At 45.8% G+C, this 59,810-nt stretch overlaps 1 protein-coding gene across 6 annotated transcripts; it reads right to left on the bottom strand.

The window, feature by feature from the left end:
* Positions 1-3,413: 3,413 nt before the first annotated feature.
* hspa12a (heat shock protein 12A) lies at positions 3,414-49,656 on the bottom strand. 6 transcript variants are annotated; one of them, XM_061690516.1, is made up of 13 exons: positions 49,455-49,656; positions 32,932-33,008; positions 32,204-32,328; positions 26,067-26,253; positions 25,739-25,843; positions 25,329-25,445; positions 20,070-20,241; positions 19,942-19,956; positions 10,076-10,165; positions 8,922-9,026; positions 8,583-8,841; positions 6,563-6,666; positions 3,414-6,443 (listed from the first exon to the last, which is right to left on the bottom strand). In XM_061690516.1, the coding sequence occupies exons 1-13, from the start codon at positions 49,483-49,485 to the stop codon at positions 5,812-5,814; spliced, it is 2,019 nt and encodes a 672-aa protein (XP_061546500.1). In that variant the 5' UTR covers positions 49,486-49,656; the 3' UTR covers positions 3,414-5,811. The 6 variants fall into 6 exon arrangements, with proteins under 6 accessions (XP_061546500.1, XP_061546499.1, XP_061546502.1 ...); XM_061690515.1 differs by having other exon boundaries at positions 32,204-32,331; XM_061690518.1 differs by lacking the exon at positions 19,942-19,956.
* Between the last annotated feature and the right edge of the window lie 10,154 nt (positions 49,657-59,810).

Consider the following 59,810-nt stretch of genomic DNA (forward strand, 5'->3'; position numbering starts at 1 on the left):
GGCAAGGAGGTAATTAGTGCTGGAGAGAGATGGAAAAAAGAGGCAAAAAGGTAACTGTAACTGGTTGGGCCACTCTCAGCATCAACAACTGAAATCAAGTGTTTTCTATAACTGGCAATGAGTCTTTCACATCTCTGTGGAGATTACTGGCCCACTCTTCCTTGTAGAATTGGTTTAATTCAGTAATACTGGAGGCTTTTCGAGCATGAACGACCTTTGTAAGGTCATGCATTTCAGTCAAGTCTGGACTTTGACAAGCCCACTCCAAAACCTTTTTTTAAGCCATTCATAAGTTGACTTGCTGGTATGTTTTGGATTGTTGTCCTGCTGCAGAACCCAAGTGCGCATCAGCTTGAGGCCATGAATCCATTGCGGAAAATGCTCCTTCAGGATTTTCTGTAATTCATAGTTCTGTCAAACCCAGAAAGTCATCAAGGTCCTGAAGTAACAAAGCAGCCCCAGACCATCATACTACCTCCATCACGGTTGACTGTTGGTTTGATGTTCTTTTGTGAAATGCTTTTACAGTTACACCAGCTGTAATGACGCCGCAAACATTTGTTGGACGTGGTGATGACGGACCTTTGCGATATGATCGCCAACCGCCAAAAGTCTGTCACTGGGGACAGGGGGTGCGGTGGGTGCGTAAGCCATGCTCGTTGGATTCCCCGCTCCAGGTGGATGCCCGGGGCCGCCACACTTTTTCACGACACTGTACATAGTGTACTCGATAACTGTTTTCATATGTTGGCTGTAGAGGGTTAAAAGTCGTCTGGAAAAAAAAAAAAGAACTCAGGTAAAGTACATCCATCCATCCATCTTCTGTACCGCTTTATCCTCATAAGGGTTGCGGGCTTCTGGAGCCTATCCCAGCTATCTTCGGACGAGAGGCGGGGTACAACCTGAACCGGTCGCCAGCCAATAGGCAGGGCACATATAAACAAACAACCATTGGCACTCACGTTCACACCTACGGGCAATTTAGAGTTGTCAATTAACCTACCACGCATGTTTTTGGGATGTGGGAGGAAACCGGAGTGCCCGGAGGAAACCCACGCAGGCAGGGCCCGGGATTTCAACACCGGTCCTCAGAACTGTGAGGCCGATGTGCTAAACAAACAATCGTCCACCGTGCCGCCAAGTAAAGTACAGATACCTAAAAAATTGAAGTACAGTGGAGGAAGAACAAACACTTTTTTATTGTTTTATTTCAACGCCCATTTGTTTGCCAAATATTCAAATTTTCCCATACAGTTTAAAAATCTGAACTGAAAGTCATAGATGTCTATAGAGTACAATTACATAACATGAATAGCTCCAGCATGACGATATGAATCATAGATTCCCAAACATGATTGAGAGATGGCAGTTCGCTTGATTGACCCTTGATTAGTCCTGGTCCCACCATCGGTGCTGGCTGATTGAGAAGTTACACAAATATTCAATTCCTGACCTTAACAATGTGGTTTTTCAGATAATCAAGCCTAAAAAAAAAGACAAAATGAGTCAGCCTCCGTGTTATTGTCCCACGATTTCCATTGGTTAAGCCACTGAGCACTGAACCGTGCAGCGATCGAAAGGAGAGAATGGATGTGGGAGGCCAGCGGCGTGAAGGACCATTTGGAGAGTTCGGGTGCCGCCCGATTACCGTAGCAACTGCTCTCTCTTGATGGCTATTGGAGGAAAATCGGCCATGCCTGTGCAACCTCTTCACCCTGTCCACAGTCTGCTTCCACAAACACACACTCATGCGCATCCCAGCTAAAACGAACCTTGCCCTGTGACGGGTTGAGTGGCTCTTTTGCGCCACTTCTGTAAAAATAATACACTCAATGCATAAATGTAATATGGGAATGTACTGAGTGTACATTCCCGCTTCATTTCTTGTTCAACTGGTGAATCCACTACTGGAAGTTAATTTGGTGAGAATATATATATATATATATATATATATATATATATATATATATATATTTAGGAGAAGTATTCCGATTCATATGACGTCAGGAATAAATTGTAACAAGTGAGAATGTTTTTCTTTGTGTAAAAAAAAAAAAAAAAAAAAAAAGGCCAAACAATTCTTATTCACAAGGGTCTGGAAAAAATGACCTACATGATGGTTGGCAGTTTGTCTATCATCAGCATCTTCAGAAACCATGCTTGCAACTCAAGAACCTTTTTTTTGGGACACTCAACAGTTAAGACATTTGGAAATGTATGGTTTGAAAACTATTACTTTTGAATTTTATTTTCCTTAGGAAAAAAAAAAAAAAAGTGAATATTCTGATGGATAACAACTGCCAATAACTGCCCAAAGTTATTTCATGTTAAGATGCTCGTACTTTTACTCAAGTCTCACTTACAGGCACAACTCCTCAGGGGCAGCATTATTAGGCTTTATATGACACTGACATGGCAACAGGAGTTCAGAACCCTCGATGCGACCTTACTCATTGCCGGAAAGTAAAAAGAGTACGGTTACCCAGCCTGGCAAGTTAGCGCGGGATTACTTCAGTATTACCGTCCTTAAAATTGTGTGGCAAAAATTGGACATTGTGACTTCCAAAAACGAATGAATGTTTTCGATTATCTGAGGTGACCGATGCTCGTTCTCCAGGGGCAAATAAAAAGGCATTCTGCAGAAATCCCACATGGTGGCAGCGTGGCTTTACAAATACATAAAGTTGACTTACTTCTTCAGTTTTCTTTTGAAATGCAACTAATGTATTCAATGAACTGCATGACTTTCTCCGTTCGTGCCTTTCAAGATCCCCGTCAAGAGTGAATCGGCGCTCCTTTGTACTTACTGTACTTGCAGATCCGCTTCACCCGGCGTACGCATGATTGCGAGATCTTTATATGACTGGCGGTCATTGTTGCTGATGAATGATGAATGTGCAAGGTGGACCTGCCCTTCCATAAGCATTTGCTGGAAACTCCATGAACCTTTTTGTGTCTTCAGTGTCTTCGTTGTCCTCAAACATTTACTGTGGAAACCAAAAATGCTTTTCATCCCTCCATCCCTTTTCCACACCACCCATTCTCCCCAGGGTCACGGATGTGCCGGCGCCTATCCCGGCCGACTTGGGGGCGAGAGCCGGGTTACGCCCTGAACTGGTCGCCAGCCAATCGGAGGTCACAAACAATCATTCGCAATGCACACTTATGGGCAAATTTGGAATCTTCAGTCCACCTACTTTAAGTGCCAGGAAGTGTGCAGCCCTACGTGGACCCCTGTTACCGTTGCCGAAAAACTTGGGTGCCTCCATCATTGAAATTGCCCATCCCTAGCCTATGCCATGACTACCTGTATTTTGGAATCTGGATTCTTGTCTTTAGCCTTTTGAAAAAAAAAAAAAAGGTGTATCCCAACAAAAGAACAGCTCAAAAAGACAGCAAGCAGTACAAAAAAAAAGTTTGAAATATACATGTTTTTATTGATGTGAAGCTGAATAGCAGCATCAGAATGCTTAGAATACATTTTTATTGATGTGAAATTAGCGGACAAAGACATGACGCAACTGGAGATTCCCCAAAACAAAATCCATTGAAAAATGAACAACAAATAGTAGATTGAAGACTGATTGAGATGACTATTAAGTTCAACCATGTCAAGTGTTTTTACGATTTTTTTATTTTTTTTTTCCCCCCCGAGTGTCAGAAAAATGGAACAAGGTTTGCTGAACCGCCGAGCGACTTAAGTTTGATTAAAACGAACTAAAGGGCTCACGTGCAAAAGAACCCAGTTGTAGCCGATAGAAATTGTCTTAATACATGATCCCACTTCATATTTACTTGTGCGCGCATACGTGTTCTGAAGAAATGTAATAGCTTATCAGCGTAGAGTGATGCGACGGGCCGCCTCACAGCTTCCCACACATGATGAAGTCCAGCACGCCGATGGGCCCACCGACGGCGAAGTGTGGTTGTGTGACCGCAGTCAACTTGGGTTTTGTTTGGTCATTCCCGTGTGACACAAAAAGGTCAGCCGATGGCGGCCACACGCGTGCGCGCCACGGGCTGTGATTTGCATTTCAAATCGGAAAACTTTGACAAACTGTTGAGAACAACAGAGAAGCACAACGCGACGAACACCGCTACAGCGCAAGGTTGCCGGCAAGAGTTATTACGTGCAGTTGCGATATTGTTTTCCACGTTTCGTGTGCCAGTGCCGAGAACAATGTAACATTGCGGTAGTAACATTTCACATCCCATTTGGAAATGAATACTAGCCGATGACGTGCAACTTTCAGCATAAGTAAGCATTACAGCATTTGTGAAACTAAGTCAATTCAAATGACAATCATTTTTGTGTTCATGTTAAGCAACAATTAGTTCCAACAGAAATTGTCGAATCCCTTTCATCAAGTACACTATGATGGGAAAAAAAAAAAAAACATCGCTAAAGCTTATGTACTGACGGAGACAACTTTTCAAGGCACAGATTGAAAAGTGGAGGCAATGAAAAGTGCTACAACATCCGCCATTTTTTGGGGGGCAAGTAACACAAACTGCAACCACAAGTTCCCTTCGAATTCACCCGCTGACATTCCCGACCAACGTGCGAAATGTTGACATGCGAACAACTGCAGCGTCGGTGTCTGAGTGTCGTGGACGCTCAATAATGAATTGACCGATTGTTAGCCTAACAATCGGTCAATCGGGGGCCGGGCAACGATTGTTAGGCTAACAATTTGTTAGCCTAACAATCGATTGTTAGGCTAACAATCGGTCAACAATCGGGGCCGGGCAACGATTGATGGATGAATCTCAATTATATGGAATTGATTGTTGACTGATCGCGTTCAACAAATAATGCACCACTGCAGAGGGGTGTGTCGAGGGGGCGGGCATTCGGAGCATTGGCGACCCTTCGCTGAAACTTTACGCGCAGGTTATGGAGAGAGAGCCAAGTGAGCTGATCCACGCTTCCATTCTCCGCATAGGTTTACGTTTCTAGTACGTATTAATTCCGGCTCCGATCAATTTTGAAGAGGTCGGACGCTGAGAACGCGCCAGCTGGCGGAGCGCTTTTGCGACACGCTCAACACAATGGAGGCGCAATTAATGAATGACCTGTTGGTCCTGCAAAAAAAAAAAAAAAAAAAAAAGGGTGTCACGGCGGCTTTCGTGCTGTCGCGGGCAATGCGCTCGATGCGAGAAGTGAAAGCACGCGCGGAAAACTACTCGAGCTAAAGCTATTGACACAATGCTAAAAATCTGTACAATACTTAAATACTGTATATACAGGAATAAACAAATGTGACTGCACGCTAATATTGAGCCTTTCCAAGTGGGCAAGTCGCAAGTCCAGTTTGGGGGGGGGGGGGTGCATTCAAAAGACCCAAACACAAATCCAGTGTAAATGTATAATTCAAAGACAAGCAACATGATGACTACTTGGCAACAAGGCTTACTGTGCGTTTGTCTTTTCTGCTTCTTTTCAACTCAAGCTGTTTTGCAGAGCACGTTATACCAAAGGCGCATTCAAAGCATCGAAGCATTATTTTCCAATGAAACCAGACCGTGTTTGTGTGTGTTTTTTTTTTTTTTTTTTCTCTTTGAGACTTTGCGCTTGTGGTGTCACGATATCATTTAGCGGATAAGAGATCGAGCATAAACAGTACATTTAAATGGGCAGTTACGATGCCAGCATTGGGTAAATGGTTTAACCGATGGGCCTGATTTAATAGTCGAATAGCCCAAAAGTGTCTAAGCCTCATTTTAGAATATTTGAAATATTCTACTAGTCGTATGTGCATGAGAGCTGCGCCATTTCCATAATTGAACATTCGCTCTCCGTCTCCGTACTCAATGGCCGAGGAAGTCAATGCTCGCCTTGACCGTGCGCCCGGTGGACACATCGACTGCCACGGCCCGAATCTCGGTGTCGCCAAACCGCATGAGCGTCTGGATCTCGCGACGCGGGGCCGCGCTTTCCGTGCCGCTGACATCCAAGCGAAGCGACCCGCACTTCTTGACGCCGGACTCGCTGATGAAGCCCACGGCCTCCTTCTCGGCGCAGTAGACGTGGATGACGATGACCTGCTGCGAGGGCTTGGCTGGCGTGTAGCTACGTTTGACCGTCTCACCGAGCGCTACCGACTGGTCGGCGGCGATGAACGTGTCAAAGACGTCGGTGCACCAGCGCGTTCCGTCCTTCACCAGCAGCTTCTCCGGCGGATGCTTGCCTTCGACGAAGCGATTGAGGACACCGACGCCGTACGTAAGTGGGGAGCGGCGGACTTTGATGATGCTGGGGTCCAAACCGAACAGCACAGCCCCCTTCAGGATGGTGAGGCCTACGTCGTGCGGGATAATAATGCGACTGCGGCCCTGAAGCATGTTCTGGACAGCCTGCTGTAGCAGAGCTGATTCGGCGAAACCTCCCACTAGGAAAAGGAACTTGATGTCGCTCACCTCGGGTTTCTCAAAGAGCTCGTCTGCAGTGGAACACAACATCAAACGATTGTACTATCGTTACAAACGATCCAGCCGCAAACAGAAGCAGCAGAATTCCATTTGTTTCAGACGAAGATACGGTGCAATGCGTGTGTCTTACCGAGGTGCTGAATGATATGGTCGACGGTGGGCTTGAAAAGGGAATTCATAGCATCGGCGCTCATCCTCAGCATCCCCTGCGAGGACCATTTAACAAAATCCACACTAGAGAGAAAGGAGTTCCACACTGTTAAATGATGAAGCGTTTTAATAGTATCAGATGAGATGATCCCATCAGAAGAGAATGCTCGAAATAATCCTCCATTTGCGCATCTTTGAGTTAACTTTTATGACCAGTTGCTCGAAAGAGACTACGGAACTGGACGAGGGTTCCAGCTGGAATTGCGTTGGATTCGTTCCAAGCGACACGATTCGCCCCGTCAGCCTTTGCGTCAGTCATCCAAAGTTGCAAAAAGATATTTGCTGTCACATTGAAAGGAAAACAACCCTTTCGTAGTTCCGACGGGAGCAAATGAAAATAGACTTCATAGAAAATATTAGTACGGACCTTGGGGCGGGCAAACCGTTTTGCGCTCAAGGGCGACCTTGAATTTTTCAAACAAGCGGGCGGCCGAGTCATTCATGAATGAGATACGAAATAAAAACCTTTTTTTCCCCCTCCAATAATCCCACGTGTGCCATTGCATTAATGCCAATTTTCGCCTTCAATCTGTTTTGATTTTCCCGTCCGCTTGTTGTCCGCGTCCACCTCGTCTCATCGGTTCACGGAACCCAATCAGGTCTACCCGTCCACTCGCGTCTTGTCAAGTGGCGCCTTGCCGTCTAGGCCGTCTGTGTGTATTCAGTTCCCTGTTTCTGTGCCTTGTGTCTCGTGTATTTTTCTTTTGTTACATCATGCCGCTCGTCGTCTGTGGTGTCCAGTGGTTTTTTTTGGGGGGGGGGGTCATTTCTCAGTTTTGGGGACTTTTGAATTATTATTATTATTATTATTATTATTTTTAATACAGTTAAGTACCTCTGTTTGCGTTAAAAAAAAAACATTTATGAGATTACCCCTGCAGTCTTTGCCTTGCCTTGCCTGTGTTTGAGTCCATCTCCCGTTTGTCTGCACTCCACTAACAACAAATCGGGTAGGTGCTGCACTTTTTACGCCAATTCCGAATCAGAATCAGAATCAGAATCATCTTTATTTGCCAAGTATGTCCAAAACACACAAGGAATTTGTCTCCGGTAGTTGGAGCCGCTCTAGTACAACAGACAGTCAATTTACAGAACACTTTGGGGACATCAAGACATTGACAAAAAACAATTGTGCAAAAAGATGCAGAGTCCTCTAGCACTTAGAGCAGTTCGAACGACTAATATTGCAATAGTCCGGTGCAATGACCATTGTGCAAAGGGCGCCGAGACTTCATGGAGTGTATGCGGTTTAAAGTGACGAGTAGTGCGATCATCTGGGACAATGTTGGTTGTGCAAATGTTACAGATACTCCTCAATCGGTGTGCAAATGGAGCAGATGCTACTCTGGCATGAGTGGCCAGTATATGCAATTGTCGTGGTAAAATTCCACGGCGTGGGAAAAAATGAGGGAATAAACAATTTAGAGTCTTCAATGAACCTAGCACGCATGTTTTTGGGATGTGGGAGGAAACCGGAGTGCCGGCAGAAAAGCCACGCAGGCACGGGGGGAACATGCAAACTCCGCACAGGCGAGGAACCTGAAATTGCAGTAATTATGTCATGAATGTATGTTTGAATAAAGGATAATAAAATACAATAATATAATAATAATCCTCTTGGTCTCAGGTGGGCTTGTTGGGTTAATGCCTTGCTTGGGGCTTCTCTATTGTTTTTTTTTATGATGAAAACTTTTGTATCTTAAGGTGTTTTTTGTTCATGTTTCCTGTTCTATTCGGTCTGCTTTGTTGTTTATTTTTCAGGGGGCTGGGAAGGATGGATTAATGGCATTTCCATTCAGTGAGCGTATTGAGTTATGGGCCCGGCCGAGGGACAAATAAAATTCGTATCTCGAGGCAACCGCTGTATATTTTTTGCGGCGGCGCTGTGGCATTTTTGCCTCGGCTCGAAGGTTGGGAACCACTGCTCTTGGCATACTCACTTGCTTTTGCGCAGGGCGTGTTCAACGCTGTGGCCCCTGAACTTCTTGTAGTAGTCGATGAACGAGAAGGGCAAGTTAATATTTAGGGGGTTGGCCCTGCCCGGGGCCGCTGCCCGCTTCCGCGATTCAAAGGCGATCATGAGGTCCACCCAAGCGGCCGGCCGCTTGATTTTGAACTGGTCGATGAAATCCTGACCAAAGATCTGACACAGCAGCTTCTCAAATTCATAGTCGATCCCAAGAGAGCCGTAGGGTCCGCCTAGATGAATGAAAAAATAAAAATGAATGAGCTGATTGATTGATTGAAAACAAAAAAACTAAACAGATGCTACATGTTACCAGAAGCCTTGTAAAGCTCCTTCAGATGTCCTTCTGGGAGACGGATCTGATGCACAGTTAGGTCCACTGTCCCTCCGCCACAGTCCACTACCACATAACGGTCACCTGTATAAAAGGTTTCATGTAAATATTGCGTTTCTGGCTACCACCAAGAGGCACAGTTCGGTCGAATGCCGCGACACAGTTCGGAATGCTACATAAACCCCGATCGGGCTTGCCCTTTTCCAGTATGAGGAATCCAACACAGTATATAGTTCTCAGGGCTACAATAGAAAGCATCGGCACATTTACGTTTCTTGATGTGGCGGTTTTGGTTTCAGAAAAGAAAGTTTGTTCTTGTGCTCTCCAACATCTCTTTTTTGCAATCACAACAAATGACTTAATGGTCACAGAAACCATAACAAAGTGAAATTTAGTGCTTGGTAAAAACGCCACTGAACTGTGCCTTCCATCCCTACTCTGCTGCTTTCCAGAATGTTCTCGAAGAAGGTTGGAGGTGAGTCCTTGTAACGCTGCCGCTCCAATCATGCCCACTCAGACCAAACCCAGATTGTTTATGGCTTAACTTTTAACTCAGTTTGCATGGACATCAGGTTCAGCAATGAAACATCAGACATAATGTTGAAGGTTAGTGTCAAATTGTGAATTGACAATATCACACGCCATTGTCAGTTTGGATGTGACAGAGAAAACCTAACCAAAGTCACATTTTAAAAAGGGTAGCGCTACGAAAAATCGCTCATTTGTTTTGGAGATTTCATCTTACAAAAGCTGTTAATCACCAATTGACAGAATCGATTATTGTAAAACAGTCGTTTTCTTTTCCCAATTCATTTTGCTGTAAATTATTTCATCAACCTGCATGAATCTTGCAGCCTTTGTAGGGTCTCTGATTTTATTCTCAGATATCACTGTTGCAAAATACAGTGACGCCGTTGCTCTCGAAGTAGTCGTCGCATTTTGCCTTTGCAGTAGTTCACTTTTCAGAGCATCGGAGAAATACACATTGCTGAATACGTTCGCAATTGCATTCCAAACTTTACTGGATGAATGTGTAATTAAAGGTCAGACCGCTGCAGGCGAAACAGCAAGACCAGTTACTCTCGAGCAGAAGCAGAAGGAAAGAATGACAGGCAGGTAAAAAGAAACGCTACCTTCTTCCAGCTCCGACCAAAGCTCCCCTATGACATTTTCCACCAGAAAGGTGCGACTTTGACGGTTGCGACGAACATGCTCCTTGTTGGCTGGTTGTTAACGAGAAAAAGAGTTTTAGTGAGTGTGTTAAGGAATGCAAAGCTCTGCTTTATGAAGCTCATAGTGTGAAAGGCAAGGTGGTCGGATGCACATAAAACACATCATCTTCATTCAAAAAAAAAAAAAAGAAGAACACAATAAAACACTGAATATAACTGAAGAAAAACAGAAACCCAAACTATTCTGTTTTGGCTACCATTTTTCAGAAGCTGAACTCAAAGATCTAAGACTTTGGATGCAGACAAAAGGTCACTTCTCCTTTGCAGAGATAATCCATCCACTTTACAGGTGTGGCATAGTAAGATGCTGATTAGACTGTGATTATTGTCCAAGTGTTCTGTTATTGGACTTCTGTGCTCACCACGGCTCGTCCGGAACGAACACCATGTTCGAGGGTGTCCACACGTGCACTTGGCACCAGGACACCCAAGGTCGCAGTTCGATGATTGACTTTGTGGTCGTGTCATCGGACTTGCGGCCGCGTGTCTTGGACACTCGGGTGAAGGGGGGGGCGGAGCTCTCAACTGATCACCACCTGGTGGTGAGTTGGCTCCGATGGTGGGGGAAGATGCCGGTCCGATGCGGCAGGCCCAAACGTATGCTGAAGGTCTGCTGGGAACCCCCGTCAGAAGGAGTTTCAAATTCCACCTCCGGCAGAACTTCACCCACGTCCGGGCGGGGGACATTAAGTCCGAATGGACCATGTTCTGCGCCTCCATTGCCGAGGCGGCCGACCGGGGATGTGGCCGTAAGGTAGTCAGTGTTTGTTGTGGCGGCAATCCCCGAACCCGTTGGTGGACACCAACGGTAAGGGATGCCATCAAGCTGAAGAAGGAGTCCTAGCCGGCCTTTTTGGCCTGTGGGACTCCTGAGGCAGCTAGCCAAGCGGAATGCAGCTTTGGTGGTCGCTGAAGCAAAAACTCGGACATGAGAGGAGTTCGGTGAGGCCATGGAGAACGACTTCCGGACGTCTTCGAGGAAATTCTGGTCCACCATCCGGCGTCTCATGAGGGGGAAGCAGTGCACCATCAACACTGTGTATAGTGGGGATGGCGCACTGCTGACGTCAACTCGGGACGTTGTGAGTCGGTGCGGAGAATACTTCGGAGACCTCCTCAATTCCACCGACACACCTTCCCATGAGGAAGCAGAGTGTGGGGTCTCTGAGGCAGGCTCTCCTAACTCTGGGGTTGAGGTCACCGAGGTGGTTAAAAAGCGCCTCGGTGGCAAGGCCCCGGGGGTGGATGAGATTCGCCCGGAGTTCCGAAAGTTGTAGGACTGTCCTGGTTGACATGCCTTTGCAACATCACGTGGACATCGCGGACAGTGCCTCTGGATTGGCAGACTAGGGTGGTGGTCCCCCTTTTTAAGAAGGAGGATCGGAGGGTGTATTCCAACTACAGGGGGATCACACTCCTCAACCTCCCTGGTTAGGTCTAGTCAAGGGTGCTGGAGAGGACGGTCCATCGGGAAGTCAAATCTCAGATTCAGGAGGAGCAGTGTGGTTTTGGTCGTGGCCGGGGAACAGTGGACCAGCTCTTCACCCTAGGCAGGGTCTTCAAGGGTGCATGGGAGTTCGCCCAACCAGTCTACAAGTGTTTTGTGGACTTGGTGAAGGCGTTCCAGCGTGTTCCTCGTGTAGTCCTGTGGGGGGTGCTTCAGGACTATGGGGTACCGAACCCCCTGATACGGGCTGTTCGGTCCCTGTACGACCGGTGTCAGAGTTTGGTACGCATTGCCGGCAGTAAGTCAGACTCGTTTCCGGTGAGGGTTAGACTCCCCCAAGACTGCCCTTTGTCACCGATTCTGTTCCTAACTTTTATGGCCAGAATTTCTAGGCGCAGCTGCAGTGATGCAGACTTTGTATTGGACCGTTGTGGTAAAGGAGGTAAGCCGAAAGTCGAAGCGCTTTATTTACCGGTCGATCTACGTTCCTACCCTCACCTATGGTCACGAGCTGTGGGTCGTGACCGAAAGAACAAGAACCCGAATACAAGCGGCCGAAAAGAGTTTCCTCCACAGGGTGTCCGGGCTCTCTCTTAGAGATAGGGTGAGAAGCTCGGTCATTCGACAGGGGCTCAAAGTCGAGCCGCTGCTCCTCCGCATTGAGATGAGACAGATGAGGTGGCTCGGGCATCTGTTTAGGATGCCTCCTGGACGCCTCCCTGGTTAGAGGTGTTTCGGGCACGTCCCGCCGGGAGGAGCCCCCGGAGACGACCCAGGATACGCTGGAGAGACTACGTCTCTCAGCTTGCCTGGGAATGCCTCGGGATCCCCTCGGAAGAGCTGGAGGACGTGGCTGTGGTGAGGGAAGTCTACGCTTCCCTGCTGAAGCTACTTCCCCCGCGACCCGACCTCGGATAAACGGAAGACAATGGATAGATGGATGCCTTTGGGGACAGGTTATGGTGGAGAAATGAATTTGAATTCGATTCAGGGGCAACAGTTCTGGTACACATTCCTGCAGTCATCATGCCAACTGCATGATCCTTCGAGACTTGTGACATCTGTGCTGTGATAAAACTGCGCATTCTATGTGACGGACTCTTACTGTGGGCAGCCCAAGGAACACCTGTGCAATAATCATGCAGCTTTTTGAAATGGCAAAGGAGAAACGCTCACTAATACAGAGTTACACATATTAGTGAACAATATTTGAGAGAAATAAGCCTTTTGTGTACAAAAAATCTGAGATCTTTGACTCCAGCTCATGTAATATGGGAGCAAAAACAAGAGTGTGATACTGACATAAACAGACATTCATTGCGTAGACACATCTTCTCTCCAAATAGAGTGTGTATTTCGGACTTTATTTTGGGCAATACTACTTAAAAGTAAAACGCTGTCTTCTTATAAGGGACACATAATGGAAAATGTACTTTGAACTGCTTGTACCCGTTCTGAATTTTGCAGGATTGTGACAGTGTGGCTAATTTACATAATAACCCCTACTCCCACCACCAAAAAAAAAAAAACCACACACACACATTTCTGCCACCGATGAGTTGACAGAAAGGCTGGATGAAGATCCGCCATTTTCAAGCAACTATACAGAAGCACTATCAAGCCAAAGTCAAAAGGGAAGCAGAAATGTGGTGCAACCACAAACTAGCATTAGCTACTGGTAGCATACAAATAATTATTGTCAGCATAAGGACTCTGCAGTGTTTGAGAACAAGTAGGCGCTCGCCGAGTCGCTACGACCTCGGTCGAAATGAAAGCCATACTCGGGATTCTCTAGGTGGGTGAGGTGACCAGTGGCTCATTTACATGAGACATATCCGCCCCAAAGTTATTTCAACCAGAGTATTATGAGCGAAAGTTAAGTGTACTGTTCTTTATCCTTTGTGTATTTTGATCAAACAAAACTCGTTTGAGTGCCATCTGATATGAGAGATTTGTGTTTGCTATTTTGCATTATACAGTGCAGCCTTTGTATCGTACAAGCCCAATTCCAATGAAGTTGGGGCGTTGTGTTAAACATAAATAAAAACAAAATACAATGATTTGCAAATCATGTTCAACCTATATTTAATTGAATACACTACAAAGACAAGATAGTTAATGTTCAAACTGACAAACTTGATTGTTTTTAGCAAATAATCATTAACTGCGAATTTTATGGCTGAAACACGTTCTAAAAAAGCTGGGACAGGTGGCAAAAAAGACTGAGAAAGTTGTGGAATGCTCATCAAACACCTGTTGGGAACATCCCACAGGTGAACAGGCTCATTGGGAACAGGTGGGTGCCACGATTGGGTAGAAAAGGAGCTTCCCTGAATTGCTCAGTCATTCACAAGCAAAGATGGGGCGAGGTTCACCTCTTTGTGAACAAGTGCGCGAGAAAATAGTTGAACAGTTTAAGGACAATGTTCCTTAACGTACAATTGCAAGGAAGTGAGGGATTTCATCATCTACGGCCCATAATATCATCAAAAGGTTCAGAGAATCTGGAGAAATCACTGCATGTAAGGCCGAAAACCAACATTGAATGCCCGTGACCTTCGATCCCTCAGGCGGCACTGCATCAAAAGCCGACATCAATGTGTAAAGGATACCACCACATGGATCCTATGTGCAACTTAAAACTGTACTGTGCAAAGCAAAAGCCATTTATCAACAACACCCAGAAACGCCGCCGGCTTCTCTGGGCCTGAGCTCATCTAAGATGGACTGATGCAAAGTGGAAAAGTGTTCTGTGGTCCGACGAGTCCGCATTTCAAATTGTTTTGGGAAATTGTGGACATCGTGTCCTCCGGGCGCAAAGTTCAAAAGCCAGCATCTGTGATGGCATGGGGCTGTGTTAATGCCAATGGTATGGGTAACTTACACATCTGTAAGATGTGTAAGAATGTAAGAATGTAAGATGGCGCCTACCAGTGTGGCCGCCTCGGTAACGCGCTCTCTAGTATTGTCTTTGTTTTTGTGTTTTTCGTCCGTCTTTGGAGACCTTACACGACTCACTTACACAAGGGGAGACCTGCTAACCATCAAGGAGGCTACTCCGGACTTTCTATCACCAACTTTCGAAAATCCGCTCAGTTTTTTCCCCGAGTTACTCACCGGAGCGGCGTCCGTGGTTTTCGGCGCATGGATGCGGAAGCGGCGCCACAGAGGAAAACGAGCCGGAATTCAGGTGAAACTCCGCAAGAGAGGACACAGATTGGCGTTCCCGTCGATCCACCTCGCGAATGTACGCTCCCTACCCAACAAAATGGACGAGCTTCATCTTCTGTTAAAGACCAGTAAAGACTTCGGACGTTCCGCGGCCATGTGCCTCACGGAGACCTGGCTTTGCGACGCTGTACCCGATGGCGCCGTCACGCTTCCCGGCTTCAACATTCATCGAGCGGACCGCGACATGGAATCATCGGGAAAAACAAAGGGCGGCGGGATATGCCTCCATATAAACGAAAAATGGTGTACGGACGTCACGGTGCTCAGCACACACTGCAGCCCGCATTTGGAGTCGCTGTTTCTGAACTGTAAACCATTTTACGCGCCACGTGAGTTTGCATCGTTTATACTGGCTGGAGTCTATATCACACCGCAAGCTAACACGAACGCCGCATTGCTAACGCTCGCCGAACAAGTCAACGAAATTGAAAAAAAACACCCTGACTCACCCCTCATTATTCTCGGGGACTTTAACAAAGCTAAACTCAACCACGAACTCCCTAAATACAAGCAGCACATCGACTGTCCTACCAGGGAAAATAATACTTTAGACCACTGCTACACTACGGTAAAAAACGCATACCGTGCTATACCTCGTGCAGCCCTGGGCTCGTCTGATCACTGCTTAATTCACTTAATACCGACGTACAAGCAAGAACTTAAATGTGCGAAGCCTACAGTGAAAACAGTCAAAAAGTGGACCAATGAAGCCAAGATGGAACTTCAAAGCTGTTTAGACTGCACAGACTGGAGTGTCTTTGAAAATTCAGCTGGCAGCCTGGATGAATATACGGACACTGTCACATCCTATATCAGTTTCTGTGAAGAGGTTTGTGTACCAACAAAATCATTTCGGACATTCAACAACAACAAGCCGTGGTTCACTGCTAAACTTAAGCAGCTTCGCCAAGCTAAGGAAGATGCATATCAGAGCGGGGACAGGGCCCTGTATAATCGAGCTAGAAACCAGCTTACTAAAGAAATTAACATTGCAAAGAGGATCTATGCAGCAAAGTTGGAAAAACAGTTTAGCGCGAACGACTCGAAATCAGTCTGGCATGCATTCCAATCGCTGACTAATTACAAGCGACGATCCCCCCAAGCTGAGAACAATAGCACACTAGCCAACGACTTGAATACCTTCTATTGCAGATTTGAAAAGGACAGTTTCACTCCACACACCCACCCGGCCGCACCCGCGACCACAACCACACCTCTGACTTCTGCGTTAACCATCCATGAACAGGATGTGAGACGCATCTTCAAACAACAGAAGATTAACAAAGCAACAGGACCGGACCATGTGTCCCCATCCTGCCTCAAAGTCTGCGCGGACCAGCTCGCTCCAGTCTTCACTCAGATCTTTAACAGATCTTTGGAAATGTGCGAAGTTCCATCCTGCTTCAAACGCTCCACCATCATTCCAGTCCCCAAGAAACCTGCAATCTCTAGTCTGAATGACTACAGGCCTGTCGCTTTGACATCTGTGGTCATGAAGTCCTTTGAACGTCTCGTGCTGGACCACCTCAAGAGTGTCACAGGTCCCCTGCTGGACCCCCTGCAGTTTGCCTACCAAGCGAACAGGTCTGCGGATGATGCAGTCAACATGGGACTGCACTTCATCCTAGAACACCTCAACAGTGCAGGGACCTACGCGAGGATCCTGTTCGTGGACTTCAGCTCAGCGTTCAACACCATCATCCCTGAACTCCTTTCAACCAAGCTTCTCCAGCTCAGCGTCTCACCTGCCATCTGCCAGTGGATTTACAGCTTTCTGACGGGCAGGACACAGCAGGTCAGGCTGGGGGAGGCCACCTCATCCACACGCAGCATCAGCACTGGGGCGCCCCAAGGTTGTGTCCTCTCTCCGCTGCTCTTCTCTCTCTACACGAACGACTGCACCTCAGCGAACCCGACTGTCAAGCTCCTGAAGTTTGCAGATGACACCACTGTCATCGGCCTCATCAAGGACGGTGACGAGTCTGCATATCGACAGGAAGCGGAGCGGCTGGAGCTGTGGTGCGGGCGACACAACCTGGAGCTGAACACGCTCAAGACGGTAGAGATGATCGTGGACTTCAGGAGGCATCCTTCGCCACAGCTGCCCCTCACGTTGTCCAGCTGCCTTGTGTCAACCGTCGAGACCTTCAAGTTCCTGGGAATTACAATCTCTCAGGACCTGAAGTGGGCGAACAACATCAACTCCGTCCTCAAAAAGGCCCAGCAGAGGATGTACTTCCTGCGGCTTCTGAGAAAGCACGGCCTGCCACCGGAGCTGCTGAGACAGTTCTACACAGCGGTCATCGAATCGGTCCTGTGTTCTTCCATCACAGTCTGGTTTGGTGCTGCTACAAAAAAGGACAAACTCCGACTGCAACGGACAATCAAAACTGCTGAAAGGATTGTCGGTACCCCCCTACCCACCATTGAGGACTTGCACGCTGCCAGAACTAAGACAAGGGCGTGCAAAATCCTCTCGGACCGTCTGCACCCCGGTCACCAGCTCTTCCAGCTCCTTCCCTCAGGTAGGCGCTACCGATCAACGCAAACTAGAACTAGTAGACATTCCAACAGCTTCTTCCCTCTTGCGATCAACTTCTTAAACACCTAACCTATAATTCCATTACAACAAGCTGGCAATTTTTTGACTTGAGTTCGTTGTCACATTTCTGTGGGGCCAATTATTTATTACTTGTGCACTCACTGTAGTTGTCTCGCCATGCTGCACTATTTGCATATACTGGCCACTCATGCCAGAGTAGCATCTGCTCCATTTGCACACTGATTGAGGAGTATCTGCAACATTTGCACAACCGACATTGTCCCAGATGATCGCACTACTCGTCACTTTAAACCGCATACACTCCTTGAAGTCTCAGCGCCCTTTGCACAATGGTCATTGCAATATTAGTCGTTCGAACTGCTCTAAGCGCTAGAGGACTCTGCATCTTTTTGCACAATTGTTTTTTGTCAATGTCTTTATGTCCCCAAAGTGTTCTGTAAATTGACTGTTTGTTGTACTAGAGCGGCTCCAACTACCGGAGACAAATTCCTTGTGTGTTTTGGACATACTTGGCAAATAAAGATGATTCTGATTCTGATTCTGATTCTGATCTGTGAATGTGTAAAGGCACCATAGATGCTGAAAGGTACATACAGGTTTTTGAGAAACATATGCTGCCATCCAAGCAACGTCTTTTTCATGGACGCCCCCGCTTATTTCAGCAAGACAATGCCAAACTACATTCTGCATGTGTTACAACAGTGTGGCTTCGTAGTAAAAGAGTGGAGGTAGTAGACTGGCCTGTCTGCAGTCCAGACCTGTCTCCCATTGAAAATGTGTGGCGCATGATGAAGCGTAAAATACGACAATGGAGACCCCGGACTGTTGAACAGCTGAAGCTGTACGTCAAGCAAGAATGGGAAAGAATTCCACCTACAAAGCTTCAACAATTGGTGTCCTCAGTTCCCAAACGTTTATTGAATGTTGTTAAAAGAAAAGGTGATGTAACACAGTGGTAAACACAACCCTGTCCCAGCTTTTTGGGAATGTGTTGCAGCCATAAAAAATTCTAAGTTAATGATTATTTGCTAAAAACAATAAAGTTTATCAGTTTGAACATTAAATATCTTGTCTTTGTAGTGTATTCCATTAAATATAGGTCGAACGGTGGCCGACTGGTTAGAGCGTCAGCCTCACAGTTCTGAGGACCGGGGTTCTATCCCCGGTCCCGCGTGTGTGGAGTTTGCATGTTCTCACCGTGCCTGCGTGGGTTTTCTCCGGGCACTCGGTTTCCTCCCACATCCCAAAAACATGCATTAATTGGAGACTCTAAATTGCCCGTAGGTGTGAATGTGAGTGCGTATGGTTGTTTGTTTGTATGTGCCCTGCGATTGGCTGGCAATCAGTTCAGGGTGTACCCCGCCTTCTGCCCGATGACAGCTGGGATAGGCAGAAAATGAATGAATTAATGTATTCTGTTTTTATTTATGTTTAACACAACGTCCCAACTTCATTGGAATTGGAGTTGTATATATATATGTATATATATATATATATATATACATATATATATATATATATATATATATATATATATATATTATATATATATATATATATTTTGTTATATATATATATATATATATATAACAAAACACAAAAAACATCAGACAAATATAACCCAAGTTCACTTAAAAGACTTGTTGGCTGCTGCCTATTCAATGATGAAGCTGGTTTATTAGTTCTTGCATTCGATTACCAATAATATTATGAGTGAAAAATGTAAAGCCTATGTCATGCAAGGCAACATGCATTATCTAACTTTTGCTCATGTAAATATACTTTTTTTAAGAATATCCCTCTACCCCTATGTTAGCCAGATTGATTCAGATCAAAATGAGACTGAATACATTCTATGCAGGCATGTGGTAGCAAAAGATAATAAACCATATTGACTGTTTTCTAGTCCTAGTATTTCATTGCTGTTGAGAAATAACCCCTGATTTGTAACTAAACACAGACCTGATCCGGGAGAGCATTTTGGGCAACATTACCGTAATTTCCCGTGTACAATGCGCACCCGTGTATAATACGCACTCCCAATGTTGACCTCAAAATTCTGGAAACCCCATCTACCTATGAAGAATGCATTTTTACAATGCATGATTTTGCTTCTACCCATATGATCAAAACATGAAGCTTAATCTGTATTTTCTTCGTTTTTCCAAATAATTATTCTGAAATTAAGCACTTCATTTGAAAACGTAATAATTTCTTTTTATTTACTTGCTCTTCTTTTGAAATTCACAGCCCTACTTTTATTTAGTAAAAGAAAACACACAGTTGTGCTCATATGTTTGATTACCCGGGGAGAATTTGTAAGATGGGTACAATTCTTTAAAGAAAACATGAAGGGTCAGCCAAAACACATTTAATTTTATTTAAATTTTGACATTTTGGGGGGGGGGGGGAATGCGCATTATACACGAGAAATTACGGTAAGTCAAATATGATCCGTTCTGTGTAAAGAAAATATGTACTTAATTGGCATGCATCGGTCTATATGTAAAATAAAGGTTTTATTACCATGGCCTGGAGAGGCTTCAGGAGAATCAACATACAGCAGAAAAAATACATTTTTTATGTAAAAATATGAATGTCACAGTCAAGAGAAATGTTTTTGTGATCTTAAATTACAGTTTAATGGTTATTACCTTGGGTCATTGTACTTCCAACATTGTCTGTGGGACTGAAGCCATTCTGAGTGGTCTGGCTACTCAAGTCCACCATCTGGTGGAGGCGGAGCTTACGGCAGTAGATTGATGCCGCCTCAGGTTCCAGAGCAATGATGAGTTGCTCCGGGTTGTCACGGGACACCAGACCAGACTACATAACGGCAAAAGACAGAATAGTTTTAATAATCAAATAAAACATATTAATCTGAATTTGGGTTAGTTTGTTAAACACACCGTCACCTAATTAGGTACACACGTAACGTGATAACTAATCATACTGGTCTATTTCAAACAACACTGATTTTCACGGCGGCACGGTGGACTAATCCCACATCCCAAAATCCCACATGCATGCTAGGTTAATTGGAGACCGAATGGTTGTTTGTTTGTATGTGCCCTGCGATTGGCTGGCAAGCAGTTCGGGGTGTGCCCCGCCTCCTGCCCGATGGTGGCTGGGATGGGCTCCAGCGCGCCCGCGACCCTGGTGAGGAGATGCAACTCAGAAAATGGATGGATGAATGGACTGATTTTCACACACAACCGTCTCCAGGGTTGTGGTGGTGGTGGAAAAATAAAAATAAAAAAATTAAAACCAATGTCACAAACCATACAAACAAACAACCATTCGCACTCACATTCACACCTACGGGCAATTTAGAGTCTTCAATGAACCTAGCACGCATGTTTTTGGGATGTGGGAGGAAACCGGAGTGCCCGGAGAAAACCCACGCAGGCACAGGGAGAACATGCAAACTCCATACAGGCGGGGCCGGGGATTGAACCCCGGTCCTCAGAACTGTCAGGCAGACGCTCTAACCAGTCGGCCACCGTGCCGCCTAGCACATTCCTCACACTATTAATTTGTTTTTAATCAATCAGTTATTTTACACCCATGTTTTAACATATGCATTAGTATTTCTATAATTTAGTGCATTAGTCACAAGCAAAACCTGTTGTTGTGTACACCTGAAGTTTGTCCCTTCCCACCCTACCCCCAAGTACAATCTTTTGCGACATGCATTGGTTTGTCACATTCGGAGGAGACGTCCAGTAAATGCAGACATGTAATTGCTTGCCGTGTCCTAATTAATAGTTATCATACAAAGAAATAAGGAGATAACACTCCGGGCTGCTCCGTGTTTTGTTTGGTGGGTTATAAATTACCAAAACATTGGTGCTAATCTTATTAGCATGTCCAACCAGGCCCTTCTGCTTGTCACTTATTAATATTACAGTTGATTGATTACATATCAATACACAAACATTGTGCAAGACCCTGCGATGTGAGTGAAGCGGCTCTACTCTGAGGTCCTCCCGGATGACCGAGCTTCTCACCCTCTCTCTAAGGGAGAGCCCGGACACCCTGCGGAGGAAACTCATTTCGGGCCGCTTGTATCAGGGATCACGTTCTTTCGGTCACGACCCGCAGCTCGTGACCATCGGTGAGGGTAGGAACGTAGATCGACCGGTAAATTGAGAGCTTCGCCTTTCGGGTTAGCGCCTTCTTTATCACAACGGACCGATACAAAGTCCGCATCACTGCAGACGCTGCATCGATCCGCCTGTCAATCACCCGTTCTATTCTTCCCACACTCGTGAACAAGACCCCGAGATACTTGAACTCCTCCACTTGGGGCAGGATCTCATCCCCGACCCGGAGAGGCCACGCCACCCTTTTCCGACTGAGGACCATGGTCTCAGATTTGAAGGTGCCGATTCTCATCCCAGCCGCTTCACACTCGGCTGGGAACCGCTCCAGCGAGAGTTGGAGATCACGGCTTGCTGAAGCCAACAGAACCACATCATCAGCAAAAAGCAGAGATGGAATACTGAGGCCCCCAAACCGGACCACCTCTACGCCTCGGCTGCGCCTAGGAATTCTGTCCATAAAAGCTATGAACAGAATCGGTGGCAAAGGGCAGCCTTGGCGGAGTCCAACCCTCACCGGGAACGATATATATATATATATATATATATATATATATATATATATATATATATATATATATATATATATATAGTAAATATTATAGTATAGTATAGTAAATATTAAATATACTATTTACTCATTTACACTTTACTCATCTGGATCTCCTGGAAACTGGCTCAACATCAACTCAGACTGGCATGGCACTGAAAGATTGGCAATGCCAGACACTCAATTAGGACACAGTTGTCTCATATCACTTTTGGTAAATATTCTTGCTTTTTATTAACAGCCCTTTTTCAGGCTGTTCCTTTTTAAATCATTTTGCCAAATGACAAACAAAAAGCAAAGCGCAAATGCAGAGGTAATTGGCCGAACTGTGCACCAGTGAGATAAGATCTTGCACAATTTGTTGAAGTCTTATCTGATGGTGCACATTTTTGTTCAAATGTCAAGGCACATTTTTCCAAAAATGTTGGTTTTATTCCACATCTTTACTATAATAGTATAACTGAAATTCATCACAACCAACCAAACTAAACTGGATTAGATTAGTATAAAAGAAAACATGTTTTTTTTTATGTTTCTACATAGTTCAAATAGAACCTGATAACAATTATATCTGGGGGGGGGAATGCTTCACAGAACCCAGTAGATCAAATTATGATTAGTTTTCATGTCTCAGTCGGTCGAAATAAAAGGGGTTAAGTAGATGATAAAAGAAGGGACTGTGGATTACGTCACGGCCCCAGGAGGGAGACAGAGTTGTAGATCCCTCCCTCTGTCCTCTTATACCGAAGCTCAGTGCCAATGTTGAGTCACTGCAGATGCCCAACCCATCCACTGCTCATTTCCTCTCCACCATATGCACAGCTTCTCTGTCAGCTCGCCCCACCATCCCTGCCTCCAGACACACGGCTGATAGGAGCTAAAAGCCCTCCTCTTCCTTCCTGTGTCTACACTCATGAAATCCTCCACATTCCCCCTCCTTTTTCATGAATATTTTAGCACACCGACACAGGAAATATGTAATCACCACTAAAGGATGACATCACTGTGGAAGGCATGCGATGTATTGGTCCAATCAGTGTGTGTATCCCAAAATACAAATGACTGACTTGAGACTACTTCCAGATGAACCGAGTGAAGCCAATATAAAATATGAGAAGGGCCTGAACGATAAAACTGTACAATCATTCACATCACCGTGACAATGACGTGGCATTTAAATGCGTCAGGAAGATGTAGCATGAGAATATAAACGGTCACTCGTAGAGTCATGTGCGACATCTAATTTCGTGCTTGAACATGTCTCAGCTCACTCTATGGCCTGAGGATAAGCGGCTCAGAAAAGGCATGGATGGATGGCTGGCCTGGCTGGAGCGCGACAGCGCTTGTAACTCGATGTTTGATGGACGGCTAACGGGGAAGCTGCCATCATCTCCGCCCGAGCAGAGCATACTTTGCTGTAACCCCAACACTATTATTTAGCTATCCAAATACATGACCTCATTAAATGGTTACTTCCAAATGTTGAACAACAATCTTGGCTGGAACTAGAACAGATAGACTGCAATAGTACCAAACGTTCAGACTTCCCATTTATCAGCAAACGCTGTCTCAAATACCACAATTGTCCGATTATTGCAGCCACTTTATCATCTTGGTGGATTCTCAACACACGTGAATACTCTAGAAGTACGCAGTTTTTGATCAGAAAATCGTGGTACTACTCCCACAAACCAAAAAACTTCTTTAAAAAGTATACAAACTAATCTCGAGTACCGTATTTTCACGGCCATAAGGCGCACCGTATTAAAATGGGCAGTCTCAGTCACAGGGTCTATTTCTGTATTTAACACATACATAAGGCGCACCGTATTATTGGGCGCAGGCATGCTAAAACATACGCCATCTTAAAACATACGCTAGCATGCATGCTAGCGTATGTTTTTTAAAAGGCAGCGGGAGCAAAACTGAGTTCGGTTGTACTTTATTGAAGTATTTAACAATGTACTCACGTTAGTTTTTTGATCAATCCTCATCCACAAAATCCATCAAAGTCCTCATCTTCTGTGTCCGAAATGAACAGGTGGGCAAGTTCTCCATCAAACGCGACGGGTTCGAGTCAGTCTCGTTGCCGTGCGGCTCCTCAGAGATGATGCCGGCTTTTACGAAAGCTCGAACAGCAGTGCAAGCAGACACGTTGGCCCAGCAGCCACAATCCATTGAGAAATTGTGGCGCTGCCTCCTCGTCTTAGTAAAGGTGTGTTCGCCATCTGTCATCCATCGCTTCCCCGCCGCTCGCAACTTCACTTTGAACGCCCCGTTTACGCCGATGTCCAGCGGTTCGTCAAGCCTCCCGGAATGAACGCAAACCCCGAGCGATTGGCCTCAGTCGAAGGGTGGCTGTAGAGACGCTTTCTCCCGGCTGTTCTTTGCTCGTTCATCCATTGCTCGAGTTGGTCTTCCAACTCGGGCCACCTCGCCTTGTTTCCGCGGAAACTCGTTTTCCTGCTTCCTCCACTTCCTAACCATGGATTCGTTACTCTTGAATTCTCTCGCGGCGGGACAGCTTGTTGTCCGATGTTGTATTGCACAATGCACATACCGGCATTATATACCTACTGGGGGCGTGCCTTTAGCGTCCTCTTTCACGCGCACCCTTCCCCCTTCAACGTCCGCATGCTGTCCTCAGTCACGTCCGCCTTTCCTCTACATAAGCAGCGTGTCGGCAGGAAATGCTCCCAGTCAGTCACAACATTTACAGATGTTTGATCTCGGTGCACACATAAGGCGCCCCGTCCATTTTGGAGAAAATGTAAGACTTTTAAGTGCGCCTTATGGTTGTAAAAAAATACGGTACTAATTCAATACACTTACCAATCCCAAAATGGTAAAAAAAGACCTCTCAGTGTCTACTGACCAAGATTACTGAGCACAATTCCCCAGAAATACATTCTCAATGACAAAAAAACAGCCATTTTATTTGTCTCTATATTCATTATGGTCTGACTCCATCCTCATGACCTCTGCGAAATCTGTAGATCATTGCAAGTGCATGGATATTCATGACGGCCACCCTATGTGCAGTCGTCGTGAGAACACACTTCTCTCTTATTCCAGCGCATGTACTCAATGATGATATGAAATCCCCTGCTCTAAAAGTCGACATCTTGGTAAGATGGTGTCCTTTGGGGTTTTGAGTCATTCACCATTCGTGTGCAGAATATACAGTCAACGCATGACACTGTCCATCGTAGACATCAATGTGTGTGTATAAGAATAGAAGTTGGAACCCCATAGCCCACCTTATAAGCAGCTTCCCTCATGAATTGCTTGGCAGGCATTTTCCAGATGGCAGGAACAGTGATGACCCATCTGACATCATTGTTATCAAACTCTCCACCTGTCTGATCACTCAGTTCCTGCAAGATGAAAAACAAACACACCCTCTCAGCTCTATGCATGTATGTATGAGCGGTGTAACGATTCATTCATTCATTGTATCGATAGACCGATTTATATATATAATATATGTATTGTATTTATGTATGTATGTATAACGACCAACTGATTATTATTTATTTTTTTTACCTAAAATGTGAATGTTTTGGGGTTTTGTTAATAAATGAATGATTTCCCAAAAGATGCACCCCCGGTTTATATAACAAATAATGTATGTAATGCTTATCGTAAATGCATCAGTCAGGTACATTACCTTCAGTGCTTGCTCCTTAAAGAAGGCCAGTGCATAGGCAAAGATGTCCAAAGCTTTCACGCGCTTACCATTGGCTGCCTGGAGATCCGTGTTGATGGACAAATTCTGTTTGTGAAGAAGATGACGCTAATATTATGGTCAGTTTTAGTCCGAAAAAAAGTTGACTATGACAAAGAATTTTTGTGAACAAAATGACACCGCTGAGTACAGAAAAACAATTATACTAACTAAGTAGCTGGCAATACATCTGTCGAGGATGGTGGCAAACAGATAGACTCCAATGTTTCTCCCGGGATCAATGATGTGAAAATGTAAGCACGATAGTTACCGCTGTGGTATGGAGCTTCATTTTGAATTTCTCCAGGTAGAGCCAGTGCTTGGACTCACTGGTGTCTAGGTCATGATAAAAGTCACGGGCTGCATAGCCAAAACTGTGGAACTTTCTGTCTGGGGTCAGCAAGATTGTGGTCGGTGTCTTCTGGTTGGAGACTCCAGGATCACCACCCTCCCAACGCCTGGGGAAATGAGTTATTAATATAGAACATGTGCCATGAATATTTATTCATGTCATATGTATCAGTCCTTTTGGAAGGATTAGACAGTGAATGAAAATTTCTCTGGCGAATGCCCCATTCTACTGAACAGACACCTTTCCCACTAGAAATGGGAAATTCACTTACCTGCAGGCGGTGTTTGGGAGTAACTAATTACATGTAAGGAGATGATGTCATTTAATCACAGCATTTATGTCATTGTAATCCATTATATTATTGGGAGAAGATGTGGAATTCAATTTCAGTTACTTTTGGAAATTGCCGTGATTCGGATTTTTAGTTACGTTTGAAAAATATCAGCAAAAGCAAACGATTTCTTTTCATATCACTTCCTCCTTCTAAGCCGACGCTTGTGATTGGCTCTCTCTGGTCATACGCCGGGGGTGTCATACTTGTTTTTATCTTGGGCCACATTGTAATTACAGATTCCCTCAGAGGGCGTCTATGACTGTGAAACCATATAAATGTGTAATTACCATTCATCTGAGTTGTCATGTGAAACACTATTGTCTGAATTGTGCCTACTTGTCATTAGGTCAACATGATATGGTATGGTGGATTTTCACATGCTGTGCAAATATAACGGAACAAACTTTTTTTTTTTTCAATGTATTTTACATTTCATCATGTTTTGTTAGGAAACGTCGAAGTGTCTTGTCAGTACATTCATTTAAAATTACAAAAAGTCATCAAAATGTAATTAGTAACAGTATATGACTTTGCAAAAATAATTGAAATGGTTTCGCTACTATTACATTTCCAAAGTAATGTTCCCAAAACTGCCCGAGGCTGTAGGTTGCCATCAGTTACATTGCAGTTGCGATGCATGGTGAGAAAGCAACCCATGCAACTTCCTTTTTCTTGTCACACTCATGATAGAACATGCGCTATTTAAGGTAGCAGAAGCTTTCTGGATCCATTGAGGTCTCCTATAATTAGTGTCAACTCCCTTTTCTGAGGAAAGTGTATTATGGCAGTGCTGAGGAGCTCATTTGAAAAGTACAGAACGGGAAGAAAAAAAAAAAGAATAAATTGGATCACATGTTATGCTCATGGAAGTTGCGAAACACTTCATTACTGAGTTTTTTTCCAGAGGGTCAAAGCACAGGCTAGGCATACGGAAACCTTTCGCAATACTATGTATTTAAACACATAATGCTGGCAAAGATAATTACAGCATATTAGTGGCTTTGTTTTAAAAACAAATACATTTCATTAGGTATAATAAAGAGCTGGTGGAAACTGCGTGCCAAGCACTTTCAAAAGACAAAAACGTGATGACTGGCAACATTTTCTTTGTCACAGACAAGCAGCTCAATATGGCGGAAACCTTTGACTGCTTTCTTGTATGTCTGCTTTTGTGGCATCTTCATTTGTTTCTTCAAGTGGGAACATCTGAGCCCACCACCATTCATACAGCTCACCAAGAATTCCTTGTTCCTTGTAATTAAAAAGTCACCCTCCCACAAAACAGGCTACCTCTGTTCAACTTGTACTTCTCAGGCTAACAATTTCAGTTGGGGGTTGCGTGGCTTTTATTTTTTCAGTACATGTCGGGATAACATTATAACATTCATGTTGACAATAACATGGCAAAAGAAAATCGAAAGAACTCTCTGCTATACTAGACACATTTTACCATTGATAAATGCAATGAATTTGCTTGTTATTTTAGTGAAAATATGTTGAAATATTCTCACAAATGAGCAAAATGTTAAAATGATACTACATCTGACGCCACCCAGGAAAAACCCGACTACCATGTCAGAATTTGATACAGTTGACCAAACAACTGTAGAGAAAACGGTTGAGCAGCTGGAACCGTCAACGAGCTGTCTTGACTCAATACCATCTGACTTTTTCAAAGCTATTGCTAAATCTCTGCTAGCTGATTTGCAGCAAATAATCAATTGCTCACTTCAGTCAGGCGAGTTTCCTAAAGCTCTTAACGTAGCTGCCATTAAGCCTCTGCTAAAAAATAAATAAATAAGAGTGCTGGACGCTTCCATGTTAGCAAGCTGTTGACCCATCTCAAATCTCCCTTTCATAGCCAAGATTGTTGAGAAAGTTATTTTTAATCAGCTCAGCAATTTCTTGAACTTAAATGGACTTTTTGACAAATTTCAATCAGGTTCCGAACTCATCACAGTACAGAATCTGCTCTTATCAAAGTGCTAAATGATATAAGGTTTAATACTGACTCAGGCAAGGTGTCAATTCTGCACTTATTGGACCTCAGTGCGGTTTCTGATATGGTAGATCATACTATACTGCTGAACTGGTTGGAAACGTGGGTAGGACTAAATTGAACAGTCCTTACATGGTTCAGATCCCATCTGGAGGAAAGGATTTATTTTTTAACCATTGGAAGTGTTCAGTCTCATCGAATGGCAATGACCTATGGAGTCCCTCAAGGGTCAGTTCCTGGACCCCTCCTGTTCAGCCTGTATATGCTGCCCTTGGGTCAAATTCTTCAGAACTTTAATTTGGACTATCATAGCTCTGTAGATGACACACAGTTATATCTATCAGTGTCTCCAGATGACTACAGTTCAAATGTGTGTTGTGAATTGTGGAAAAATCCGGCTCCCGCAGGGGATGAAGATGGCCAAATAATCCCCGCTGACAGTGATTCATCCACAAACTCCTTCATAGCCTCGTGTTCCGGCCCTGAAAGAGAGAATAACCTCCCTTGTGGGGGTGTGGTTCCAGGCAGCCAGTCAACTGCACAGTCATAAGGGGCACTTGAGATAAGTCAGGATCCCCAGATGGGGTCTGTGGATTGTCATTTGAAACATAGCCCTGAACATCACATAGAGGCTTGAAACAGTTCTGGGCACAATTGCTGCCCCATGACATAACCTGCCCAGTGGACCAGTCAATGTGGGGGTTATGTAATTTCAACCACGGGTTCCCTAAGATAAGGTCCTGATTCATGGCGTCAAAAACATGAAAACTAATGCGTTCCAAGTGAGAATTAGGAAATGTCAATCTGAGTGTTTGGGTGCGGTGAGTGATCTTGCCCATAAAACTGCCGTCTGCAGCGTAGGTGTTGCGGTGCCGTTTTATTTGAAAGGTTCTAAGGTGCATCCGTCTAACGAGGAGGGAGTTGAGTAAGTTTGCGTCAGAACTAGAGTCAATTAATACAGGTGTATGAATTTCTTGATCAGGAGAGCATAGTGTCACTTTAGGAAGAACCCGGGTAGGGTCTTCCTTAATGAAATTTAGACTCACCGCTCCCGCACCCTTGTTACCGGCACCGGCAACTTTGACGTGACAGTTGCTCACGGAATGACCCAACTGCCCGCAGTAGAAGCACCGCCCTTCCCTCAGGGGAGAGACGGAACCTGCCCAGTTGCATGGGTTCATCCGTGGTGACGCTAGTCAGTGGATTGAGACCGGAAACAGGGGATCTGCCTTGGTTTGGCTGGTCACCGAGGCTCGTCCTCCAAGTGCGCGGTGACACAGCCCTCCGCCGAACTTCGTCCGGCTCGCAATCCAAAAGCTTCTTGTTGATTCTTCCTGTCCAAGTCGGTCGGCAGGTCTAGCGGGACCAAATGATCCTTGACAGCGGGGGATAGTCCTTGAAAAAATGTATCGAGCAGTGCCCTGTTATTCCACTAAGTCTCAGCTGCTCGAATGCGAAACTCAATCGCGTAATCTGAAACCCACGCTTGGCTTGGTGTAAGGTGACAAGGGAGCGAGCTGCCTCACGATCTGGTGTGGAAAACTGAAGAATTTGCTCCATAGTCTTTACGAAAAAAAGCCCACGAATGACACGCGGCGGAATTGCGGCTCCATTCAGCAGTAGCCCACGCCTCCGCACGACCAGTCAGGTGGGAAATGACGAAAGCGATTTTTGCCCGCTCGGTGGGGAAGGCAGCTGCCTGCAGCTCAAAGTGGAGTTCGCACTGAGTGATGAACGGCTTAATATTCCCAGAATCTCCAGAGAACCTCTCCGGTCGAGAGAGCTGCGGGCAGACAGCAGCGGAGGTAGCAGGTGGCTGCATGGTAACTGCTTCACTTGAAAACGTTGGTACTGTGGCGGTATCGGGTGATGTGCCAACTGGTTCCTTCTTCTGAATCATTTTCATAAGAACTTCAAACTGTGAGGCCACCTGTCTCATCTGACAGTCCCTCTAGATGAAGGTGAAGGGCAGCAAGCTTCTCATCCTGCTTCGAGAGGCGTTGACCCTCCGCTTGAAGGGCTTTGCGCACCGGGTCTGAGTCTACTGGGTCCATGTTATGGCCAGTTCGTTCTGTCATGAACGGAACGGAGGAGACGAACCAAAAATGCACGACTCCAAAACAAATGGACAGTTTCAAAAAGAGAGGTTTAATATACGGGCAGAGGTCGGTACACAGGCAGGCAATAGAAAAAAGGCAACAGTATCCAAAAACGTGAGGCAAAAAGGCGACGTCGATAATCGGAACAGGGTCTAGTCTTACTGTGAGTCTGTGACGTGGAAACAAGGAATGCTGGAACGCGAGGACCTGCGCTCTCTTCACAGTAATCAGCACCAACTCGGCCGCGCACCTGTCATCAATCAGCCCTCATCATCACCTGCATAAAAGCCCGCCAGATCCCGGAAACTCTCGCCAGAGCATTGAAGCTTCTCCTGCGGTACAACAGCTCCCCAGTTACCAAGGAAGCTACATAATTCCTCGTCATCTTTCGGACCTCCGTGTTTCTCCTTGAAGTGGATTTCTGCCACCACACCGCCAAGCCAGCTTGCCTGTCCTCGTCACCGCCTGCTACACGTTCTCTGCCACAACAACCCGCCAGCACATCTCAAGGACCATCTCCATTCCCCTTTTTCAATAAAACTCTGAGCCTCTGCCTGCTCTTGGGTCCAGCCTTGATCCACTCGTGACAGCATTTGCCAACAACTGTCAATGCACAACCAAGGCTGCAGCACCGGAGTACCCCGTTCTCCCCCACGCAAATTCTAGAGAGCATAACTTAACTCCATTAACTCCTTTGGCCACAATTACACAAAGTTGTGTAAATGATCTTTGTGAAACAAATAAGGATACATATTTATGCAACTGTTAAGTAAAAATATATAATATATCAGACTACTATACAGCATCAGCATCCCAATTCACTTCACTGCCATGGGATTTATACTGTAAATCCACAAGTTCTTCATTACAATAATTTTGAAAAGGTTCCAACTAAAGTATTTAGCTGTGATCGTATGTATCCTTGTTTCAAAAGCAGCTACTGTACATTGCTCATAAAAATCAAGTTTTGCTTGTTTGTTAACAAATAAGCATTTTATATTCAAATCAAACTCCTTGTTTTCTCTCCTTAACCCCACCCCCGCGAATGCTGATACTAATTTAAAGTTATACTGCAATAACTTTAATTGAAGTAAAGCCTTTATGAAAAGTAACAAAACAGAATACATGTAAACACATGCATGCCTGTTGTTATCATTTGATTTTATTTGAACAAGTATACATTCAGTCTTTTAAAATTATATAAAAAGAAATGACCTCTTTAGTCAGCTGCTGCTTGTTGCATACAAACTTCATATTCACAGTCAAATATTTTTGCATATTTTGCAGCCACTGTCAATCTTTATTTCACAGGAAACTACGGTACGGCAGCTATGCAAGACCACAACATGCATGGTCCAGTGCTACCAATGAAAAAGTTAGTGAAGTTTAAATCAATATTGAATTGAATCGAATTGCAACCTAAAGAATCAATATCGAATCGAATTCCAACCTAAAGAATCGAAATCGAATCGTGAGGTTATAAACAATGCCCGGCCATATATGGATGTGCTATATTTGTAAAGCTTCGAGGCCTCTTCAAAGAAAATAAACTTCACCTTTGAACACTTCGAAGAAACATACGAGAAAATGTCTAACGTCAAGCCGTAAAAATGTCATGACATACCTCATAGTGTGAATGCACTCAGGCTCCTTAGTGAATGCATAAGCATAGCCGCTTGATGTGGTGCCAAAGTCAATGGCCACCACCACCACAAAGGGCATTCCCGACGGGACCTGGTCTGCGTCATTCTGCTGCACAAACATAACATCGACATTGACGGGGAGTTAACGCATAAGATGAAACACGATGGTTCTGAGCTGTAGTACACGCGTACACATTCACAACAGCCAAGAAGAGCAGCTGCACTTTGAACGTGAGGGTGGAAATACAATAGAGCCACATACAACGAAAGGGTAAAACATTTGAAACGAGAGACGGGAGAATGAAACGTCCACATTTGAATGCCTTTAAAGTCGTAGAATTCGAAACCTTCGGGAAAACTCCATTTCAATTGCTTTCTACGGGAAAAAAAAAAAAAGGGTTCCAATCAAAGGTCGACCAATGATTATGGTTGTAACTGAATTGCCTCTAAGTTAGAGCATGCGTGTTTTACTTTGTCCTTCCATAAAATAACATAAAGAAGAAAGAAGTTGGAAAGAAGTTGGGACCTTTCAACATGAACATCAAACGTAATTCATAATTCTCTCTTCAATTTCTCCATTGGCTCGTTCCAACTAAGTAATACATTTGTTGTATCGAAGAGTTTATACAAAGGCAGCTGCAGGGTCAAGAGATTGAATGGGACAAACAGCTCTCATGTTGATGGGAAAATGTTAACATAGAAGAATTGCCTGAATGTGTGTAGGAGACAGCGGTGTGATTCCAGGGTCGCCTATACTCTTCGCTGGAGACGGGTTCGCCATTTCATCTGTAGAAAAAGAAAAGGATTCATAAAGACGCTGCGCCATCTCAACGAGCATCCATTTTCATGCGCTAGGTGGAAAGATACAGCGAAAGCCCGACAGTCAAACATCCCTGACATCGTACCATCGGTCATTCCGCCAAAATCAAATTTTGACGGTTTGATTTCTTCGGCGTCCCGAAACGTATTCTGTCCTAAGAGGTCCCGCTGTAATTCGTATTGCTCTGAGAGGAACGAGGAGCTGTCAAGATGACGTCATTTCTGTCACCACGATGTTAACGGTACATTTTATTGACACAATCAATTCCAACACTTACTTCGACATACAAATCCAATGAGAAATGTCATTAAAAGCCACGCCGCCCTCAGCGCATCCAAGTTTGAATATTAAATGCGGGCTTTTAAACATCAGATAACGTTCCGAGTACGGCAATCTTCATGGACAATCTGATTTTCTTATCTTTAAATCAATCTCCATTTGGGGAGTCCGCCCGCGCACCTCTCATTTGCATGTGTGCTGCCTTTGTTTAACTGCGGCTGAATTGAATATTGAAGTTGTCTTTGTACTTTGCAGCACTGACAAGACCAGAGTCGTCCAAAAAAAAAAAAAAAAAATCACATGACATTTCAATTGAATGGAAGTGTGCCTTCATACGTGCAACCGTCCGTTTTAGTTGTCTGGCTTAAAAGAGCATTCGCTGAAAGTACTCTGCGAATGCAAACAACAGTAATAATTTTGCCTGACTTAAGAGTATTATAAGCATCTTGTTGAATTGTCTCCCAGCAGGACATCACGTTATCCAATCCTTTTATCTACCTCACTCATCTTTCCTCTTGTCCACCCCTATGGAGAGGATGAGTGGTCTCAAGTCCCATAATACACTTTGCCAAGCAATTACAGAGCCGAAATACAGACCACCTGTGGCTACACCCTATCTAGCCACAAACCAATTTGTTTTTTCTGCAGCCGTGGCAGTCAACGCGAAAAAAAAAAATCACCTTCACATCCTCTCGTTTGTATTCCCCCAAATGAATCCTGAAAGCCGCATCATGACTGGAGAACTACATTCATCGCTGTCATTCTTACTTGAGGGGGATGACTCAAAAACGATGACACAGATTCCATAAAAATATTGTCTTTAACGGTATTACAGTGCAACTGGACGAGTGGTGAGCAGTCTGGTCCAGCAAGGCTTTCTTTTCTCCTTGGGCCTCAACACTATCAGAAGCGCTGAACTATATTTACAGCCTAAATTCTTATATTTGTTGCATGAAAGTATATTCATTTCTCACAGTCTATTCTCTCCATTTCAGAGCCTTTCTCCGATAATGCCACCGATCATTTTCAGCCGAAAATGACACAAAGTGGATTTTCGGTTTTGGACATAAAGACTTCTTTCCCCGGAGCAAAAACCAGCGCCGGCTCTCCGGATTCCGCTCGGAGGTGCCACCGACAACGAAGTGCCGTGCTCCGTGGACGTCTCAGTCTCGCTGTTCAGCGGCTACGACGGTCTGTCAAAATATGTCTTAATTAGGGCGGGGCGCTAATAAGACGTCATATCCACCTTCCAAATCCAAGCTCAAATCCATGAAAATACCGGAAGCGGTCCTGGAAGCGTCCAGAATAAAGCCAAAAACCTTCAAGAATTACTCTACTCCAATGAAAGATAAAAATGAAAACGAGCCAAGCATTTTGGTCAAATAAATGAATTGATTAATACAATTACAAAAATTAACAATATTATTTTTTCCTATCTGCTACACTAATTCACTATTTTATATTTTTCTACATTTGTTGTAATGTTCAGTAGAAATCTTTTTCTATGCACATCTTTTTTTCTTTTAATTTACTTTCTTTAGTTTTCAGTACAGATGCTTTAAAACTGTCATCTTAAAAACAATATTAGAAAATGAATAATAATAATAATAATCAGGATAGGACGATATGAAAACAATTCAATGGTGATTATCTTTTTGCCATATTGCACAGCCCTAGGTTAGCACACAGTCTTCACCATAAATGTAATTTTACTAATAATTGGCATAATTCCTTTTGGCGTTTCAGTTTTCAGGTAAATCACCACTGAACGCCCAGGTACCAAATGCATGGCCCACCACTGAACTGGACGGATAGCCAGACAATCACAGGTCACAGTTGAGACAGACAGCTGAGCTGATATATACACATCTGTGACCACAAAGTAGTAAAAGTTGTCAGAACAATCTCCATTCACACAGCGCTAGAGACACTGTCTTTGCATATCTAATCTGTCGCAACAAAATCGAAAGTCGGAAAACTGATATAAAAAAAAAAGCTGTAACGATACAAAGAAATTCCAGAACAGTCGAGAAATAATTGACATCTATCAGTCTGGATAGGGTTACAAAAGCTATTTCTAAAACTTTAGGATTCCAGCGAACTGCAAGGGTGAGTCATTATCCTCATATGGATAAAATATGGAACAGTGGTGAACCTCCCCAAGAGTGGCCGGCCTACAAAGATTACCCCAAGAGAACAGGAATGACTCATCCACGAGTCCACAAAGGAACTCAGTTCAACTTCGAAAGACCTACAGGCCTCCCTTGCGTCAGTTAAGGTCTGTGTTCGTCACACAACAATAAGGAAGAGACGGGGGGCAATTGCATCCATGGCAGAGTTTCAAGGCAAAAACCACTACTGACCAAAAAAAAACATAAAGGTTAATTTTACTGAATACAAAATAATAATAATTTTTAAAAAAAACAACATCTGAATGATTCCCAAGACTTTTGGGAGAATATTATATGGACTGACGAGATGTAACTTGAGCTTTTTGGAAGTTGTGTGTCTCGTTACATCTGGCGTAAATGGAGCACAGAATTTCAGAAAAAGAACATCATGCCAACAGTCAAACATGGCGGTGGTAGTGTGATGGTCTTGGGCTGCTTCACTCCTTCAGGACCTGGACAACTTGCTATGATTGATGGAACCTGAAATTTTTAACAGAAAATCCTGAAGGAGAATGTTAAACCACCGGTTTGTGACCTCAAGCTGAAGCGCACTTGGGTTCTACAGCAGGATAACAACTTGAATCCGATTGAAATGCAGTGGCACCTTAAAAGGCCGTTCATGCTTTAAAACCCTCCATTTTTACTATAATTAAATTACTTTATTTTTAATTAAATGACTTCACCCACACTGATTCGACAGAACGGCGGCATGTTTACGTCCAACCGTTCGTGCTACCGCTATCTTGCTAGGCTACATAACGTTTTTGTTGCCTGCTTGCGAGCCGTATCGTATTCAAAGTACGGGAACATACCTCAAGCAAGCCTTAAACGAACGTCCTCTCCTGTCCTGAGCACCGGTGACCACCAAAATGTGTTTTTCCTCATTTTGTCCTGACAATGCCGTCGCCTCGCTCCACTATTGTTGTTGTCGCCACGGTAACGAGTGTAACCGGTCGCATTCGAGTTGACAAGATAAAGCCCAATGATCGTAAAAAACGGGATGCGGAATACAAGATTTTATTGCAGTAGTCTGACAGTGCAATCGTGAAAGAGCAAATTTGTCTTGTAGTCTGATCCGGGCATCACGGGTTGTCTGTTTCCGATGTGTTGTCTGTCCCACACCGCCGAGGTTTTTTTTTTTTTTTTTTTTTTTTAAATAACTTCTTTGACCGTCAGATATTTACAGTACTACATTAAAAGACACGCGACAAAGCTAAAAATAAACTAGCTTTTGGATTCAAATATACTGTGCATACTGTCTTATACTGTCGTTTGCGGAGCCGATCGTTGACGTCATTGATCGGATCGGTGAATTATGACATTAAAGCCGATCAGCCAATCAGCATAATACATTATATTTGTTTGATATTTACATTTGTTTGCTGATCTTAAACAAAGTGAGGAAACTATGCAAAAATATAAGAATTTGAGAAGGGGATCAATACTTTTTCACGGCACTGTAGAATGCCGAAGTGAAGTTTTTTGGACATATTGGTGAAGGAAACAGGGGTGATGAAAGTGATGGGTAAATTCAGCATCTAGGAAAGGAACTTAGAGGGACAGATGGTGGTAGACTTTGCAAAAAGGATGGAAATGGCTCTAGTGAATACTTCCAGAAGACGCAGGAACATAGGGTCACGTACAAGAGCGGAGGTAGAAGCATGAAGGTAGATTACATCTTGTGCAGACGATGTCATCTGAAGGAGGTTACTGACTGTAAGGTAGTGGTAGGGGAGAGTGTTACTAGACAGCATAGGATAATGGTGTGTACGATGACTCTGGTGGTGGTGGAAAACTAAGAAGACAAAGAGAGCAGAGAACCAGGTGGTGGAATCTGAGAAAGGAAGAGCTTTGTGCGGCTTTTCAAGAAGAGGGGAGACAGGTTCTCGGTGGACGGGAGGAGCTTCCAGAAGACTGGACCACTGCAGCCAAGGTGATCAGAGAGGCAGGCAGAAGAGTACTTGGTGTATCTTCTGGCAGGAAAGGAGAGAAGGAGACTTGGTGGTGGAACCTTAACTCATTGAGTGCCTAACACGTATTAATACGTAGTTTTAAACCCATCTATTGGGTGCAGAGCACGTATTGATATGTAGTTTCCATTCCTTCATGGGAAGTGGTAGAGGACACTTTGATGTAACTCCCCACAAAGATTCAACAGCCTACTAATAGCGAAACCGCCCCCAGAGGGCAGCGATGCACCATTTTTAGATTTGACAAACAGCCCTGTCGAATCTGACATGCAGTGTTGAGTGGCGCGGACAGGCTGGAAGTCAGACGAGCTGAAGCATTCTTACACTCAGACTAAAGTGTATGTAAAGTATTTGCTGAATATGTATTGTGGTAGTTAGCGAAATTGTGTGTTAGGGTCAGAAATGTGTTATAACTGAGATATTGTATGACGAGGATAACGGTCGCCATGTCAACAGCCAGGAAACAACACGAAGCGTTCATGACTGACGTGATATCCGGTGAGTTTGCGTCACTCACAGCGCATCATACAGCTAAATACACTATTATTTGGCAATCGAAAGCCATTCCTAAATATTGTTTTAGCTGGATTATGCAATGAAAACACACAACGTGACAAAAAGCAAAAAATATATATACAAGCTTCGATGTTACTGTTGCATAAATGCTGCTTTTCACAAAAAGCTAATTATCTCCATAATCTGTGAGACGCGACGAAATTTTTTTTTTAAATTTACCTGTTTCACTGTATATAACTAAAGAATGGAAAAGGGCAGGATCTCGCTTTTTTTTTTTTTTTGCTGCTGAGAGAAGTGAGTTCATCTTTTAATTTGGTAGATTTGAATAAAATATTCTGCAAGCCTTTAAAAGTCACTCAAAGTTCTCAAAAACGGCTGGCCCATGTCATGGTCTGTGGTTTGGTTTGGGTTGTGTTTAGTTTTGTTCCATGGTTTCCTGTGTTCCGTGTTTGTCGTGGACTCATTTGGTTGTTGCGTCCACCTGTTCTCGTCTACCTTGTGTCAACCAGCTCTCTCCAGCCACTCGTGTCTTGTCCAGGTGTTCCTCGTTGTCTCGTGAATCTGTTTGTATTTACTTCCCTGGTTTCCCCCAGGCTCCCGTTCTTGCTCCTCGGCAGCCGCGCCAGGCTCCCGTTCCTGCTCTTCGGCAGCCGCGCCAGGCTTCCGTTCCTGCTCCTCGGCAGCCGCGCCAGGCTCCCGTTCCTGCTCCTCGGCAGCCGCGCCAGGCTCCCCTTCCGGCTCCGGCTCCTCTGCAGCCGCGCCAGGCTCCCCTTCCGGCTCCTCGGCAGCCACGCCAGGCTCCCCTTGCGGCTCCTCGGCACCGGGCCAGGCTCCCCTTCCGGCTCCTGCTCCTCACCAGCTGCGCCAGGCTCCCCTTCCGCCACCCGTCCCCGCTCCGGTGGCGCTCGTCCAGCGGCCGCCACCCGACACTATTGCCTGGCCCCTGCATTACCATTGGGTTCAGCATCTTGGCCGTCGACCTGAATGGCCCTGTAAAGACCCTGGTGCTTGGCATCCTGGACGACCTCCTGAACCGCTCAACCAAGCACCTCACCTCTGGTGGCCTGCTGGATGGCCAACAGACTGAAAGACTTATTAAACATCAGGGAGTTTACCCCGGACTTTCTTTCACCAACCTTAGCAAATCCACAAACTTTTTTCCCAGAATTACTCACCGTGGGCGGAGGGGGGGGGGGGGGGGGGGGGGGGGGGGGGGGTTGGCTGCGGTCTACGGCGCATGGAGACGTACGCGATGAATGGGGAAGCGCGCCGGCATCCAAGTGAAGCTCCACAAGAGAGGATAGAGATTGGCCTTCCCATCGATCCACCTCGCAAATCTACGCTCCTTACCCAACAAAATGGACGAGCTTCATCTTTTGATAAAGACCAGTAAAGACTTCGGATGTTCCACCGCCATGTGCTTTCCGGAGAATTGGCTTTGCGAGGGTGTACCTGATGGCGCCGTAATGGTTCCCAGCTTCCATCTTCACCGGGCAGACCGCGTCATGGAGTTATCGGGGAAAATAAAAGGTGGCGGATATGCTTCTATATCCACGAAAAATGGTGTACTGACGTCACGGAGCTCAGCACACACCGTAGCCCGGATTTAGATTTGCTGTTTTTGAACTGTAAGCCATTCTACTCGCCTCGTGAGTTCACATCTTTCATTCTCACCAGTGTTTCCATTCCGCCTCAAGCTAACACGAATGCCGCACTGCTAACGCTCGCTGAACAAGTAAATGAAATTGAAAAAAAACACCCAGACTCACCCCTCATTATTCTCAGGGACTTTAACAAACCTAAATTCAACCACCAACTCCCTAAATACAAGCAGCATATCGACTGTCCTACCAGGGAAAATAACATTTTAGACCATTGCTATACTATGCTAAATAACGCATACCGTGCCGTACCTCGTGCAGCTCTGGGCTTGTCTGATCACTGCTTAATTCACTTAATACCAACATACAGGCAACAACTTGAATGCGCGAAGCCTACAGTGAAAACAGTGAAAAAGTGAACCAACAAAGCAACGATAGAACTTCAAAGCTGTGTAGACTCCACAGACTGGAGTGTCTTTGAAAATTCAGCTGGCAGCCTGGATGAATATACGGACACTGTCACATCCTATATCAGTTTCTGTGAAGAGGTGTGTGTACCAACAAAGTCATTTTGCACGTTCAATAACAACAAACCGTGTTTCACTGCCAAACTTAAGCTTCTTCGCCAGGCTAAAGAGGACACATATTAAAGTGGGGATAGGACGCAGTATAATCGCACTAGAAACCAGCTGACTAAAGAAATTAACATTGCAAAGAGAAACTATACAATAAAGTTGGAAAATCTATGCAGAAAAGCGAGAAAAACGACTCTAAATCCATATGGCATGCATTACAATCGCTAACCAATTACAAGCGACCAACCCCCCCAAGCTGAGAACAATAAAAGACTACCCAACGACTTGAACACCTTCTACTGCAGATTTGAAAAGGACAATTTCACAACAGTCATCGGCCTCATCAAAGATGGTGACGAGTCTGCGTATCAACAGGAAGTGGAGCGGCTGGAGCTGTGGTGCGGTCGACACAACCTGGAGCCGAACACGCTCAAGACTGCAGAGGTGATCGTGGATTTCAGGAGGCATCCTTGGCCACAGCTGCCCCTCACACTGTCCAACTGCCTTGTGTCAACAGTCGAGACCTTCAAGTTCCTGGGGATTACAATCTCTCAGGACCTGAAGTGGGAGATCTACATCAACTCCATCCTCAAAAAGCAGAGGATGTACTTCCTGCGGCTTCTGAGGAAGCACAGCCTGCCACAGGAGCTGTTCTACTCAGTAGTCAGCAAATCAGTCCTATGTTCTTCCATCACAGTCTGCTTTGGTGCTGCTACAAAAAAGGACAAACTCCGACTGCAACGGACAATCAAAATGGTTGAAAAGATTTTCGGTACCCCTCTACCCACCCTTGAGGACTTGCACGCTGCCAGAACTAAGACAAGAGCCTGCAAAATTCTCCTGGACCCTCCACATCCTAGTGACCACCTCTTCCAGCTCCTTCCCTCAGGTAGGCGCTACCGAACAATGCAAACTAAAACAAGCAGACATTCCAACAGCTTCTTCCCTCTTGCCATTAACTTCGTAAACAGCGAACCTACAATTCCACTGCAACATGCTGCCAATTTTTTGTCTTGAGTTGTCACGTTTCTGTCAGGCCAATTATACATTACTCGTGTACTCACTGTAGTGGTTTCGCCATGCTGCACTATTTGCACATCTGTTGTTGGCCACTTATGTGTCTCAGTAGCATCTGCAACATTTACACAATCGACATTGTCCCTGATTATTGCATTACTAGTCACTTTAAACTGCCTACATTTCTTGAAGTCTCTGCGGCCTTCGCACAATGGTCATTGCACCGGACTATAGTTCTATACCGGACTATAGCATTACAAACTGCTGTAATTGCTAGAGGACTTTTTTGTTAAATTGTCAACAAATTTTTAAATACCGGCATTACCACATTACTGGTAACCTTTTATTGCTCAGTGATTTTTTTTTTTTATGTCTTTATGTCTCAAAGGTATTCACTGTCAACTGACTGTCTGTTGTCGTAATAGAGCGGCTCCAACTACCGGAGATAAATTCCTTGTGTGTTTTTGACATACTTGGAAAATAAAGATGATTCTGATTCTGATTACGCCTTACTTAAAGGGGGTGAATGAATGAAGCCGCTTTGATTGGCGGTAAATAAAGTCGGCAGTGTTTATGCCCAGCGGCGCAAACAGTCCTTTTTGTTAAATACACCGGCTGTGCGCGTCCGGGTGATTACGACAACCCGTTGTAACTCGCCCCCTCACAGACTTATGCCACGCGCCGGGCCACATTTGCGCTAATCAGGAAAATAGATCCCTGAGTCCTACGAATGTACTTAGAACCTGTTCTATGCAGTCTTTGATAAATGAGGCCCCAAGGCTTTTCATTGTAACTACTTTAGACCCAAACCAGGCCACTTCCTGTTCGGTAGCATCACAACCAGTGTCAAATATGGACATGCTTGCACCGGGCCGCAGTCGTCCTTGCATCGTTCTGCACCCTGCCCTGCAGTGAACACCACGAAAAAGGGCTTTCATGCGATTTATATTGTGTCGATTGCTAATAATGAAATAATTATAGGAACATAATTGAATTAAATTATAGGAACATAATTGAATTAAACTCAAATTACAATGGTTTTGAATGAACCTCACAGCGCACAGAAACAAAGATGTACACATACTAGATTGTGGAGTGCACATGACAGTCTTGTTTGGTCTTGGTTAAGAACGAGTTAACCATTTGGAGACCTTTGACTAAAACACTTGACAAAGATTATCTTCAGTCTGTCAAGAAATGGCAGCACAATAACTTGACTGATTTGTATGTTGTTCTTTTCAATTTTGCTTTTCAATTGAACTTTGTAATTGATCACTTTTCATGAGACAGGAAAGACCAGCGCTGTCCATTATAGCTCATGGATTTTTACACACTGCCTGTTCATTGTGCAAATAGTTTGATTCAAAAGTTGACCTCGGTTTGATCCAGGTCAATAACTGAATCTACAAATCAGCCAGTTTGATTTTGGACAACAGCAGCTTGTTTCTGAAAACAGCGCTAGCTAAAACTGTGATAGAATTGAGAACAGGCAAAGCTCCCATCGTCACTGTCCCAAGAACAGGAGACTCATTGAATTGAGTAAATGTAGCAAAATAAGGTGACGCACACACAATGCCTTCAAAGAACCATTTTACCTGAATTAAAATGAGTTTGGACAGAGAATGTGCTGTTTCTTTTGCCATCTGATGTCCCATTTATTCATGCCATGCAGAAAAAGAGGCAATCCCCCAACACCCTCCCTTCCATAGCCTCACTCTGACAATCTTGGCCATGAGCCCAGACACACAGAGCAGGGAAAGAGCCGAACAACAACTTCAGCCATGACACACTGTTACTTCACAAACCATTCACAGGCCCTCAAAATACCCTGTAAAAGGATTTTTGGGTGTGTGCAACATAGCCAACTTCCTTCTCACATCAAATACTCCGAATTGAAGCAAAGCTAACCCCATTATAAATGTATTTTAAATATCTTTCACACTAAAAGGCAAAAAGCAAAAAAAAAAATCACTGCCATGATTCTTCTCAGGGAAAAAAACTACAGTGTCATGATCAGTTATTTCTCCCTTCCCTCTAACAGTTTAATTAAGGATGATTGCAGATCTGAGGAACTGGATTCATGAATTGCTTCTACTGTCCATATTAAATATGGCAGTATCAAATTATTCTGGGATTCTGAAATCAGAGTCAAGACATCAAAATCATTGGGAACAGGTGAGTGCCATGATTTGGTAGAAAAGGAGCTTCCCTGAATTGCTCATCCATTCACCAGCAAAGATGGGGCGAGGTTCACCTCTTTGTGAACAAGTGCGTGAGAAAATAGTCGAAAAGTTTAAGACAATGTTCCTCAACGTACAATTGCAAGGAATTTAGGGATTTCATCATTTACGGTCCATAATATCATCAAAAGGTTCAGAGAATCTGGAGAAATCACTGCATGTAAGCGGCAAGGTCGAAAACCAACATTGAATGCCCGTGACCTTCGATCCCTCAGGCGGCACTGCATCAAAAACCGAAAAAAAATCAATGTGTAAAGGATATCACCACATGGGCTCAGGAACACTTCAGAAAACCAATTTCAGGAAATACAGTTCGCCCCCGCTTATTTCAGCAAGACAATGCCAAACCGCATTCTGCACGTGCTTCATAGTAAAAGAGTGCGGGTACTAGACTGGCCCGCCTGCAGTCCAGACCTGTCTCCCATTGAAAATGTGTGGCGCATTATGAAGCGTTAGATACGACAACGGAGACCCGGGGTGTTGAACAGCTGAAGCTGTACATCGAGCAAGAATGGGAAAGAATTCCACCTGCAAAGCTTCAACAATTAGTTTCTTCAGTTCCCAAGCGTTTATTGAATGTTGTTAAAAGAAAAGGTGATGTAACACGATGGTAAACATGACCCTGTCCCAGCTTTTTGGGAACGTGTTGCAGCCATAAAATTCTAAGTTAATGATTATTTGCTAAAAACAATAACGTTTATCAGTATGAACATGAAATATCTTGTCTTTGTAGTGTATTCAATTTAATATAGGTTGAACATGATTTGCAAATCATTGTATTCTGTTTTTATTTATGTTTAACACAACATCCCAACTTCATTGGAATTGTTTTATATATATATATATATATATATATATATATATGGCCTGTTTTGAGTTTAAAACGGCGAATTTCGCCAAAAGGCAACTGTTTTGCATGTATGTAAAATCTATCAATAATCAAACAGAAATCCAGCCCCTGAATATCAGCTGGTTCAGTCCGAACTGATGGCCTACAAAAAGGTCCCATTGCCAAGGTGTGAGTCAAGACACATCTCATGATGGGTAAGAACAGAGCGCTGTCTCAGGACCATCACAAACTATACATCCATCCATTTTCCGTGCCGCTTTATCCTCACACGTGTCGAGGGCGTGCTGGAGCCCAGCTATCTTCGGGCGAAAGGCGGGGTACACCCTGAACCGGTCGCCAGACAATCACAGGGCACATATAAACAAACAACCCTTTGCACTTACATTCAGAGTCTTCAATCAACCTACCACGCATGTTTTTGGGATGTGGAAGGAAACCCACGCAGGCACAGGGAGAACATGCAAACTCCACACAGACGGGGTCGAGGATTGAACCCCGGTCCTCAGAACTGTGAGGCAGATGTGCTCATCAGTCGTCCACCGTGCCGTGAACGTTCCAGTGAGCACGGTTGGGGTCATAATACATAAGTGGAAAGCCAATCATACCATCAGAAATTTGCCTCGCTCTGGTGCTCCTCGCAAGATTTCTGACAGAGGAGTGCCAAGAATAATTAGAAGAGTTGTCCAAAAGCCAGCAAATGGTACTGGTAAACTTCACATTATTTAAGGAAGGATGAATGGGAAAATGAACCAAGACATTCTTTACAAAAATGGATGGCAGCATATGTTTCTCCAAAACCTGTATGTAATGTACCTTTCAGCATCAATGGTGCCTTCACAGATGTGTAAGTTATCCATGCCATTGGCACTAACACAGCCCCATACCGTCACAGATGCTGGCTTTTGAACTTCGCGTCCATAACAGTCCGGATGGTTCTTTTCCTCTTTGGCCCGGAGGACACGACGTCCACAATTTCCCAAAACAATTTGAATTTCACAGAACACTTTTCCACTTTGCATCGGTCCATCTTAGATGAGCTCGGGCCCAGAGAAGCCGGCGGCGTTTCTGGGTGTTGTTGATAAATGCCTTTTGTTTTGCATAGTAGTTTTAAGTTGCACTTACGAATGTAGCGCCGAACTGTGTGTATTAAGTGGTATTCCCTTTTGCATTCGGGTGGATTTTTATTCTTTTCCAACTCCCCGATATCCGGAGTGGTCTGCGTACTCTGAGGTTAAATGTCCCGTCCCAGTGGCTAATGCTAACGCTAATGTGTGCTAACGCTTGGAGCAAACTGGTTAGCACACCTCTAAGAACAACTAGTAGCATATTGTTCCAAATGATGTTTCACACATCTTGTTTCTCCACAGCAGCTGGGCAGTTTGCCATTTGCTCCACACTGTAAATCACCGAACAAAAATATAATTATGTTTTGGGGGCGACACTAGCTAAGTCCATAAACACCTTTTGGGAATGGACAAGGGTTGATGAACTGTCAATGAAAATAAATCTCCTCCTGAGTAGTGACCAGGTGCCATTGTGTAAGAAACATTCCAAATACGTTTGATTTGTGGCTAGTGCGCAAGAGTAATACTTCTAACTTGCGAACTGAAATGCCACCGACCCGTTGGCTCTTGTTCCATATCAAAGGTCGGACTTCCGAGGCAATTATACCAACAGCAATACATTAAATTCTTGACTGTTTTCCAAACGATAGCCACTTTCACCCTAAATTGGCATAGCGTTGGCATAACAGTAGAGCCAGGATTGATTTGCCTGACCCTTTCAAGCAGAACTCACCGAAACGGGATATTGTCGTGTCCAAAGTAGGTGTTCACACAGCCAATTTGGGTTCCCAGGTTAAGAAGATCGGATGAGTGGCCATGTCAGTCAATTTCTTTCAAGACAAGCAGCTGCGGTCAGTAACTCTTTGGTGTTAAACTTCACACTCTCCTTACACACCAGCGACCTTCTACCTCTGTTGCACATGTGACACTACCTTGAATGGTGAAAAACCTGCCTGTCAACTTCAACCACTGCCCCATCAGTACCTTATACATAGAACAAGGTGGGGAAAAAAGATGGCTTAGATGGCCAATGTGTATGGGCTATTAATATTGAAGAGGCAACCCCTCCACAAAATAACAAATCATCTGTCTGCGATGTCATTACACATGATGGTGCAACATCCTGTATCAAGTTATGGCAGATTAGTTAGGCTGTTGGGGGGGGCGGGGACACACACACACACACACACCTTTTTCCTGCACAGTACGCACCGTTTCAAGTTCTGCTACGGCACCCTGCTCTCGAACTGCAGGGCGGTCGTGACATCTGTCCCATTCTAACTTTGTGAAGCCGCAAGGTACTCGTTCGCATTCTTCGACCCAATGTCAAATTTCGCACCGGCCTGAAAATCAGCTGTCATCATTGCAGGACATCGGGTCACAGGCACAGGCCCAATAGCATTCAGGATGCATAGCAGAGGTGGGACTAACAATACACTTGATAGCCAGAACTGTTGGGAGTCATATGAAGATGATGTACCTTGTACCAGGTAAGAAGAAACCGGACGGAGTGAGTCTTTGAATTTGTGTCCATTCACCAAAAGTACATTTGTGAGATAAATCAATCAGTCTCTGATGGGGTTGAGATCAAGGTTTTTACCCAGATTCCACCCCAAACCGATCCAAGCGTGCCTTTCAACGGGGCGTACTCGGGAAAATTGACTCGGCTCGCAAGAATCGTCAACGGAAGCTAACAATCGTGGCTACATACACCTTCCCAAATTCTATTACAAGAGGCATGAGTTACTTGAGTTCTACAGTGTGCGATGGCAACTCGGTGACGGTGCAGGGCCGAGGGGTGATTTTGTTCGCCGACGCGTCCGTCAGCACTTGCGCGCGATTTAAAACGCTGGCATTCATCTGACATGCGGCCCACTCGTCGACCAATGTGGCGAAAGCCGCGCCCTCGCCTCAGGAGTTTGCGGGGTGGGACATTGAGCGAATAGAATCATCTCGTTTTAATCGCGCTGTTTTTTTGTTTTGTTTTTTTCACACGCAAAATCATGTCATGGTTTCTTGGGGGAAAAAAAAAAACAGTGCAACATAAATCCACCATAAATATGACAGTTAAATAAGTTACACATTCAACCGACTACTGGTAACACAAAACACACAGAAATGACTTCACGTATTCACGTAACAGGGATGTTCATTCTCGCATTTATTCCGCACTCCGTGGCGCATTGCATTCTGGGTAGCGTGTGGCTCGACGTCATCGATGCGTCCCCAAGCAGGCGCAGACACAAACTGTATCCATTCGTGAGCCAGTCGCTGTCTAAATGATGCTAGATGACGAGATGTGCTCATGTGCGCTAACCTTTGCACTAGTAGCACATGATTTGGTGGTGCCTTTTTTTTTTTTTTTTTTTTTTTTTTTAAACCTGTCCTGTTCCGCTGCCTGGCCCTGCAGAATGGTGGATCTGTATGCCTTTTGTCCTGGAGCAGTTTTTGCTGTGCAACAGGGGGAGTTTCAAATACTTATTTGTTTTGATGATTCTGACGTTTATTGAAAATGTAGCCGGACAGAAAAGGGTTTGAGGGGACAAGGCGGAGTCCTACTGTCCGGAACGATGGCGTCGCTGGCTGATTCCGTCCGGTGCAAGGTCATCAGAGGAAGGTCATGACAAAAAAAAAAAAAATGGAGCGAGTTATATTGCGCAACACGGGTTCGGTCAGCTTGACGAGGTGCACCTACATATATTGTGCATGTGAAGAATCTGAAAATGTATTTCTGGATAAGTACATATTTTGCATTTTAGTTCGCATGGTGAAAAAAGTGTGAGCACCCCTTTGCGAGCTTGATGACAAAGTTATTTCGACCTTTTTGCGCGACTGTTTGCGACGATGAGTGAGATGAAAACGACAAATTAAGATACGAACTCGTAAAAATGATTGACACTGCGTCACAGAGCTCTCTCTCTCTCTCTCTCTTTTTGTCTCTCTCTCTCATGCAGGAGGAGATTGCAGTGGGGGGGGGGGGGCACTTCCAACCATTAAAAGGGCCCGTGACCTTTACTGAACTTGGGTTCCAATCCCGGCTGACTTCGGGGTACGCCCTGGGCAGGTCGCCAGTCAATCGCAGGGTCCAGTAAGATAGAGTCCACTGCCAAATGTGTATTTATAAAAAAAAAAAAAATGCGGGCATGCCGTGACTCACTGAGTCAAAAAGGGTAACGCAATGGCGAATGGGAAATGAGGAATGGGTATTTTTTTGGACTTGTTCACACTGAAAACCGCTGGGTGAGTTTGGCAATTCAACTGTTGGGGTGACACGATTGGGGTAAGAGGTTGGATCGGTTTTACCAAACGTTGAATGAGATGATTAAGTGAACGCCCCACCCGCAACGTACGACGACGTACATTTATACGGTTATATCGTGTCCTAAAAACGTAATTTAATCAACTTAAAGAAATGAATTGGCTACAGGGCGTTATTACTGCGTTTATAGCGGCTCAACAGAGGACGACAAAGAGTTGCAAAACGGACGGTACTTCTGCATCGCACGCCGCACCCGGGGCAGTCACGTGGACAAGTCGTCCGATCGATGAACGGGCCCCTACGATTGGCCCGCGGGCCCCTTGTCGCCCGCCGCCGGTCGCGGCTGTCGGGTGTTGAGTTCGATCGGCAACGTCGGGGGGCGGTTGGGTTGGAAGGCGACGCGCAATTTGGTTCTGTGCCGCAATGTTCTTGGCGCCATTACTGTTACCTTCGTTCCCAGGAGAAACAGGAGCAGGCAAGCGACGATGATGATGATGGTGATGACGTTTGGACCCACGTGACATCCCAATTCGATTTTCGACCAGTAGTGTTGTTTTTTTTTTAGGAGCTATTGTGGCCCACCCAACAAGGCCCGAGCAGGAGGAGGAGAACACTATTTGGGGGTTGGTTGGTTTCTGCAGCGGTCCGAACTGTGCTGGGGCGCGTCGCGCTGTCGCTCGGCGCAACATGGAATTGTTCCAAATTGCCTAAAATGGTCAAGTCGGATGACGGGTGACGTGGCGATGACGTCACGTCGTCTGCAACGATGCGCCGCCGCCGCCGGTCGCGACGCGAAAGGGCTTTCTCGAGCTCGCCGACCGATTGTCGGTTGCTGTGCAGCACAGGAGCAGGGAGGAGGAGGAGGCCTACCTGTTCGAATGTTCTCTTCCTTCGTCGTCATCGAGCCTCCGAGCTTCCGCCGCGCCGAGCAATCGTCCTGCCGCGGCGGCGGGACTGGGACACAAGAGGGAGAGAAAGAACCGCGAGGAGCTCGCAACTTCCCTTCCCTTCCGCTCAGAGGGTCTTCTGGAGGGAGCGACGCGAAGGGGAGGAGGGTGGGGGCGCGTCGGGACCCCCACGTCGCCGACTGCGGCTGCTCGCGACGCCCCGCCCCGCCCCGCCCCGCCCCGGCCCCGGAGCGCACCACGTGCTGACCGCCGCTCGACCGCTGCAGCTTTTTGCGCAGGACAGACAGGCCCGCCTCAGGAGAAGATTGCAAAGTTGACTTCGGCCTGAGGAACCGTGAAGGAGAGAAGACAGTAGAAGGACCGACTGCATTATGATGATGATGATGATGATGATGATGATGATTATTGTCATGATGATGATGATGATGATGATGATTACCCATCCATTGAAATCATTTCAAGAGAAGGGAATGGAAGTTAAAAAAAAAAAAAAAAGATGAGATACCGTGGTTGCACAAGTGTGCACACCCTCTTATAACTGAGTACGTTAGCTGTGTTCAGTATTAACCCACCGCATTGCAGCCCGTTAAAGTGGGTAGTCCGCCCCACACCTGCCATCTGATTAACACCACATGAAGTTCAGGTGGTGGTGGAGTCTGCTTTCGCTGACATTTTCGGACGTCAAATGTTTGGATTTGCGTCGCCGTGCCATCCGGCGATTTTCTCTCCCGCTTATTCTCACTGGGGTCGTGCGGGAGCTGGTCTCTTCCCCCACCTGAGCGATTCTTGACATGGCCCGAGGCAGATTTGCTTTTCGCGTTTGCGGTTTTGCAAATAAAATGTTTGGTTTTCCGTGACAAAAAAAAAAAAAACTCATATCTTGCCTGTACCGTAAACGGAACTTTATTTTGAGCCTATGCCAAGGACAATGTTGAATTCCCAAAAACACAGAAATGAAAATTGCTTTTAAAACACGTAACTAAATTGTTACAACTGTTAACATTTAAAAAAAAAAAAAATTAACTTCAATGATTTGAGCAAATGGCTGCAATATGACAAAGAGTGAAAAATTTAAGGGGGTCTGAATACTTTCCGTACCCACTGCATTTCTTAAATTCGCTTTGCGCATAAAGCAGCAAACTGCATTCTCTTGTCTACAAACATTTCTCGTGAGGCAATTTCAAGCACAACTATAAATAGATTTCAGTTGAAATATTAAAGCATTTTTTTGGGTGAGTTATTGTCGTTGGCGTTTCTGTGTCTGCTGCCGGTGGCTCTTGGAATCTATACCTCATTTATTGTCGATTTATGTTGCAAAATGTTGCTGTTATTTTGGGATTTGTATTTTTTTTTTATATTGTTTTTAATGAAACCATTTGGTAGTGTGCGAAAGAATGACCTTTTGGTCTATTCCTCTACAAGTGCGTGCCCTAATAAACCATTAAGTTATTATAATACTATATTATGTTGTCACCTATCATATTTTCTATCAAACGATAAGTCGATATAGTAATTATTGTGTCGGGCCAACGTGGGCGAAATGAATTGACAGGATGTTACAATTGGAAGTGAACTGTTTAAGAAGTTAATGGCAAGAGGGAAGACGCTGTTGGAATGTTTTCGTTTGCATTGTTCGATAGCGCCTACCTGAGGAAGGAGCTGGAAGAGGTGGTGACCAGGATGTGGAGGGTCCAAGAGGATTTTGCATGCTCTTGTCTTAGTTCTGGCCGCATGCAAGTCCGCAAGGGTGGGTAGGGGGGTACCGACAATTTTTTTCAGCAGTTTTGATTGTCCGTTGCAGTCGGAGTTTGTCCTTTTTTGTGGCAGCACCAAACCGGACTGTGACGGATGAACACAGGACTGATTCGATGACTGCTGTGTAGAACTGCCTCAACAGCTCCTGTGGCTTCCTCAGAGGCCGCAGGAAATACATGCTCTGCTGGGCCTTTTTGAAGATGGAGTTGATGTTGGTCTCCCACTTCAGGTCCTGAGATAATGTAATTCCCAGGAACTTGAAGGTCTCGATGGTTAACACAGGGCAGTTGGACAGCGTGAGGGGCAGGTGTGGCGAAGGATGCCTCCTGAAGTCCACGATCATCTCTACAGTCTTGAGCGTGTTCAGCTCCAGGTTGTGTCGGCCGCACCACAGCTCCAGCCGCTCCACTTCACGATATGCACGACTCGTCCCCGTCTTTGATGAGCCCGATGACTGTGGTCTCGTCTGCAAACTTCAGGAGTTTGACAGACGGGTGCGTTGAGGTGCAGTCGCTCGTGTAGAGAGAGAAGAGCACCGGCCAGAGGACACATCCTTGGGGAGCCCCGGTGCTGGTGATGCGTGTAGATGAGGTGGAGTCCCCCAGCCTCACCTGCTGTGCCCTGCCCGGAGTTCGGGGACGATGGTATTGAACGCAGAGCTGAAGTCTACGAACAGGATCATTGCGTAGGTCCCCGCGTCGTCGAGGTGTTCTAGGATGAAGTGCAGTCCCGTGTTGACTGTGTCATCCAGAGACCTGTTTGCTCTGTAGGCAAACTGCAGCGGGTCCAGCAGGGAACCTGTGATGTGCTTGAGGTGGTCCAGCACGAGGCGTTCAAAAGACCACAGATGTTAGAGCATCAGTGGCTTCACTCACATTGAAAACACATTTCCGGGTTTGCGAGCTGGCCGTGCCGCCTCAAGCCATCTAAGTTAGTATATAAAGCATCAAGTATTGTGTTTTACATCAATACTTAACTATATTCATAATGTATAATGCCCCTGCTGGAGCTGTCACCTTATTGTGGTGGAGGGGTTTGTGAGTCCAATGATCCTTGGAGCAAAGCTGTCTGGGTCTTTATGCCTCTGGCAAAGTCACCCATGGGAAACAGGTCCTAGGTGAGGGACCAGACAAAGGATGCTCAAAGACGCCTTATGATGAGTACAAAGATATGACCTCGGAGGTAGGCCACAATGGCAAGCGCCTGCACCCATGGGGCCAGGCCAACGCAGCCCTAAAAGGCAATGTGGGTCCCCCTTCCCATGGACTTACCAAATGTGGGAAGGTCCAAGTGGGTCGGGTGCTGTGTGAGCTGGGCGATGGCCGAAGTCGGGGACCTTGGCCGTCCGATCCCCAGCTACATAGACTGTGGCTCTATGGTCGTGGAATGTCACCTCTCCAGCAAGGAAAGAGCCTGAGCTGGTGTGTGAGGTTGCAAAATTTTGACTGGATATAGTCGGGCTCACTTCGACACACACTTTGGGGTTTGGCACATCCATCCATCCATCCATTTTCTGAGCCGCTTCTCCTCACTAGGGTCGCGGCCGTGCTGGAGCCTATCCAAGCTGTCATCGGGCAGGAGGCGGGGTACACCCTGACCTGGTTGCCAGCCAATCGCAGGGCACATACAAACAAACAATCATTCGCACTCACATTCACACCTACGGGCAATTTAGAGTCTGCAATTAATGTATGTTTTTGGTATGTGGTAGGAAACCAAGTGCCCGGAGAAAACCCACGCAGGCACGGAAAGAACATGCAAACTCCACACAGGCGGGACCGGGGATTGAACCCCGCTCCTCAGAACTGTGAGGCAGGCGCTCTAACCAGTCGCCCAACGTGCCGCCCGCTCTGGTACCAGTCTTCTTGAAAGGGGTTGGACTCTCTTCCACTCTGGAGTTGCCCAACAGTGAAAGACGCTGAGCAGGTGTGGGTATACTGACTGACTGGCCCATGTCTCGGTACCTGTACGTTGGGGTTCACCCCGGTGGATGAGAGGGGACCTTCCCTCCGCCGTTGGGTGGGGGGATGGGTCCTGACTGTTGTTTGTGCCTCTGCGCCAAACAGCAGGTCAGAGTACCCACCCTTCTGAACTCCTTGGAGCGGGTGCTGGAAAGCGCTCCTGCTGGGGACTCCCTTGTTATTCTGGGGGAATTCAACGCTCACATGGGCAATGACAGTGAGACCTGGCAGAGTTTTATTGGGAAGAACCCCCTGCGGTGTTCTGTTATTGGACTTCTGTGCTAGTCACCATCAACACTGTGGATAGTGGGGATGGGGCACTGCTGACATCAACTCAGGATGTTGTGAGTCGGTGGGCCGAATACTTTGAAGACCTCCTCAATTCTATTGACACGCCTTCCCAAAAAGAAGCAGAGTCTCGGGGCTCCGAGGCAGGCTCTCCTATCTCCGTGTTTGAGGTCACTGAGGTAGTTAAAACGCTACTTGGTGCCAGGTCCTCGCCCGGAGTTCCTAAAGTCTGCAGATGATGTGGTTCTGATGGCGTCATCAAGCCTTGACCTTCAACTCTCGCTGGAGCGGTTCGCAGCCAAGTGTGAAGCGGCTTGCCGAAAATCAGCACCTCCAAATCTGCGGTCATGGTCCTCAGTCAGAAAAGGGTGGAGAGCCCTCTCCGGTTCGGGGAAGAGATCCTGCCCCATGGGGAGGAGTTCAACTATCTTGGGGTCTTGTTCAGGGAAGAATGGAGCGGGAGATCGACAGGTGGATCGGTGCAGCGCCCGCAGTGATGCGGACTCTGTATCAGTCTGTCTTGGTGAAGAAGAAGCTAAGCCAAAAAGGCAAAACTCTCTATTTACCGGTCGATCTACGTTCTCCCCTCACCTATGGTCGTGAGCTGTGGGTCGTGACCGAAAGAACAAGATCGCGGTTACAAGCGGACGAAATTAGTTTCCTCCACAAGGTGTCCAGGTTTTCCCTTAGACATAGGATGAGCATCTTGGTCATCCAGGAAGGGCTCAGACTCGAGCCTCTGCTCCTCCGCATCAAGAGGAGCCAGATGAGGTGGCTCAGGCATCCGGTTAGGATGTCGCCAGACGCCTCCCTGGTGAGGTGTTCTGGGCATGTCCCACCGGTAGGAGGCCCCGGGGACGACCCACGGCGCGCTGGAGAGATTAGGTCTCCCGGCTTGCCTGGGACAACCTCTGGATCCCCCCCGCCCGGAAGAGCGGGATGACATAGTTGGAGAGAGGGAAGTCTGGGCTTCCCTGCTGAAGCTGCTGCCTCCGTGTCCCGACCTTGGATAAGTGGAAGAAAATGGATGGATGGATGGATGGATGGATGGATAATGGATAAAATGCCTGTGGACAAAAAAAAGCCAAGCTTGTGACCAAAATGTACTCGAGCGCTACGTACACGCTGAGTACGTTCAAATGAATTGAGTCAGTGAGGCCCCTTCAAAATATCCACATCACATCGAGTACAATGTACTGTATATACAGTTCGGAGTCTCCGTATTCATCTTTGGACTGGCATAAGCGTTGACCTGATCACTGACCTTATAGCAACCCGCGCTGCCTTTCAGATACCCATCCACAGTTAAGGAAGATGTGCGGTCAAAATAAATTGTATGATTAATCTGCGTTAATACATACTTAATGCGGTGATGTTTTTATGATTAATCATATGCATTAACGCTTTCATTTTGACAGCCCTGGTTTTTCTGTGTATATTCACCAAGGATGGACAACTGAACAGTGCATGCTCATTGATTCATAATACTTTAGAAATTGCAATCGTTTTTTGTTAAAAGTTTCAGATTGCTTATACTGTATGTTTGGAACTACATTTGTAACAAGAGAATAAGAAATAAAGTCATTTTTTTTTCAAATGTACTTGTAATTATTTGCTCCAAAACAATGTGAAAGAAATGGAATTGTTGTTATTTATAGCTTTTGGAGCAATTGTGAATGTGGCCCGTGAACTAAAATGAGTTTGACGCCGCTGTCATAAATGGTCATACAACCCTCAAAAATTGCATGGTGTATCCTGACACATCGGAGAAAAAAATTTTGGGGTTCGTTACCTTTTTGCTGTCACACATCACCCTCAACATGCAGGGCGACACAGGGCAAGAAAAAAAAAAACCTATTGTTGACCACCCCCAAGGATCACACCCACCAAGGCATAAATATGGAGACCTCACACATAAAATCTTCAAACTGAAGAAGCCTTTTGGATTAAAGGTGAAACAATTTAAACAAACAAGAACAGTCCAGTTGCCTTAATTCAACCTTTGCGGATTACCATGACCTGAATGACAGAGAACCTGGTGCAGGAGTGGAGAGACAAGTTGGAGCTGGGACCAGCTGCGATTCATTATCATCAACGGTGTATTTAAGCCGGTCCCTAACGCCACATCATCTTGTGTAGTCACACATCACACCGTGAGTCGCATCTAGCTCGCACAGTCGTTTATTCTAAACAGAAAGATCCTGATCAGCACTTTGCCTTGCCTTCCAGAATCTCTATGCCTGCTACCTCGCCTGCACGCCTGCCTCCTCGCCTGCACACCCTCTTGCCTCACAAAGCCCTCTACGCCTGTTACCTCGCCTTCACACCTGCCTGGTCGTGGATTCCCTTGTCTAGCCAAGTCTCAGCACCCAAGATTCAACTACCCCTACCTGGGTGACACTTCCTCCCCTTTCTGCCTGTTGCTTGTAAATAAACGTCTGATACGTCTTCTTGTTTGGCTCGTCTCTGCTGTTGGGTTTTCCCCTGCGTCATGAACTCGAACAGTACGATATGGCCAGAAAGAATGGACCGCACGGAGATGGATCCTGGTCATCAACCCGCAATCGCACAAGCCGTCCTTCTAGAACAACACGACCAGGCTCTCCACCTGCTCATGGGCAAGGTAAAGGAACACTTGCCTCCTTGCAAAGTCAGTTCACTAACTTGCAAACATCGATTCGGCCTCCACATGCACCTGCTCCCATTTCACTTTTGCAATCTTTCAGAGAACCTTTTGTGCCCACTCCCACACCGTATAAAGGAGACCTCGGATCATGTTGCGTATTTCTGGTACAATGCTCATTAGTATTTGAACAACAGCCGCACACATACAGTTCAGACCGTGCAATGATAGCCTACCTTATTGGTTGCCTTCGTGGAGCAGCATTCATCTGGGCTTCGTCAGAGTGGGAGAGGAGGGTGAGCTGTGTGCGCAACCCTATTCCAACTTCACTGAATAGATCTTCAACCTTGCTGACGCTGTAGAACCCATGCGAGTGGGAGGGGCTAAGCTCACACCCGAGGAAAGGACGCGGAGATTCAATGCGAAGCTGTGTATGTACTGTGGCCAGGGTGGTCATTTTATCCGCACCTGTCCAGCACGACCATTAAAACGGTGGACTCGTCAATAGGGAGGGAACTATTGTTGAGCCATACTAGTAGTTCCTCCACACGCCGGCTTCAACTCGCGGCCACGCTTTCTTAGAAGGACCAGTACCGAGACCTATCTGTGACAGCAGGGCGGATGACAACTTTATCGATAGGGACCTGGCGAGACAAATGGGAATACATCCCTGGATCTCCCGTTGGCCAAGCCCTTGAAGACCACTGTACTCAACGGACAGTTACTTTCCCATGTGGACCGGCAGACCCAACCCGTCTCCCTCCTTCTCTCCGGTTACCACCATGAGGTAATCAACTTTTTTATTTTTGACTGCCCTCAAACACCCCTGGTTCTCGGTTTGCCCTGGCTTAAGTTACACAACCCGAACATTGATTGGACACATCCCAAATTAACCACAAGGAGTACGTTTTGTCATAACAATTGTCTGAAATCTGCTCTCATACCTGCAAGTCGTACCAAGCAACTGGACAAACCTGACCTCATCTGTTCTGGCGTGCTACCTTGACCTGAGTCATGTCTTCAGCAAGGGCCACGCTGTGCCCCTGCCCCCTCACATCGCCCATATGAGTGCGCCATCAATCGCTTGCCAGGGAGCCTCACTCCCTCAACTTTATAACATCTCGCGACTGGAGAGAGTCGATGGAGGAAGTACCTCACTGAATCACTGGGTGCAGGTTTAATTTGACCATCTTCCTCCCCCGTGGGTGCAGGAGTCTTTTTTGTGGGGAAGAAAGACTACCTTGAGACCATGTGTTGACTATAGGGGGCTTAATAACATCACTGTGAAAGACATGTACCCCATCCCATTATTATATTCAGCATTCATCCCCCTCCATGGTGCTAGTATATTTCCCAAGCTCGACCTACGAAATGCTTACCACCTTGTCCACATTCGAGAAGGAGATGAATGGAAGACTACCTTCAATACACCCCTAGGTCACTATGAATATCAAGTAATGCCGTTTGGATGAACCAACGGTCCCGCCATCTTGTAGAGGCCAATAAATGATGTCCTCCGGGACATGATTGACAAGTTTGTATTTGTCTACCTGGATGACATTTTGATTTTCTCGCAGTCCACCTCTGAACATGACCATCGCGTGCGACTGGTGCTCCAGAGGCTCTTGGAGAACAGACCTTTTGCGAAGGCAGAGAAATGTGAGTTTTCACGAGACTACATTCCTCGGTTAAATAATCACCAAGGGAGAACTATGCATGGATCCCGCCAAGGTAACTGCAGTCTCTGAGTGGCCTCGACCTGTCGACCGCAAGCAATTGCAGTGGTTTCTTGGATTCGCTAACTTTTATCAGCGATTTATCAAGGTTTATAGCCACATCGCAGCCCCTCTCACTGCTCTCACCTCCACCTCCATTCCATTTCACTGTGTCAGAGGCTGATGAATCCGCCTTCAGTTCCCTCAAGAGTCGCTTCAGCCGTAGGTGCCGTGTTGTCCCAACGGCAGCCTGAGGATGGTAATATCCACCCGTGTGCCTTCTCCCGCAGACACTTCCCTGCAGAACACAATTACAGCATTGTTGACCGAGAGCTCTTGGCACTAAAACTGGCTCTGGAGGAATGGTGTCACTTTCTGGAAGGAGTGGAGCAGCTATTTGTCGTCTGGGCCAACCATAAGAACCTGGAATATCTGAAAGCTGCAAGGAGACTAAACCCAAGGCAAACTAGGTGGGATCTTTTTTTTTTTTTTTTTTTTTGTCGGTTTAACGTCACGTTGTCTTACATCCCTGGATCTAGAAATGTCAATCCGGATGCCCTAGGCTCAAGGTGAGCAACCAGACCCCTGTGGGGGGGTCTCAGAGGGACTTGTTTGTCCCCAAGTCTGTTCATTCCCAGGTCTTGGAATGGGCACACAATTCCCATCTAACATGTCACCCAGGTATCCATAGGACGCTGGCCTTTTCGCGTCAGCGCTTCTGGTTGCCGACCATGGAGACAGACACGCGGTCATGCGTCAGTGCCTGCACCGTTTGCGCAAGAAGCAAGATCTCAACTAGCCCCAGTTCGGGTCTCCTCCTCCCGTTGCCAATTCCCAGCCCATGGTCCCATAGAGCCCTGCCATCAAGAGGCAACACAGTCATCCATGCCGTGGTGGACCGTTTTTCAAAAACAGCCCATTTCATTGCACTCCATAAGCTCCCATAGCCAAGGAGACCGCCGATCTATTGGTCCAACATGTTTTTCGATTGCAAAGCATTCCTTCCAATATTGTCTCTGATAGGGGCCCCCAGTTCACCTCACCGGTCTTGAAGGCATTTTGTGCAGCAGTGGGCATTGGAGTGACTCTTTCCTCTGGTTTCCATCCCCAGGCAAATGGTCAATGCGAGCGCGCATATCAGCAGCTCGAGGCGGCTCTCTGTTGCATGACACAGTCCAACCCTGCTTCGTGGAGGAATCTGCTGGCTTGGATTGAATATGCCCATAAATCCCTGCCAAGCGCTTCTTAAGGTATGTTCCCTTTCCAGTGCTCCCTAGACTATCAACCTCCACTGTTTTTTCTCACAAGAGAGTGAGATTGCAGTCTCCTCCTTGCACAACCACATGCTGCGGTGTTCCAAGATCTGGAGACAGGCCCGCTCCGCTCTGCTCCACCCCTCCTTAAGGTCTCGGGTGCAAGCCAACCGTCGCCGCACCGGTGTGCCTCCTTACACTGTTGGCCAGAAGGTGTAGTTATGTGCCAAGACTTTGCCACTCAAGGTGGACTACAGGAAATTGGCTCCCCGGTTCATTGGCCCTTAGAAGATTGCAGCCTTGGTGAACCTGTGTGCTGTACTCCTCAGGCTCCTGGCCTCCCTTCGGGTTCACCCCACCTTTCATGTCTCACAGGTTAAACCAGTTTCTTTGACCCCGCCGTCACCGCCTCCCCCCGTGTACCGCCCCCACCTCCTCCCTGGATGTCCGTCACCGTGGGAGGGGCTTCCAGTACCTGGTTGACTGGGAGGGCTGTGAGCCGGAGGAGTGGAGCTGGGTTCTGAGCAAGGCCCCGATCCGTGACTTCCATCCTCAGCACTCAGGACGCCTGGGTTGTGCGCTGGGTGCTGCACCTAGGGATGGGGTACTGTCAGGGCTACTGTCTCAGCACCCTGAACCCTTCCCTGTGTTTGTGTGTGTGTGGGGGGGGGGGGGTGGGGGGGGGGGGGGGGAGTTCGTAAGTGTAGGAGTGGAGAGACGTAT

This window comes from Phycodurus eques, chromosome 11 (assembly GCF_024500275.1).
Source record: "Phycodurus eques isolate BA_2022a chromosome 11, UOR_Pequ_1.1, whole genome shotgun sequence".
NCBI classification, from domain to species: domain Eukaryota; kingdom Metazoa; phylum Chordata; class Actinopteri; order Syngnathiformes; family Syngnathidae; genus Phycodurus; species Phycodurus eques.

Coding starts and splice junctions, on each gene's coding strand:
- hspa12a (XM_061690515.1), bottom strand. CDS start 49,485: ATGACGACGAAGGAAGAGAACATTCGAACAG. Junction 26,254..32,203: donor GAGTGCATTCACACTATGAG/GTATGTCATGAC, acceptor TCATTTCCCCAG/GCGTTGGGAGGGTGGTGATC. Junction 25,844..26,066: donor TGAAGCTCCATACCACAGCG/GTAACTATCGTG, acceptor CTTCACAAACAG/AATTTGTCCATCAACACGGA.